Raw genomic sequence first — 72089 nt, forward strand, 5'->3', positions numbered from 1 at the left:
GGCAACAGGCACAAACTGGAACAGAGAAAGTTCCACCTGAACATTAGTGTCACAGGTTAGCACTGGACTGGCCACTGGCGAATGACAGATGCTCTCTATTGACCTCTCTCCCGCCCCAGAAGGGGAATGGAGAGAGAATAATGGAGAGAGACTTATGGATTGGAAAAGATAACTTGGACATCGGCCATTGAAGAAGAAGAACTTTACCCTTGTTATCCCTCAGCTTTATACTGAATATGATACGTGTGGGATGGAATAATTAGTTGGCCAGTTTTGGGTCACCTCTGCGTCTTACTCCTCCCTGCAATTGTGACCTTTCACTTTGCTCTGATCCTTTTGCACTGCCAGCACCTCAACACGGGGTACAGAATTTAGCAGTGACCTTGGTTGCTACAGGAGCAAGTATAAGCAAGAGCCTTTCTGCATACCATCCCTTGGTATTAAATATAAACATCAAGAATTATCACTGCTAGAAGCAGTCATTGGAAAAACATGCTGCTGTTTTTCAGAAAGTGCAGTTACTTAGAAGAGACTTAACTGAAAAGTAAAATCACTGAACAGAATTACTTCTGTTTTAGCCCAAACCAAGACAATGAAGAAAAACTTCTTTACCTTGAGGGTGACAGAGCACTGGAACAGGCTGCCCAGAGAGGTTATGGAGTCTCCTTCTCTGGAGATATTCAAAACCTGCCTGGATGCAATCCAGCGCAACCTGCTCTAGGTGAAACTGCTTTGGTGGGGGGGGGGGGGGGGGGGGGGGGAGTGTGTGTGTGTGTGTGTGTGGACTAGACGATCTTGAGGGGTCCCTTCCAACCCCTACCATTCTATGACCTGAATGCCAGCTATCAGCATAGCACATCAAGTCTCAAGACTTCTTTTAACCAAGGTAAGAACCTGACTTCCCAAGGTTGTAACTGAAATACATTACATGTATTGTATGGAGGGGTCACTGAAGTGGGAGGTACTCAAAACTATTTACATGAGTAGTGAAAAGGAAGTCACAGGAAGTTAACACCCCTGCAAAATCTGTTGGCTTTCATCATGATAGCAGATCTGTAGAGAATAGATATCAGTAATCCAGCAGATGTTACATGAAAAAGATTTTCCTTGCTTTCTTTGTAAGAGACATAAGAGGCTTTTCACTGCATTTGATTCGCCTTGAAGAATCACCCATATTACTCTGAACAATTTGAATCTATTTCATGCATAGTACTGTGTTTGTTATAAAGTGCTGTATTAAATGGAATTCATCAAATCCAACTGAATTTCTGCTATCTGAGACATCTGAATCTGAGCTAATCCCTTTGAAGTTCATTCATAGGCAATGGGAAGGTGCCACTAACGTCTGAAAATAGATTCTCACAATGTCTTTTTGTCTGTATTGACTTTTGTTTGAAGAAGATAAATCAAATGTCAATATGATCTGCATTTTTTATTAAGAAGTAAGGCTTGATGAAATAGTTCATATTAAAAAATAATAACCTGATTATTTTTAGTCATATTTTTTAGGATGATTGTTACAAGCAAAATTTTTATCTTTGATCATTAGCAAAATTTAAAATTAATTCCCTCTTTTCTGATGGATTGACCCATTTTCTGACATTATGTGTTCTTGAGGGTCAAGGATACTTTTGAGATTTTTTCCTATCACTTGCTTTGGGATAAATGGAGTTCAAGTGCCAAAATAATATCCGAAGAAAAAAAATTTTCTTGAGGATTACTGCAAGTCATCATGCCCATAGCCCAGTTCCAAAAATACAAGTAAAATACTTGTGCTCTACCTTCAATATTTAATGAGGAACACAAGAGTAGACCCTTGTTTTCTTGATATATTTTGAGTTTATCTGATTGTGAAATATGTGGCTTGCTTCCTTGGTGAAAATTTTAAGAAAGCTTTTTGTTTGTTTATTTTCATTTCTCTCTTTGAGTGATTCCCAAACATTTTCTTTCTGCTTGCAGATATAAGCCTAGCTAGGAAGGAGTGTGTTTGCTGATTTTGGTAACATATCTTTGTTGTTTCATATGGAAATGGTTGCATTTATGTAGACACCTACTTTCTCTAAATCTTTCTGTGGCTTGGTTGGACACTGACAAGTAACTGAGTGCTCTACTTGGCACCTATATTTACATACAAAATAATACCTAAATAGCTTTATTTATGAAAGAGCTAGGGCTTTAACATCTAGTAGTTATAAAAGTAAACAAATTTTCCTGTTCCTTTTACCAGAGCAATTAAACCCTTCATTATGTTTTGTCCATTATAACGAAATATTTATTTCTGAAAATGTCACTGTGCAATGGGAAAATAGCTTAAAGGCAGCAGCTTGGAATAATGGTAATAACAGTGTGGAGTATGACAACATGATCAGTGTATAATAAGCAAGAGGAATTAATAAGATGGCAGCAAAAGAGATAAAATTCTAAAGACACTGAACTGTAAGACCAAAAGTTTATGTATAAAAAAAAAAATGGATGAGAACTAGGGTAGTGACTGAAAAGACAGCTAATATAAACAGGACAATGGATATAAGTGATATTTGCAATAACTGCTTTCTTTTTTTCTGTTGTTCATAGTGAAAGTCATGAAAATTCTAAGGTGGAGTGCTTACAGCAACCAAAAGGGAGGATAAGATCTGAATAACATCATTTAGCTATAGAAAAGAATTTCTAATCTAGAATGAATCTGAAAAGAAATTGGAGAATGTACATGCATGTAACATCTTCGTTACTAATTCTAACAATCTAAGTTTAAAAAATTTTGCAGTCAAATCAAATTTGATTAAAGAAAATGGCCAAAGTCTTTCTCAGGAACAACAACAACAAAAAAATATACCTCCTAAGCATGATCATATTGTTGTTTGTATGAGTTTCTTCAGTGCGCTAATTTATACAATTCAGCTATACTAGCAAATAGTTTCTGTAATGGCCTCATCCAACATATTTGTGCATGAAGGGCTAACACAGACAATAAGATTAGTTTCACCTCAGTTTAAGCATCTAAAAATTAGACATCTTTGCTATTTATCTAAATTTCTTTCACAGACATTAAAGAGAGAAGCATCTCCAGAGAATTTTTATCTAGCTTCTAATAGATGCCTATTTAAAGATGAATTAATCACTCTCTGGAGGTCTCACTCCTTTCTTTCCATTGATTATATGAAAAGTATAGATACCTAATTTGGACTGCATGCTGTGGTGGTTTGGTGTCTGTCAGGGTTTTGGCACGGTTTTGGTAGTGGTGGAGAGGGCTACGGAGGTGGCTTCTGTAAGAGGCTTTGAGAAGCTCCCCCGGCTCCAATTTCAGACCTGCCTCTGGGCAAGGCCAGGCCAATGGCACCTCTGTGAATAACTATTTAAGAGTGAAAGAAGCGGTTGATTGAGTCTCTTTGTTCTGTTTGTGTTGATGAGCGAAAGGGGATAGGAGAGGATCAGCCCTGCGGACACCCAGGTCAGTGAGGAAGGAGAGGGGGAGGTGTACCAGAGCAGAGGTTCCCCTGCGGCCCATAGTGGGGTGGTGGTTGAGCCCCTGCAGCCCCTGGAGCCCAGCGGTGGCCCAGAGGTTGGCCTGCAGCCCGCGGAGGGCCCCAGGCCGGAGGAGCAGGGACCGGGCCCGAAGCAGCCGTGACTCCGAGGCAGCCCGTGCTGGAGCCGCCCGTCGGTGGGAGGGCGGCAGCCCCGGGAGGGACCCGCGCTGGGGCGGTTCTGGGGAGCTGCGGCCCCGCGGGAAGGACTCCCGTTGGAGCAGTGGGTGGAGGGCTGTCTGCCGGGAGAGGGACCCCGCGGTGGGGCAGGGGAGGGCTGCGAGGGCCCCTCTCCCTGAGGAGGAAGGAGCAGCGGAGACACCTTGTGCTGGATGGACTGTAGCCCTCTATTCCCTGCCCCCCTGTGCTGCATAGGGGGAACTGAGGTGGCAGAGGTGAGCACTGGAAAACCAGAGGGGTAGTGGGGGAAAGGTGTGTTGTATTTAAGACCTGGTTGTATCTCTCATTTACCTTGATGGTGGTGGTTGTTTTGGATTAAACCTACGTTGTTATCCCCAGGTCAAGTCTGTCTTTTGCCTGTGCCCATAACTGGTGAGTGAGCTCTCCCTGTCCTTTCTCTCTACCCTGAAGCCTTTTGTTTGCATTTTCTCCTCCCCATCCCTCAGGGGATCGGGTAGGGGTGAGCGAGCAGCTGCATGGTGCTTTTGGAGCCGTTGGGTAGGCTTAAACCACGACACATGGCCAACTTTTAAATGCGTCAAATGAGATTAAATGTATCTCACTCACAGTCACTTGGCCCATAGTGAGCTAAATTTTTCCAAGAATAACTCAAATTTACGTTATACTACTCAAGCTTTTACTGCTTTATTCGTATTCACGGCTAAATGGTTATTTCCACGGCTATGGAACGAGATTGTTTTGAAAATTCCATGTGGAAACTTTATTCCTTTATTGCTTATACCACGAAAATGTTCTTTATTGTTTCTTTAGTTAGAGATTATTTCTACCAGGGAAATATTTGACCTTTGAATATTCTTTGTTCTAAATATAAAGAAAAAATAAAGAAAACATACCAGAAGATTAGTCAAATATTGGAACAGGCTGCCCAAGGAAGTGGAGTTGCCATCCCTGGAGGTGTTCAAAAAACGTGTTGATGTAACACTTGTAGACAGGTTTTAGTAGGCATGGTGGTATCAGGTCAGCAGTTGGACTTGTTCTCAGAGGTCGGTTCCAACCTAATGATTTTATTATCCTATTAAGAAAAAGAGGCGTAGATTGGGCAGGAAAAGCAAATAAACACATTAGTTAATTCTTGGAGAGAGTTTTCCTTTTATGCTGAATTCCTGAGACACTTGAGTTCAGAAGTGCTGCTAAATCCTTGTGACTAGTATATAGTGTGAGTGTGTAGTTAATACCACAAAAAAACCCAACAAAATTGTGTCTATTTGTGAGATTTAAAGTAAACACACACATAAATACACATACACACAGTTCCTCCTACTCCTCACTTTATAGTATTTTACCAAAAATTACAGTAGCAAAATAAACACCTTAGATTTCAGAAGTGCAGATTTCAACTCCTAGAAGATTTTTTGCTCAGGGAATGGTTATGTCTCCCACGTGAGTTTGTCTTGGCATGTAAAAGTGCTCAGAAGTACTAGAAATTTTCAGAGGCATCCTGCTCAAAGCACAAGAGCTGTCCATCCCCCTAAATGATAAAAAAAGAAAAAGGAGCAGGCATAGAAATAGAAATAAACCAGCCTTTTTAAGTAGATAGCACTCAAAGAGTTCAAATATGAAAAAGAAATATGTGAGAAATGGGAAAGGTAAGAAACCTAAAGAGGAACACAAAAAATATTACTTGAGCTTGCAGACTTGTAGTTAGGAAGGCAAAAGCTCAGCAGGAGCTCAGACTGACAAGAGAGGCTTCTATAGGTATGTTAGTATTGAGTGGAAGTACGAGGAAGACACAAGACTGCTGCTGAACAGAGCTGGCAAATGAGTAAGAAATGACACAGAAAAGGAGTAAAGGAGTACTCAGTATTGTTTTTCACCTCCATCTTTAAGGGTGATGTCTGCTCCCAAGTCTCTATTCGAAGACGAAGTGATAAAGCAAATGGTGAGTCAGTGACAGTAGAGCAGAGTTGAGCTAGGGACCACCTGTACCAATTAGACAGGTAGAGGTTTCTGGGACTTGATGGGATAAATCTAAGGACAGTTGGAGGACACTATTGCAAAGCCACTCTGTCATTTTTAGAAGGTTGTGGAGATCAGGGAAGATCACAGGTGACAAAAAAAAAGTCAAATATGTCTGTCAGCAACAACAAAAAATATCTAGAAAGCAACAGACGAGGTATCCTCACCTGACCTCCTGCGAAAATTATAGAACTGGTCTGGATGGAAGCTTTGTCCACACACATGAAGGACAAGGAGATTGGGAAGATCCAACACAGATCTGCCAAGATTAAATTGTCCTGAGCCAATCTGACTGCCTTCCATAGTGAAATGGCTTCCTCAGTTAATGGAGGAGAGCAATGGATACCCATGTACCTTAACTTCTTCAAGATGTTTGACATAAGCTCTCACATCCTTGTTGAAGCTAGTAAGATATGGCCTGGACAAATCAGTCTCAAGATGGATGGAAAACTGTCTAAAGTACTGAACTCAAAAAGTGATTAATGTCTCATAGTCAAACTGGCAGCTGGTCATGGGTGGAATTCCTCAGGGTTTTTAAAAACAACCTGGGTGATGGGATTGAATACTACACTATCACCAATTCTGCAAGTGACATCATACTAGAAGAAGAGGTAGACAACACTAGATGGAAGAGGTAAAATGCAGAGTCCTTGGCAATTTTGAAAATCAGGCCAAAAGGAATTGCATGAGATTTAACAAAGACAAATATGAAGTCCTGCAGCAGTGATGGAATAATCCCAATCAGTAGTACATGCTGAGGTCTAACTGGCTGGGGAGCAGCTCTGCTAGAAATGATCTGGGGGTACTGGTGGACAGTGAGCTGAACATGAGTTAGCAGTTGTGCCTTTGCAGCAATGAAGACAAGCCATGTCTATGACTGCAGCAACTGCATCACAAGAGACATGATTATTACACTTTACTCAGCTCTTATCAGGCCACACTTGACATGTTGTGTGCAGTTTTGGTACCCCAAATAAAAGACAGTCTGAATAGAGAGGGGTCAGAGGAAGGCTCTCAATATGATTAGAGAGCTGGAGAGTTTGATGTATGAAGAAAAGTTAAAGGAACTGGAGTTTTTCAGCTGAGGGAAGAGAAGGCTCAGGAGGGATCTGAATGGTAGTTATAGATCAAACGGAGGTATTCTTTTCAAAAGATTGCAAAGTGAACAGACAAGAGAGAACAGGCATGAGTCACTTCTGGGGAAATTCCATTCGGATGCAAGAAAAAAAGTCTTTAGGACGATTAAACATTGGATAGGCTGCTCAGACCAGTGGTGGAATCTCTCTTGCTGGAAACATTCAAGATGTCTTGATAGGGCCATGGCTAGCCTAGTCTAAGGCCCTGCTATCCACAGAGGGTATCTAGAGGTCCTTTCCAGCACAGATTTTTCTGTCATTCTATAACGGTATCTCTCACCCCCCGAAAATGTATTTGAGTCATGGAGGACCATCAGTCAAATTATTCTCAATTTATTAGAGGAGTAAATTTAAAATGGTCTAGTTTTACTACATCAAATTCCTCCGTGGATATTCTCATTCACCGTTTAAGGTGTTTTATATCTATTTACTGAAATTCACTTTCCTTATAGTCAATTAAAAGGCCAAGATTTTCTTGAAAGTGTAGACATGCTCCTTTTTTAAATATTTATAGTTAAATTTTGAATGTACTCAGAATGTTGGCCAATCACATTTAAATAAATATAGGCATGTTCAGAAAATTGCAGCTGTCTTCAGTCAGAACATTAAGATACCTCTAATACTCACACTGTCTATGATCCGTGGATAATAAAGGGTTATATCTGTATCGTACCAGTCTGCTCACTTGATGAAAACATGACAATTGGTATATCCTCATTCAGACATTTATGTTGTACTGGTACAGATGCCAGGTTATTTGACTAACAGTCCATCTGCAGCAGACATATTATGGTTTGGAAATAACTGGTGAATTTGGAACCACACAGACTTTAATCATTACAGAAAAACGTACTTTGTCACCTTCAAGTGAATAGCATCGTAAGGTTGAAAGTGTCTAGCATCACCCATTAATCATGTCTTGGTCTGTTTAAACTCAAACACAGTGTGGTTATTCATACAACTCACTTCTTTGTCAGAATATTGTAAAATACAGACATTTAAGAAGGAGACCTGGGAATGTAACACGGATGCTAATTTTCACTGATACATAACCATAAGGAGGGGAGCAGTGGACAACTCATAAATCCGTCTTCTCTGCAGTAATTTTTAATCTCAGAAATATCATGTGGTGGCCCACTTAATCTATGCAGCAGAATACTTGTCGTGCAAAGGCACAAACTATATCATGTCAGCTTATTTCATCTGAATTGCTCCCTTTTTTGCTGCATGGAAATGAACACTTGAAAATGCATAATGACCTCTCGAACTGATCTGCAGACCTATATGGAATACACACCTCACTGTACTGTATGTGGTATGTGACAAAATGACCCTGAAAAGGAATGCAAGGCAGACTGTGTCAATGCTATAAAGAAAAAAATGCCTAGGATAGAAGCATCATTTTGCCCAGTTTAATTCAATTTCCTGGAATTTGGCTTTGGATTTTAATCCCTCCTTAAGGAATGTTTGCACCCTGAAAAAAGAAGTGTGCTTTAAAAGCAGGGTAATAATGATGCATAAATTGCCTACTTTAAAGCTTTGTTAAAAGCTCTTTGAAGCTTGAGGCTAATCTGGACTACACCTCAGAGACAGGCAGAGTTGATCAGACAAAATAAAAAAAAAGCTTTCAAGTTCTTCTCATTCCTACGCACCAGTGCACCTAATTCACATTTCTTAAGAAGTCTATAACCTGTGTCAGTCTCCAAGAACAAAGATGCTTCTGTAAGAGCTGATTCAGCAGAACAAGAACTAGCAAGAACAGCCCTGCAATATTTAAAATTGTGAATACAAAAAGCAAACGAGGGCTTGAACTAAACTCCCTTCTCTGAACCACTCCAGTACAGAAATACCTTTGTATATGTTTAACAATAAGCTGTATATGAAATGTCAAATTAAAAACATTATAAACATAACAAATGTCTTCAGCACTTCATTTTTTTTTCACAGCTGCTAAGAGAGTTCACCTCAAAATAAAATGTAATCTCAAAGAGTATATGCTAATGAAAGGAGGAGACTTCCTCTTTATTTTATTATTCTTAAAAAGAAATTGATTTCTACTTTATGTTGTGAAACGCTGGTGAAGTGACCTTATTTACACTAGGGACTTATTACTAGATCTTAACAGATGCCACATTCCTTTTGATTAGACCACCGGCTTGTTTAGCGGAACACACTCTCTGCACCCAGGGCTTATATTTCTAATGTCACAGCAGCAAGACAACTCATCCTAGAGGGCAATCACATCAGCTAGTTGTCCTACAGAAAACTTTCTATTACAGTGTACTATATATAATTGTTATTTCTGTAGCACATAAAGGCCTAACCCTAAAGCAGATCTTTTTTTTTTTTTTTTTTTTTTTTTCTGTTGGGAACTGAAAAACCAAAAGCATGAAGAGAATTGGAGGCTAGAGAAGTTAAACATGCAGCAGTTTGTGTTCAGGTAGCAAAAGTGATAGTGCTGATAGATTAAATGTACAACTGCAGCATCCTGGCTCATGGTCAAGTGTCTTCCTTATTGGCCCTCATCACTTCACTGCAGCTATCAAATGATGTCTGACAGAAAAACATAAAATCCACATGATAGATAATTATGCACTACAATATCCACATGGGAGAGTTCTTTTTGCCTTCACAAAACTAGTGGGATGCTTAAGTCTTAAGTATGGGATTGTCTTTGCACTTTTCTTCTGCCAAATATATCTACTACATTCTTGTAAGTATAATAAATTTGTGAGGAAAATAATAAAATATAATATACTTTTGTTAAAATCCTTCTAGCACATTAAAGATATAGTCACAGCTGTAAGCAAAAACTTGTTACAGTGATTGTGTACATCATTCATGATTAAAAGTAAATATTTACAATTTAGAAATCTAATCAAGCCAGTCATCTTAAAATTCCTTTGTAGTGGGGACAAAAAAAAATAAAATCTTGTCTACCTTTAGCCCGTACTAAAGGTAAACTACAGCTATGATTCTATCACCCAGTAACCCCTCCCAAGTTGAGAAGTGGAATCTGGAAAAGGTGTGGAGATCCAAAGTTGAAGCAAGGACAGACTTAATGAAATAGCAAAATAAATGAAGCATATGAAGTTATACTCAGCCTAGAATGTCGCACTCACAGTCCGTGAGAGCAGAAGGAAAGAAGGGGATCAGGAGAAGGAAAGGAGAGGAGCAAGAGGAACCTCAGGAGGAACCCCACAGGAGCTCCCCTTCCTCAGCAAACCTTCCCCCTTTATATGAGCATGACATTACAGTATGGGCTACACCTATAGCTAACTCAGGTCAGCTACCCTGGCCAAGTCAAAACTGCTAACAATCTGCCTAGCATGGCTGGCCTATGATTCTATACCAGCCAAGCCAGGACAGCATTCTGCCCCATAGCCCATATCATTTACATCATGCCCATGTCACTACTATTCTTTCCTGTTTCCCAATACATATATACACAGGTACTAGTCCCCTGTTCATGAGTTATTTCTACAAAAGATTAATTCATTCAGTCCAGAACCATGGATTCCTTCTATCATAGCAGTCTCTCAGGGCAGGAAAGATAGAATGAAAACTGTCACAGTTTGTGCCCACAGGTTGCAAGTACATCTCAAAGAGATTGTCAGACATCACTCAATGAGGCTAGCTCCAGTCATGACCACTATCTTGTCCTGAAAGACATTTATTGAACACTGTTGATATTATATAACAATTGACATCAAACAGCCCAGAACTAAGTGCTCTCACCTAGAGTTAAATTCCTTTGAGGAACATGTTGGATTTCACCATCTTTCGTCATGATCCACCACACTGAGGTGCTGGAGCGTGTCCAGAGAAGGGCAACGAAGGTCTTGAAGGGCCTGGAGAACTGTTACAAGGAGCAGCTGAGGAAACTGGGGTAGTTTAGTCTGGAGAAGAGGAAGCTGAGGGGAGACCTTATTGCTTTCTACAACTACTTGAGTAGAGGTTGCAGTGAGGTGGGTGTTGGTCTCTACTCCCATGTAACAAGTGATAGGATGAGAGGAAATGGCATTAAGTTGCACCGCAGGAGGTTTAGATTGGACTTTAGGAAAAATTTCTTCACTGAAAGCATGGTCAAACATTGGGACAGGCTGCCCAGGGAAGTGGTGGAGTCACCATCCCTGGAGGTGTTCAAAAAACATGTTGATGTAGCACTTCTAGATGTAGTTTAGTGGGCATGGTGGTGTTAGGTTGGTAGTTGGACTTGATGATCTTGGATGTCTCTTCCAAGTTGATGATGTATTCTAAGGTTCTAAGATCCAGGCCCTCAAGTGAAAGCAGCTTCTACTTTGCCCAAAGCAGAAAATACCCCCACAGTTTTCCCCAATAAATTCCTTTCAAACACCATAGGGACTTTATCCTCTTTTACTGTATGTAAAAGGTCAGACTGGGCAGGACCAGCTCAATTGAGAGATCCGCTGGTTTTAACTAACCAACAAGGTGGCTTGCATTAAATGCTTGTCCCAATTTTTAAAAGTTCCACCACCCATTGCTTTCAGAGTAGCTTTTAATAGTCTATTGTATCATTCAATTTTTCTGGAGGCTGGTATGTGACGAGGAATAAAATATAACCGCTCAATACCATGTTCCTTAGCCCAGTTGTTTTATAAGACTGCTTTTGAAATTAGGTTCATTGTCCAACTCCGTTCTTTCTGGAGTACCATGCCACCACAAGATTTACTTTTGAAGGCCCAGGATGGTGTTCTGGGCAGTGGCATGAGGTACAGGATATGCTTCCAGCCATCTGGTCATTGCTGCTCCTATCGTAAGCACATAATGCTTACTTTGGCAGGTTCAAGGGAGAGTGATATAATCAATCTGTCAGGCCTGCCCATATTTATATTGCAACCATCGTCTCCCATACCACAAAGGTTTTAAACATTTAGCTTGCATGATTGTGGTGCATGTTTAATAGTCGCTGATAACCTGCACAATAGCATCCACAGTTAAATCCACCCCTCAGTCACAAGCCTACTTGTATGTGGCATTTCTTCCCTGGTGTCCTGAAATGTCACGGGCTCACCAAGATAGGAATAGTTCACCCTTATGTTCCCAGTCTAAGTCTGTTTGGAACACTTTCACAGTCTGATCCGTAACTGATTGTTACAAAGTTCCTCAGTGGCCGGACAATTAGGTACATGAGCGTCTACCTGACATACCTTTACAACTAATTTCTCTAGGCAGGCAGTAATGCCTTGCCACAATGTGGCAACCCAAATTGGTTTACCTCTGTGCTGCCAGTTATTCTGCTTCCCCTGTTTCAATCATCCCCACAAGGCATTTGTCACCATCCATGAGTCAGTGTAAAGATAGAGTACTGACCACTTCTCTCATTCAGCAATGTCCAAGGCCAGCTGGATGGCTTTTACCTCAGCAAACTGACTCAATTCGCCTTCTCCCTCAGCTGCTTCTGTGACTCATCATGTGGGACTCCACATAGCAGCCTTCCGCTTCTGACAATTTCCTATGAGACAGCAGGATCCATCAGTAAATAGGGCATACTGGTTTTTATCTTCTGATAGTTGATTATATGGTGGGGCTTCTGCAGCACATGTTAGCACTTCTGGTGGCATTACAAAATCTTTACCTTCTGGCCTATCAGTGATCACTTCTAAGATTCCCGGACAATTGGGATTTCCTGTTTGGGCCTGCTGTGTGATTTATGTGATCCATTTATTCCATGTAGCATCAGTGGCCTGATGAGTAGAAGGACCCTTACCCGTGAACATCCAGCCCAGCACTGGTAGTCATGGTGACAGGAGGAGCTGTGCTTCAGTCTCAATAACTTTTGAAGCAGATCTAACTTCTTCATATGCTGCCAATAATTCTTTTTCAGCTGGAATATAGCTGGCCTCAAAGCCTTTGTATCCCTGACTCTAAAATCCTAGGGGTTGACCTCAAGTCTCCCCTGGTGCTCTCTGCCACAAGCTCCATATAGGACTATTATCCCCAGCTACAGTATAGAGTACATTTTTAGTGTCCTGTTGGGACTGGCCCAAGGGATACTGCATGCACAATTTCTTGTTTGATTTGTTCAAAGGCCTTTTCTTGTTCAGGACACTAATTAAAACTGGTTTTCCTTTTGAGTCACTTCATAGAGAGGTTTTACAGTCTAACTGTAACCAGGAATATGGATTTACCAGAAACTCACAACATCCGAGAATCAACTTATTCTTTGGTGGGGACATGGCTGTTGTTTTGTTAATTACAGCCATTGGGATCTGGTAACGCCCATCTTGCCATTTAACTCCCAAAACCTGGATTTCTCATGCAAGTCCCTTGACCTTACCTCTTTTGATGGCAAAACTGGCTTCCAGAATCATAGAATCAGAACATTGGAAAAGATCTCCAAGATCAGCAGGTCCAACTGTCAACCCAACCCTATACCATGTCCACTAAACCATGTCTAGAAGTGCTACATCTACCTTTTTTTTTTTCTTAACACCTCCAGGGATGTTGACTCCACCACTTCCCTGGGCAGCCTGTTCCAAAGGTTGACCGCTCTTTTAGTAAAGAAATTTTTCCTAATGTCCAATCTAAACCTCCCCTGATGCAACTTGAGGCTCTTTCCTTTTGTCCTATCTGTAGTTACTTGGGAGAAGAGACCAATCCCCACCTCACTACAACTTCCTTTCAGGTAGTTGTAGAGAGCAATAAGGTCTGCCCTCAGCCTTCTCTTCTCCAGACTAATCAACCCCAGTTCCCTTAGCGGCTCCTTGTAAGACCTGTTCTCCAGGCCCTTCACTAGCTTAATTGCCCTTCCCTGGACACCTTCCAGCACCTCAATGTCTTTCTTGTAATGGGGGGGGCAAAACTGAACATAGTATTCAAGGTGCAAGAAGAATGTGAATTACTTTCTCCCCTTTCTCAAAAGCTTCTTCTGTATCACCCCATACAATGGTGTCATCAATATATTGCAAACATTCAGGAACTCCACCCTTTTCTAGTGCAGACTCAATCAGTCCATGGCAAATCGTAGGACTGTGTGTCCACCCTGGAGCAGTTGATTCCAGGTGTACTGGACACCCCTCCAGGTGAAAGCAAACTGTGGCCTGCACTCTGCCGCCAAAGGCAGAGGAAAAAAAGCATTAGCCATATCAGTAGTGGCATACCACTTGGCTGCCTTTGACTCCAGTTTGTACTGACATTCTAACATGTCTGGCACAGCAGCACTCAGCAGAGGCATGAATTCATTCAGGCCACAATAGCACACTGTCAGTCTCCGCTCTCCATTGGACTTCCACACTGGCCATATGGCACTGTTAAAGGGTGAGTGTGCCTTGCTGATCAAGCCTTGGTTCTCCAGTTGATGGATTAACTCATGAATGGGGATCAGGAAGTCTCTATTAGTACAATATTGTTGCCTGTTTTTGTAGTGGTGATGGACACCCTCTGTTCTTCAACCTTCAGCAGCCCCACAACAGAAGGGTCCTCTGATAAACCGGGTAAGGTAGGCAGCAGTTTAATTTCCTCTGTCTTCAGTGCCACTGCACCAAACTCATCTGTACCCTCTCAGGTCCTTGAAATACCTTCTTTTGAGACAGTCTACACCAAGAATACATGGGGCATTTGGGCCAGTGACAATAGGATGCCTCTTCCACTCACGTCCAGTCAGACTCATCTCTGCTTCCACTACCATCAGTTCCAGTGATCCTCCTGTCACTCCAGGAATACAAGTGGAATCTGTTCCTTTGTAATTTCATGGTATTAAGGTGCCTTGTACACCAGTGTCAACTAAAGCCTTGTATTTCTGCGGTTCTAATGTGTCTAGCCATTGAACCCACACAGTCCAATACACATGGTTGTCCCCGTCCTCCCGCTGGCTAGAGGCAGAGCCCCTCTAATTTTGAACAAAATGTCCGTCATCATCATTTGCACGTGAGCAGCTCACATGGATTATACTCTTATCATTGATACTCACATCTCTTAAATCAGGATCTGAAACCGATCTATGCCATCTGGGGGGATGCCCTGTGGAAACTGGAGCAGCATTTCTCCTGGAAGGGCCCCTTTTTGTGGTAATTTTATCTTGTAATTCATTGACCTGTGCCTGTAAAACTGAGGTAAGTTTTTCCATCCCATATTCTCATGTGTTTCCTTCCACAGGAAAAAACACAGGGTACCTCATGAGATGTACCGTTTCTTCTGATCAGGCCTTACAGGAAAATGCTTTCTCCTGATGGCAGACACACAGACATCGGTACATGTAGGGAGTAGAACTTATTCTCCAACCAGGACAAACTTTTCAACACTTTACTAAGCAATTCTCTGGATCTATTAGATGTCTGTTCTACAGTAGTGACATCAGCCTGTGGTGAGGCAGTTAGATTATGGGCATATTGTCACAACCAGTCATCCATTTCACTCACCACTGGTACCTCATTATCCTTCCAACTAAATAATGCCAATGTGTTGGCGTATGAGGGTGGTGTGCTCAGTACCCATTATTGCACAACATGGGTTCAGTGAGTTTGAGTTCATTTGGATCTACTGGTGTCTGCAGGTTGTCCAGGTCAGAAAAAAAATCAGCTCCTGGACAGTGATTTCTCTCAAACAATTAATACCTCTCTCAGTGGTTGTCCACTTGCCTGGGTGGTAAGCAACATAATCTCTAAAGGGATACCTGTTCCTTACATTCAACAGGAGTCACCTCCAGAGAGAGAGGACATGCCTCTTTTCCAAGACCTCTGTTGATACCTTTTTCTCTTGCTGTTGGTCCCAGCTGCTTGACTTCTCTACTGCTTCAGTCAATACCATAACCTCTGCTATCCCAGCATCTGAGCAGCCAAGTAACAAGGGGATCTCCTTCATGCCATCCATAACCTTTACAGCTATCTCACAATTCACCCAGGGATATAGATCAAATTGTCACCTCTTCATCTGCCTGAGATATCCCTGCAGGACCTGCTCTTTTCTTGTATTTCATTGACTCTACAGGAGCAACTGATACTGGCACTGGTTGAGTCCCTGCACCACCCATCACTGTGGGCTGAGTAGCTGCAACAGTTTCCATAGGGGCTGTGGTAGACAGTGCTTCCTGTAGGGACTGAGGTAGCTGCACAGTACCCTCCTTTATACCAATACTTTCCTCTAATCAAAACCAAGAGTAGAAAGACATTCAAAAGGCCTGACACTATGAGCAAGTTGGTGGAAACATCCTAAGGGTATATCCACATTCTTTTTACCCTGAACCATTCCATAAAAATCAGATATTGGAATCATTAAAAAATAAATGCCTGTATACCAATGCACACAGCATCAGGAATGTGCAGGAGGAGTTAGAAATCTGTGTGTGGTCAAGGGATTATGATCTGGAGGTAATTACAGAAACATGGTGGGACAGCTCACGTGACTGGAATGTGGTCATGGATGGCTATGTCCTTTTCAGGAAAGACAGGCCAACAAGGTGAGGAGGTGGAGTTGCTCTTTACGTGAGAGAGCAACTAGAATGTATGGAGTTCTGTCCAGGGTTGGATGGGGAGCAAGTTGAGAGTTTGTGAGTGAGAAACAAGGGGCAGGCTAGCATGGGAGATACTGTTGTGGGTATCTATTACAGGCCACCTGATCAGGATGAGGAAGTTGATAAGGCCTTCCACAGGCAGCTGAGAGCAGCCTCGCAATCACAGGCTCTATGCTCATGGGGAATTTTAACTACCCAGATTTGCTGGAAGGCCTATACAGCCAGCTGTTCACAGTCCAGGGGGTTCCTCCAGTGCATCGATGATAACTTCTTGATGCAAACAGTGGATGAACCAACTAGGAGAAGAGCACTGCTTATACTTACTAATAAACAGGGTCTGGTTGAAGCAGTGAAGGTCAAGGGCAGCCTTGGCTGCAGTGAGCATGAGATGGTGGAGTTCAGAATCTTGTGTGGTAGGAACAGAATACCAAGCAGGATCACAAGCCTGGACTTCAGCAGAGCCAACTTTTGCCTTTTCAAGCAATTGCTAGGGGAAATCCTATGGGACAGGGTACGGGAAGGTAAAGGGGCCCAAGATAGTTGGTTTATATTCAAGGACCACTTTTTCCAAGCTCAAGATCAGAGCATCCCAGCAGGTAGGAAATCAAGAAAGGGAGCTGGGAGACTCACATGGTTAAACAGGGAACTGATGGACAAATTCAAGTAGATGAAGACAGTCTATATATCTCGGAAGGAGGGGATGCCCCCTTGGGGGGAATATAAGACTGTTGTCAGAGGATGTAGGGAGGCAACTAGGAATGCTAAGGTCTCCTTGGAGTTAAGCCTTTCAAGGGAGGTCAAGGACAAGAGAAAGGGCTTCTTCAAATACATTGCAAACAAAACGAACACTAGAGGCAATGTAGGCCCACTGTTGAATGAGGCGAGTGCCCTGGTGACAGAGGATACAAAGAAGGTCGAGTTACTGAATGTCTTTTTTGTATCTGTCTATACTGCTGGAGACTGTCCTCAGGAGTCCCAGACTCCTGAGGCCCCAGCGGAAGTCAGGATAGAGGAGGAGTTTGCCTTGGTTGATGAGGACTGGATTAGGGATCAATTAAGCAATCTGGATATACATAAATCCATGGGCCCTGATGGGATGCACCCGCAGGGGCTAATGGAGCTGGCGGAGGTCATTGCTAGACCACTCTCCGTCATCTTTGGTAGGTCGAGGGGAACAGGAGAGGTGACTGAGGACTGGAGGAAAGCAAATGTCACTCCAGTCTTCAAAAACGGCAAGAACGACGACCCGGGTAACTACAGACTGGTCAGTCTCACCTCCATCCCTGGAAAACTGAGAGAACAACTTATCGTCGGCACTGTCCCTAGGCTTATCAAGGATAAGAGGGTCATTAGGAGCAGTTGACATGGCTTTACCAAGGGGAAGTCATATATGACCAACCTAATAGCCTTTTATGAACGCATAACCAGGTGGACAGATGACGGTAGTGCAGTGGATGTGGTTTATCTTGATTTCAGTAAAGCATTTGAGACCATCTCCCACAGCATCCTTGTAGCTAAACTGAGGAAGTGTGGTCTGAATGATTGGGTAGTGAGGTGGATTGTGAATTGGTTGAAGGAAAGAAGTCAGAGAGTTGTCATCAATGGGACAGATTTTAGTTGGAGGCCTGTATCTAGTGGAGTCCCTCAGGGGTCAGTACTGGGACCAGTACCATTCAATATATTAATCAGTGACCTGGATGAGGGAACAGAGTGCACTGTTGGCAAGTTTGCTGTTGACACGAAACTGGGAGGAGTGGCTGACACAGTGGAAGGCTGTGCTGCCCTTCAGCGAGACCTAGACAGGCTGGAGAGCTAGGCAGGGAGAAATTTACTGAAATACAACAAGGGCAAGTGTAGAGTCTTGCATCTGGGAAAGAACAACCCCATGTATCAGTATAGGTTAGGGACTGAGCTGTTAAGAGAGTAGCGTAGGGGAAAGGAACCTGGGGGTTCTGGTGGACAGCAGGATGACCGTGAGCCAGCAATGTGCCCTCATGGCCAAGAAGGCCACTGGCATCCCAGGGTATATTAGAAGGGGTGTGGTTATTAGGCGGAGAGAGGTTCTCCTCCCCCTCTACTCTGCCCTGGTGAGACCGCATCTGGAATATTGTGTCCAGTTCTGGACCCCTCAGTTCAAGAAGGACACAGAACTGCTTGAAAGAGTCTGGCGCAGAGCCACAAAGATGATTAAGGGGGTGGAACATCTCCCTTATGAGGAAAGGCTGAGGAGCTGGGTCTGTTTAGCTTGAAGAAGAGGAGACTGAGGGGTGACCTCATTAATGTTCATAAATATGTAAAGGGCAAGTGTCAGGAGGATGAAGCCAGGGTCTTCTCGGTGATGCCCAACGACAGGACAAGGGGCAATAGGTGCAAGCTGGAATATAGGATCTTCTGCATTAAGACAAGCAAAAACTTTTTCACTGTGAGGGTGACAGAGCACTGGAACAGGCTGCCCAGAGGGGTTGTGGTCTCCTTCTCTGGAGACATTCAAAACCCACTTGGACATGTTCCTGTTTGACCTACTCTAGGTGGTTCTGTTCTGGCAGGGGGGTTGGACTAGATGATTTTTTGAGGTCCCTTCCAACCCCTAACATTCTGTGATTCCGTGGAAATAAAAGATGCCTTTCTCTTAACTTAATGTCTTCCTTTGACCAAATGAGATAATCTTTTTCCCTTGCAAACTTCTCTTTATATAGATAGTCTTTACATTTTGACAACTGATCATGCAAATAACTAGTAATTGTATATAATCTAAGATTAATGCCAGAGGTATTAACCCCTCAAAAGGTGAAAATTAATATAAGCTTAATTTTTTAGTGCATGGGAAAATATGAAGCAGATATGATATATGTTGAGATAATCTCATATTTAAACTGAGACAAAAGACTCAGAGTTTGAGTCTCAGGCAATCTTACTAGGGAAGTGATAAAACTCAAACATTTCAATTACTACATAACACAAATGGCGTGAGAGAACTGTCTGATTCAAATAGACTAATTATCATTTAAAAGTATTTATAAATTCTGCCGGTATTTGTACTAGAGTCTCCATGAGAATCATGACTTTAAGAACTTAAGCACTGTAGTTTGATCATGAAAATTCATAAATTTAATTTTCTAGTTCTAGTTTTAAATATGAAGTGAAACATAAATAATCTCTAAACAATACACTAAATTAGATTTGAGCTGAAATACTACTTTATAACTATTACTTATATATAAAATTCTAGATTAAAAAGAAGACATCTTAAACTACATGAAAATTAAGGTCAATTTCAGGATATAGGTTTCCACATTATTTTTCCAGTTTATGCATGGACATTGTGACTTGCACAGTCAAAAGAATTTAATTTAGCATCACTTCTACGCCTGCAGAAGGAGTGCTATTGTATGTGATTCTCTTCTTGATTTATTTGTCTCTCCTCTGTCTCTTTAGGCCAACAAATTGATAACATTTAGGTATGCGATCTGCTTTATTAAGTGTGCGGGAATTGCAAACAGTTTTCAATTAAGATAATTTGTAAGCATTTTTAGGATTGGGGACTTAATATTAAGCCCTTGGGGGTTAATTGCTGCTTTCTGTGCTTTTGGGTTGCCAATTGCAATGGAACTTTGATCTTAATCAAGATTTAGAGACAGTATTTGATACCGGTCAAATAATTATGTTGGTAGGTATACCAATCAGCATTCACATGCTAGGAAAATTTTCCCCTTTTAAGCCTGACATCACAAATTGGACAAACTCCCATCATCTTTACCTAGATGTTTCTTGATTCAAGGATTATTGATCACTTGCATTTGAATTTGTTGAGGATGACTTTATTATCTTTGTTGAGTGAAGAGATAAAGTTAAATATATTTATGCATCTTAGACACTCTAAAATCTATAAATACTATGGACTTAAATATTGTGGACTATTTGTGACACTTAAGATAAAAGCATAGTCACTGAAGATAATATAATTCCACAAAAAACAAATTAAGTTTTGCAAGTGGTAACAATAGAAATTAGTGAACTACACATCAGAACTTTTGAAGATGTAGTCTCCCAACAGGCAGAACAAACTGGAGAATAACATGGCCTTTGTAAAATGAAGACTTTTCCATAGTTTCATAGTGGGGGAAAATTATTAGTGAATCTGTACCTGCATCAGTAAGTCTGCATGTTCACAATTTCTTTAAAAGGGGGCTAATACTGAGGCAGCAAAATTTGCATATATTAATTGGTACAGTGAAACCTATGCAGATCATGTAGATGTCTAGATGATCTAGCAACATGGGACATTACAATGAGTTACCAAATTCAAGTGCTAAGTAATGTGTATGGGAGGGACTGGAAGCAATTAAACTACAAAGAAGCTATAGTACTCTCCTGAATTAGTTATCAATACTTTGGGAGAAAACTTTTAAGTCTTTAAGGATTGATACCTATCCTTGCTTAAAAGATGTAAAGACAATGTTGGCAATTGTAGGAAGAGCAGTGGAGACCAAACCAGAAGGTATCATAATGTGCTTTCATCAATAAGTATGGGCTCAAATCTTAACTATGGAATAGATGTATTATCATGTCATTGTAAAGATAACACAAAGAAAATGTGTAAAGAAAGGGAAAAGAAACTCAGAGGTATGGAAAAGCTTCCATGACCAGGAGAAACAGAGCAGTTCAGAGCTCTTCACTTCGAAATGTACACTACCGATAGGCTTAAACAGAGGATATTAAACCATGAATTGCACTGAGAAACTACAAAACAAATAATTTTTTCTTATTTTTGAAATACTAAATTCAGGAACCAGTAACCTGCCTAACAGTGAAATTGCTAGGCAAAAATAACACACTCAAGGAAGTACTTTCAACATATTAAAAAACTTATAGTGGAAACTAATTTTAGCAAAGGACAAAAAAAAAAAAGAGATTTTTAAAAATGCATTAAACAAATTCATGAAATATACCTTATTAGGACAGTAAAAAAAAATTCAGTCATGGCTTCTCATCCTGAAAGTCTTTCAGCAGTGATGAAACAGCCTGTAATGGTGGTATGAGACATGATGCAAGACCTTCTGGCTCTTGATCTGATTTTTTATGGCTGGTTTTGTGTTACTTATATCCTGCAAAAACTCACATATATCATGAGACTAAATACTCCTGAAATTATATCTATAATGCACTGAATTAAAAGAAGATGAGACTTTGAATTCTTTAATACTACATGATTATTTCTATAATAATCACTCACTTGTCTTAAGGCATTCCTAACATAACTATTAACATAAATATTCAGAAGAGATCAGTACATTTTAACTGTCTGACTCCCATTGAAGTCAATTAGTCTCCTTGAAGGATAGTGAAGAAAACTGTTGTAGAAATAAAAGAAATAAATCAGAATAAACAGCTTAGAAATAATTTTTGCTGCGTTTATTTTTCACCAGAAAATTGTTCGGGCTTCATAAATTTTGCTTTCTTCTCATATATCTTGTGGTTCCAGAGATGTAGCAATTAAAGAGACATAGAATTAAAATATCACTTACTAGCCAAGGTGCTGCCCATCTAATTAATTACTATAAGAACTGTGATACTCAAAAAACACCTTACAGAGCTAAGGTATTAATCAAAAAAAAATTTGAACCCTCAAGAAAAAAAATAAAAATCATGCCACATTAAGCATATCAGGTTCTTGTTCTTTTAAAACAAAGGCAATGTTTTCCAAGTCACTGAATAGTTATATTTTTGTTTTCCCTTAATTCAACTCAGTTGAAATATATATGGTTTCTAATATGTTAATTTTAAAGAAGTGAGTCCCTATTTGGGAAAAGATGAAGGTATCTTATATTTTATTTATCCACTTCCTAGTGTGCAGAGTGGATTTTAGAAGGAAAGAGTGGGAGGAGAAATTGCTGGTCTGGAAGATAAATTACACATATAACATAAGAAATGAAGGTGCCAGCAGTGGACTAACAGTGGCAATATTCAGATTTTCAAATGCCAGACCATGTTTGCCTCTGTGAAGAACAAATACATTTTGTTAAAAAAATAATAAATTACACATTGATTTATTTTAATTATTTTTTCCCCAGTCAATTAAAAAATTCTAAAGTATTTTTAGTAAAATTTTTTTTCGAAAGCATGGCAATGGAACACCATTTGAAGAGGTGTTTGGGTTTTTTGTGGTTTGTTTTCTTTAACATTTTAACAGGAATGTTTCATTTGGGAAACCTGAGCCTAGGCATTTTTGGATCATTGATACTTTTTATTTTGTCAGCTTTTCTCTAAATCAAAAGAAAAAAAACAACAACAACAACAAAAAAAAACCCAAGTCCTGGTTGAGCAGCATACATCAATTTTTCTGGAATTGGCTGTTCTTATAGGACATCAATGAGTTTGTCACCTGTCCAGCCAACTTTATCTTAAGTCTCCATTTTACCCATCAGATTCCACAAACTCTATCAATAGCACCATATCCAGAATCAAAAATCAATACAATAAATGCTTAAAAACAGCTGTTGAGAGAAAAGTTTACCTCTAAGGGAAGTAGTGAAGTTGTTCACAGCAGTGAAGGGGAGAGAAGACACCTTGCGCTATTTCCCCAAGAGCTAGTAAGTGTAAAAGGGGAAGGCTACACTGCTGTTTGTGTATACTAACTTCCTGCCTTTTATTATACAGCAACATTCATGTCAGTGCAGAATCTAATCTTCCTATTAACTATACTACAAACTAAGCTGTCATAAAAATCATAGGGGGTGAAATCCAACAACCCTCAAATAGGAAAAACTGTTGTTACTTTAAACAAAAAGACATAATTGTAACTTGTTTTACCTTTTCTACATCAGAATACCAATCTGGTATCTATAAATATCTTTAGTAAGTTTTTTCTTTTTCTTTTCTCCTTTTATCTTTTTTTTTTTTTTTTTAAAAAAAAATAAGGAGTTTTCAGAAAATAAGGAACATAGCTTGAACTATATTTCTAGCATTAAAATGAGACATTCATTTAAGACTTTACAAATCTTCTTTCTATAAAACACAATTCTTAAAACAAGGTGACTTCCGTGTGTTGGTGAATGCCTTCTATGGATGATCACACACGCTGAAATTCTTGTCTTCAAAATCACTGTGATGATAGTCTCTGCTCTGGAAGGAAAATATATGTTTTCTCATTAAGGCAGAAGAAACTTTAATTGGACAGTGCTATTTCTTTTTTTTTTCTGGCTTGGAGAAATTTAGAGATATGAACCGAATCTAAAAATGGTTATTGCTGGCTTAACTCAAAACAACTATGCCATTTTCTTGTAGTCAATATAATGCTGAATCTTGGAGTCAGAGATGCTCTCCAGGCTAGGAAAGATTTCCCTCTAGGGTCGTTTGGAGGGTATTGCTGCAGAAATAGTCAATGGGAAAAACAGAAGGAAATGCTGGAAGCTAAAACTGTATTTAGGAGTTCAACCAGTCAGTAACTTAAGTATCTACTCCTGTCTAAGATCTTATTCTAGTTCCTTGTTCTTAAGTTTCCTTTAACACACCAAGAACTACTTCTACATCAACATTGTTCAAAACAGCGTCTCACCCAAAGAAGAAATTTTCCAAGTAAAAATATTACTTTACTTGAGTCTACTTTACATTTCTTAAAACTAGCACTTAGGGAAATTGCTTACTACATTTAATAATTCCAGAAAGGAATCTTAAAGCAGGAAGTCTACAAGTACATTCCTGAGAAAATGAATTAGTTAGAATGTGTTATAAATTGCTATCAATTACAAAAAATCATCTCTGTAATAAAAACAATTATTTTACTAGCATTAACAAAACACCAGTTTTACATAACTGAGAGCATTTTACTCTATATATGCATAAAGTCATAACACTAACAAAACTCAAATGTTTTGTGTTTTTTCTTTTTTTCTCTTTTTTTTTTTTTTTTTTTTTTTTAGCTTCTGAGTGTGTATCATTACTGCAGAAGTCAATCAGAATAACAGCACTTTTTTTTTTTTCTCCATAAGGCTGTTTTCCCGTTATCCATACTTGAGCCTCATTCATAAAAGAAACATTGCTTTGTCTTGCTTTTTCTTAGGCTTGTTCATAATTTAGACACTTAGAAGAAACATAAAATAAAGCTCCAAGAAGGACTGTATGATCCACTCTGAACTTTGGCATTCCAGAACATAAGTCACAGCTAAAGCAAACAGTTCAAGCTCAAGTAGCCCACATTACATTTGGAGAACTAAGAAAGAAAGCGTTTCAGCACTTTTGAATTCTCTTAGGACTGTAACAAAGAATCTGAGGAGAAAGGAAAGGAAGGGAAAGTAAGCAAGGAAAAAGAGAAGTGTTCCTTGCCAAAAGCGAGCCTTCTTCATGCTTTACATGTTTTAAAAAATTATCAGGTCATCTTTAAATACTTAGTTTCTGAATTCTGAAAAGATAAACAAACTCTTACTGGTGGGTGATGGGGGAAGGGATCTCTCACCTTCTGTTTCCTAGAGGTTTGCTCCCAGTGAGCTCTGGTGTATTCTAAGCAAGCAAAGTTACAAAGGAAGTTATGTCTACATACAGAAAGATCATTCAAACAGGATTAAAATAAATTTTCATCTTGGAACTTGACATTATTTCCCAGACAGGAGTTTTTCTTAAACAAATAAAAGAAAGATAGAAGAACAGCACCATTAATATTGCTTATGATCTGAACCTCTGGAGCCAAACTTGAATTAGCTTCTTTATTAAAAGGCGTTCAAGCAACTTCTGTGATTCCCTGATAAAATGGAATAATTTGTAACAGAATTACACAGTTGGTGTACAAAATTATTTCATGTAAACAAATGTCACAAACCTACTGTGTAAGGTCACTGATGATCTTCTGATGAATAATTGTCAGCCATTCCAAGGGTATGATCTATTAGTTGAAGAAAACAACCACAAAATTACATTTATTGTTAAAGCAGAAGTGTATTGTTAATAAGCTCAGCTAATTTTTCATATATTTCCAGAAGCTGGGAAAGACTAGTTGAACTAGAAGAATAAAATGCAATGAAAAAATAAGGGTTGAGGTTTTCTTTTCTTGTTTTTTTGTTTTCATTTCTAAGTTTTTTTGCAACACAATTATCTTTTGTGATCCACTGCTGTTGTGTTTTTGATACAAGTGCTGAGAAACATTACTCTAGGTGTAAATTTTCATTATTAGTTTAGGGTATTCCCTTCCAAAACTGCAGATAGCAGGAAACCCATGAGAAACATAAAGATCCATTTCTGCAGTATAAAAAAAATCTCAGTTAACTTAAGGTAATTTCAGTAAAATAAAGATCATGTTCTTAGACAAGCAAGAACACTACAACATGCTTATAAAGGTTGTATTAGAGACAAAAGAAAGAAAAAAAGTCAAAAGGCAGATGTAGTTATAAGAAATAAAAGTTTTAGGTAGCGGTTTCTCCCTGATCTCAAAGTTTATTTTAGTCCAGTGAAAAGCAGCAAACTGAGCCGTCGATCTTTACAGACACAGGCGGAGACACAGCCTCACATCCCTTTCAGGGAGGAATTTAATTAAAGTCATTGGGGTATGCCCCCCTCCAATAAACAAAAAACCCAAACCCCACAGTGCAGAATCTAGCAGTTCCTGCATTAAATAGAATTTTCCACACGAAATGCATTACTTCTTACAATCGCCTTTCTTGCGATCTACTGGCTGATTTCAGGTAAAAGTTTAGATCATTAAAGCCTTGAATGGTTTCCTGTATTTGTTCAGACAACCAGCAACCATTGATCTAGGTTTACCTTCCTAAGTGGTCATTTTCCATGACCCCTTGACAGTTCTAGCTGAATAATTGTTGAATTGATGAATAAGGGCTTTCTGAGGGTTTTTTTGTTTGTTTTAATGTTTCTTTTCTCCTGCCACATGCTGGTTCTTTCCCACAGCAATTAAATCATCTATGACACTTGAGCTAATGGCTCAGTAGATTAAACGAAGTGGAGTCTTTACACAGCCCAGTCTTTTTGAGGAATAATCAGTTCTGGAAATTGGTTTGATTAAAGTCCGATTGTGCTCAGACCAATACTAGAACTTGGAAAAAAAAATCTAGCATACCTGAAAATGTGTCAATACTTCCCATGTAATTTGGTCTAATAAAATATATTGTTTTCCCATTACAGATCTGATCTTATTCAGAACATCGCTGTGTCAAAATATGAATGACAACATTGTATTTAGATTTTGTACAAAACTACCGCAGTCTACTGGAGGATAGTCCATGGAGCTGAGTAGCTGAAAGAGTGATTTGGTGCCACTTGGAGAGTTCCATTTTGTGTGGAATTTCTGTGGGCTAATGAACACAGATTGCTTTTAATACTTTCATATAATTTCTATCACAAACACTCTCGTGGCTGTACAAGATTCTTAAGCATATGTCAATTCTGCTCTCAATAAAAGCACCTCATCAAATGAGATAGAGTAAATATCATCTTAGTTCAGACTTTCACTGGGCAGTTTAGCTTCTCTCCAGAGCTGGTGGAGAAAGGCAGGCTGTTTCAACAGATAATACAGAACGTGTAGGATACTTGCTCTGAATGACTATAAGGTAAGGAATCACATATCTCAGGCTGCTAAGCTTGAGGAAGGGAGTAGCTTTTTATAAAGAATCTCTAAAATCTTTAAGAGAAAGCGTCAACCTATATGTTGATATAATGTCTAGTTCAGATGTGATTTTTGATGGAACTTGCAAATAGTACTGCAACAACAGTAGAGATACTGTTGTCAGAAAAGATAATTAATCAGTAAACCCTCTGGAAAGCTGCTCACCACTTTCAAACATCAATTTTTAAAGCAGGTTGAAAATTGTTTAAAACCAAGGTAAGCAGACTAGCAGACAGATAACACAAACATGATAATACAACCCTCTACCTACATGTCTTTAAAAGTCTTGCTTTTTGGAGTTTTTTCTACCTAGCAATATTCTGGTTATCTACATTTATTTATTCAGTATTTCAGTTACATACAGTACATAATTAATTGTAACTTCAGGTCTCCAGTTATGACTTGGCTCAACCGCCTACTGTAATTTAATTGTGTTTTCAGCAAGTTAGTTTCATCCTCAAATCAAAACACTTGCATCAGCTGTGCTGTTGCAGACATGTTGCAGTAATTGCAGCAAATCTACTGAATATTCTGATACTGCTAATAAGAAGGAACATTCAACTTATTTATAAGCTTTATGAGTCTACAGCATTGTGAATATCTAATATGCGTAAAAAACTGGATTGTATCTTATAATGCAGAAGTTATATAGCCTCAACCTAATGGGATTTGCATCAAATATTTTTAAAAATGTAAAAATATTGAGGTAAGAAGAGATGAGAATGAGGGGAAAATCTGAGAAAACTACTGTTTCCTGGTATAATGTGCATCATCCAGTAGCAGCTGTACATATGCTTAGAAACCCAAGATAATGTCATTGGAATCTTGCTGACTGTATGCTATCGTCAAACTGAAAATAATAAAAGATAAAAACAAAAATTAAGTATAATGTACACAGAACACAGAGGAAAAAAAAAGAAGAAAAAGAAAAATAGACCCATTGTAATAAGAAAAATGTGGAAAATAATAATAATAAAGGGAACAAAGAACAGTTCCTGCAGGAATACAGCATGACAGGTTGCCAATAGGATGGAGAAAAGACAATGCAAGACAGTCTCGAAAAGTGATGTCAGACAAGAGATACAGCAGTAGATAAAGTAGAGAAAGATACCTGCTGGAGAGATGAACGGACTTCCTTTAACCATGACTAGAATATGAACTGTAAAAGATAGAATTGGAAGATGTACTGTATCCATCCAGCAGTGAAATCACTGCAGTTTCCCCTTTGCTGTTTCAGATATGAAAAGATAATGCCATTATGCACCTTTGAAAAGGAAGTTTTAGAGCAGGTCTACACTTTGTGATATGGTGTTCATTATATATTAACTGCCATTATGTGGACTGTAAAATTTCCATTTCTTTCTCTTGTGCATCTGTGCTGCTCCAGCTCTCAAAACACATTCACTTCATTCTTTCCAGGTGCTCTGCTTTTCACTCCAATTGAGCTGTGTGCAAAAAAGGAAAAGTATTGGTGTGCTAATATTGGGAAGCAAGATACAAAGTAGAATGTAGTGGACATAAAAAAGGAACTTTGACAAAATAAAAAGACTGACATTGTTATACGTTGCATCTAATTTTCAGAAAGATGAGTAAACAGAGCCTTGGGCTTGATCTATGGAATGAACTGGAATAATTCATATTGACTTAATTTAGGAGGACTGTGGGAACTTTATTATATAATGCAGAGATACTCTCAAATCTTCAGAATCCAAAATTTCTATTGAAGCATGATGAAAACTTGTAGTGAAATGCTAAAAATAGTCATAAGTGACCTTGAAAATGTACACATTTGCTATTAAATTTCCAAGATTCAGATTTCTTGTTTAAAGAGTCTCCAAGAAAAATGAAATGCCTTTCTTTACACATGATGGAATTAGCTATGTTTCTAAAAGATGTCTGGTCATTGTCTTTTCAATGGGCTGCTTCTGTCCCCTCATAAAGACAGATATGCTTTTCTGAAATATCTGTAAGATTTATATTTTAAAAATATTTTTAGGCAGGGATCTAATTTTTCTGAAAGTTCATAAGAATCAAGATGCAGCCAGGATTGCTTAAAGTGTAATTAATAATAATGTACCTCATTACAGGGCCCAAAAAAATGAGCTTGTATTGCTTGCAGAGAAGGACATGTCCTTTAGAAAGAGATACTTGAACTTCATCATAGCAGAAATGAAATGACAGAAGGGTCATAACAGTGAAAAATCATATATAGAGAGGCAAGAGGAAGACAGAGTAGCAAGCTCTAAACTGGTTTAACTATGGCAGTTTATACCAGGCAACAATTAAGTTGACAGCCTTAAGGCACATATTTCATACCTGAAAATGAAAACAGTTTAGAAGAGGTGCATTTGAGTCAAAGGGAAAAAAAAGGGTGACCATGTCGCACCTGATCTTTAGAGGCAGGGGAGGGGGAGGTATAAAGAATAATCAGTGGAAGAGATGCAATTGTGCACATATCAGTTTACATCAGTTTCTATCTGATTTCTAGGACAAATTACTGCCTAAAGCTGATGTACACAGGGCTGCTAACTAGATTCTTTATTTGGTTGCTTTACATGGAGTCAGATAATATTGTTAAGCAACAGAATGTTATAATGAACTGAGTGTTGCACTTGAAAAATAAGCAATGTTATTTTCTCGGGCTGGTGAAACACAGATTGCTTTCAGTTATTTTTCTTGGCAGGACTGTTGTTTCTGTCCATAGCCTGTCAAGCTAGCATAGTACCCAGATGGTTACAAGGCTCTAGGGCACCTGTATAATTCACATTAGAGTTTAACAGAAATGTAGTCAGTAATATTTTTATATTTACATTTTAGATCCTCCTCCATTCAAAGCAAAACACAGCTGTTATATTTTCACCCTGGCCATTACCCTGTGATATCCCACTCAGTCAGTATCTCCACTCATTGCCAGTTTGTAGTAATGTTGATGCATTTCTCTTCTTTCTATCCCTTACGTAAAGCCATCTCTCAACTAGTACATCTCCTATAGCCCAAACAAGAAAGAAGTCTACCAGGAGATGGGTTTGCTATGTAATGATCTAGCAAAATAATTTTTTAAGACACTCTTTTTTACACCACTCAGACTTACCGATGAGGTGTTATTTCTCTTATCTTCAAACCTGCTTTCTGCCTGCCTCCCTGTTTGCCATGTGCGTCATCTGTACCATCTGGGGTGACCTTTCTACAATGACTGAGAGCACAGCATTAAAATGTCTGAATTCCCTTATTGCAAATTGACAATGTTACTTCCCAGAGTTGTGAAATGGTTTTCTTATTCTTTTGTGAATAATAGAGACTTAATATATCAAAATTATGTAAGAAGCCTAGTGTGTACATAAGGAAAACATAAATATTTCAGATTTTGGTAGTTATATATTTGCAAAGAAATTTTTTTTATAACTCCTTAGATAAAGAATGACTTTTCAGTAAGTAAATATACTGTTGATTGTGAAATAGTCTCCCCAAAAGTCTGTGTTTCATCTATCCTTATCCTCAGTTAAGCGTGACAGAATCTATATTTAAATTTTATAATAATTTTAGAAGCCTACATTTTATTATATTCACTGACACTATTCATATTAGTCACATGATTTAAAGACATAATAATGTACCTATTTCTACAAGTAATTATGAATCTTTGAGAAAAAAAAACAAACAACATAGCTAAGTATCTTACTGTTAGCAGTTCTTCTTGCTTGAGGGTTTTGTTATGAAATGAAATGCTGCCATGTATTACTCTGATAAATTATGTTCTTTGTTAGGATTAGATCTCTCTGATTGGGAGGATGCTGTGGTAGGTAGAAAATGTAGAAATTGACTGGAGGATTTCTGCATGTAACCATATTTCTTTTCATATTTTAGAATATACGCATAAACACTTCTTGTCCCTATTTGTTCTATTGAATAAACTTACAACTTAAATGAGTCAAGGACTGCACTCTGCATTTATCTGTCAGTTACTATTTAATAAGCAAAGTACCTGAGGCAGTTTTACTTAGGACTTTTTTTTTTAATTGCTTTGCTAGAATGACAAGTTTTCTAGTAAGTATTTCAGAAACACTTTTTCTTCTCTCTTATTCAAATGTTTCAGTACCACAAAAGATGGACAAGAAAGCATTAGGAATTAATCCAGAAAGTACAGAATTAAAAGAGGACTGAAGACAAGGACCTTAACTTCAAGGTTATTGAACATCTGTCTATTTAGTTTAGAGTAGGCTTATCACAGATGTGGAGCACAATGACTCAGAGCATAACACCTATGTCACATTAGCTCCATCTCTTTTCAGAACATTCCTAAGTCTCTGACCACTTCTCATTGTTAATGAATGAAAATGCAGAAGAAAATAGAAGATACATTTGTAATTTTAGGGTAAATCTTAGACCCCTCTGTTGTAAGAGTCAGTGTTATAGATTATGTTAAATAAATCAGAATTATAAAACTGCAAGCAGTTCTAAGATTTAGGGAACAGTAAAAGCTCTGCGTGGTCATGCAGGTGCTCAACCCCCACCCCCCCCCCCCCCCACCCCAGACACCACCCTCTCCCCCCAATAACTGTAAAAATCCCTAGTGTGGAGGGCTCAAGACCTGACATCAGGTTGAGAAAACAACTTTCCTCAAGCAGAATATTTAATACCAGAGAGATTATTATGTCTAAAAATACTAGCCATTCTTAATTAACTTTCTAGTCATCATTTTAAAAATAAAGTTTATAACAATAGAACCCTTGCAGGATGGACTTGCTGTACAAGAGAATGATTGTTTATGACTTCAAAGAAGAAAAATTATTCTCTGAAAGATTGTGCACAGAAAATAATATAGTTAAAATTATTCTTATATATACACATATATTTTAAAGTGTGTGTATATATATGCACACGCAAAATTAGATTACTGAAATCAGTTCCAACTTTATGCTTGACTTTATTTCAATTGTAGCTATACAGGGTATGGTAGTTTGCATATTTTTTACTTGTTTCTTAAATATTTGTTGTTAGTAAAAACTAAATGTTATATTTCTGTTGAGCTGATCAAATTGCTAAACAAGGAATACTTTTTCCTTTAGAAACTACTCAGCTGCCTCTGAGCTTAGAAATTTGGATATTTTTTTTTTCTTTCATAAATAAGAAGAATTTTGTTAGATGGATATGGGTGGGAAAAACATATCAGCTGCCAACACAAAAGTTCCTTTTCAGATCTGAAACAGAAGCAGCAAATTAAGCTGATTACAGATTGGAAGTAAGCGTTTCAAATTCAAATTTTGTTGTAAATTCAACCTTTTAGACAAAAAGTTTAGAACAAAAAGAATGTTAGCAAAGAGGGTAGTGTTAAGTCATTATCCTCTGGACTCCTGACAAAAATAAAAAGTGAAATAGCAAGATGTTAAGAGGAAATGCAGGTAAAAGGGAATATAGCAATGCCTGTATTGATGGTACAGCTCCACATGAATGTCTTTGGGAGTAACACTGATTTCATGGACTGAAGCCATTCATTTTCTAATGGCTGCTTGTTCTTTCCCTTCTAATGCATCTTCCATTTTTCCAGCTAAATTTTTTATGCAACTATATACTGAACTACATCAGAAAACTGTCAAAGCTGTCAAAATCTGATGGTTTGTTTTTGTGGTATGGGTTGTGTTTTTTTTTTCATTTGCCTGGTTCAGTTCCCCAATCCAGTTGCAATGCGGGTATAGAAACAAGTTGGGCAGCTGATCACAGAACTATAGAATCATTTAGGTTGTAAAAGAAATTTAAGATCATCAAGTCTAACTGTTAACCTAACACTGACAAGTCCACCACTAAACCATGTAACTGAGTGCCTCATCTTTTAAATACCTCCAGGGATGGTGACTCCACCACTTCCCTGGGCAGCCTGTTCCAGTGCTTGACAACTGTTTTGTTGAAGAAATTTTTCCTGATGTTCAATCTAAACTTCCCTTGGTGCAACTTGAGGGTGTTTCCTCTTGTCCTATCACTTGTTACTTGGGAGAAGAAAGCGATACCCATCTCGCTACAGCCTTCTCCTGTGTAGCTGTAGAGGGTGATAAGGTCTCCCCTCAGCCTTCTTTTCTCCAGGCTAAATGACCCCAGTTCCCTCAGCTGCTCCTCATAAGACTTGAGCTCTAGACATATCACGTTAAGAGTATGGATGTGGCATTTGCCTGTCAGAGCCCTCTCAGGGACTTTCATTGAAACAGTTTCACAAATTTGCAAATATAGGTAATTTATTAAGGCGACATATACAACAAGTACAGAATTGCCGTTGATAAATGCACTTACTGCAATAGCGCTAATATAGTATAATAATGCTGGCCAAGTTTCGCTGGGTATTCTTCACCATAGGGTAAAAGCACAATTCTACCAAGAAGGCATCCCTGTCTTGGATGGAGGAAGAAGAGCACAGCCTGATGACTATCTCTTCTAGGTCTTTTCTCCCTTACTCCCAATTTTTACCCCGTATTCTCCTCTTTTATTCTCTAATTCTTTGTTTCCCTTCCCATAGGTTACTTATATCATGATTTAGGCAAAGAGTTGAGTAACATAGTCATATATGTATAGCATGATCTTTATAATGCTCATTAACATATGCAGGGGTGTTAAATTCAATATTAATTTTCCAGATAATTAAGCAAAGGTTTCACTCTGGGCATCGTGGTCTTCAAAGGTTTGCACCAAAGCTGTTTTTGTGCTTGGTTCTTCATTCTTTAGCCAAGACAGAGCTGTCTTGCTGCCAGAAGCCTCCCTCTTTCAGCTGTTATCTCCCCTCACAGGGTTTGTAGAAGGGAGAAGTGGATACCAGCATTCCCAGCTTTTTGCTATTTTTTGCCAGATGAGCAAGTTGCTCAGATCTCGTCCTTGCTCTATCCAGGCCATGATAAACACGTTGCTTTACTTTGCTTAAGTCAAATCTTACAAGTCTAACATTTCTTCACAAGACCCTTCACCAGCTTTGTTGCCCTTTGGACATGCTCCAGCACCTCAAAGTCTTTCTTATATTGAGGGGCCCAAAACTGAACACAGTATTCAAGCTGCAGCCTCACCAGTGATGAGTACAAGGGAACAATCCTTTCCCTACTCCTGCTGGCCACACTATTTCTGATACAAGTCAGGATGTTATTGGCCTTCTTGGCCACCTGGGCACACTTCAGTCAGATGTCGACCAAGATCCCCAGGTCCTTTTCGGCTGGGAAGCTATCCACTATTCCCCAAGCCTGTAGCATTGATGTAGGGGCAGTATCTCGTAGTCAGATGACATGAAGGAAGGTGATACTAAAACTAAACCAAAAGGTGGAAAAATCCACTGGAGGCCCCATCCTTAACAAAGATATTATTTCTTAATAGCATATGACAATTTTTTCCACAATCTATCTCCTTTCATTTAAAGTGTAGTTGTAGCTTTGCTCTGGTAGAGCTGAAAATTGTAGTTCCATAGAAATAAAATAATTTAATACACATCGTAAGAGTTTTAATTTCTTGTAAGAAGGATGACTAGTACTTCATTAATTCAGCTAATAAAGCAACAGAGGAAAATATAGTTGAGATGAGAAAAAAGATCATGGAAGCAAAATGCTAAAAAGGATGAATATGTAGGTAAACAGAAAGATCTACTTGCTCACTGCCAAGGAGAAAATGACTCAAACTCCTGGATTTTGCAGATTTTTAGTTTTGTCTTTTGTTTTACATAGAGAGCAAATTGCATGTAATATTATCTTTTGATAAGAGTCCAGTACTTCTAATTGAAGTGGAAAATATTGTCATAATGAACTTAAATGTCAAAAAAACCCCTACAATTAAGAACAAAATGACTTTTTATCCCATGAAGAAAATGTTTGTTTTGTTTTACTTCTGCACAACAAGGTTCTGATAAATTTCCTCAGTAAGTTCAGTAGCAGCAAACTGCAGTATTTTTAAATTAAAATAGACATTAATCTATTAATGGTAGTAAAAAATGTGTTCTGACAAAATAAGACTCCTGAAGGATCTTTGCCTATCTGTATAAATGAAATACAACTCCTGGATTCTTTGAAAAGTTACAAAGTTGATTAAATTAGAGTCCTACTTCTTACAAAATAGTGTTCCTCTGATGGTATAATAAAATCTATTATTCTCTTGTCTTTTAGACTAGAAAAGGCCTTGACATTGCATGTGATTATCTAGTCTGAAATTTTAAACATTTTATTTAACTAATTAATGCAACTTACCATAAGACAACTCACCACTCACTTATATCTCCAGGGTAAATTTTTGTTAGCTTGGGACTAAGGGTTGCCATCAAATTTATTTCTTCTCCTTAGCTACGGTATGACAAAGGACTCTGGCATCTAAAATTGTCTGGTTTTCCGGCACTTAAAGACACCTTTCGTAAGATGGCATAAATCACAATAAACAAATTCTATTTTATTTAAGTGACTAAAATCCTACCACAACAAAGTCTCCAAATACAGAACTAATAAAGGTGACAAGATGGGAGATGTAGTGTTCATACTTACCCATTGTTCTTCAGCTGTTAATAAAGAAGATTCTGACAAAGGGAATGTGGTATAAGAGGAAACTTCTTTTCACATCTCCTTTATTCTTTGCTTTTGCCTCTTTCTCATAGCTCTTTTTTTCCACCTAACACATAACCAAGCAAACTGAGTTTCCTAAAGAATGAGCAAAAGGACTCTAAACTGAGGTCTGCTAACCTTATGGCTAACAAAAGAAAAGTGGCACAATTCTAGACTAAATGTGGGTACACTATTTCCCTCATCAAAGATATTTTTACAACCTTTAAGACTGACTGTTACTAATTAAAATTGTAGTCTTCATCAGAATGTTCTGCTGCTGGGTAAAATTTCCTCATTTCACTTCAATTCTTGGAGTTCAAAACTATAGAATGTCAGCTTTTGATCTCTTGAAGCTAGAACTCTTCCTTTCTTGCCTTTTTTTTTTCTTCTAAAATGCTTCTTGTAAGCAGCCACACATGTCAGTGTCCTAGTTCCACTAACATCTCTCCGTCACTATGAGGAATGATGATGCAACAAATTAAACTTGCAGCGGCAGAAAAAACCACTTTGCTTTTCCTTGAGAGTGAAACAGAATACTTTTTTACTTCTTGTTTCTTTTGCAAAACAGGAATTGGTGGAGAAAGTGCAGCATGGAACCAGATGGAATTAGTTACTGTCTATCTCATGCAGCAGCTAGATCAGAACCATAGAGTGTGGGATAACGGTAAATTCTTCTCCAAAAACTGCTGCTCACAATTTTTTTCGTTCAAGATGTCATTTGTTCCTCAACTTAACAAATAAAGTGGACAGACTTCAAACTGTTACATGTTTCTCGCTAGTGAATTATCACCACAGGCAACATGTGACAAACTACAAAGAAATTAATCTTTTTCAGTATCAACTTTAAATGAAACAGAAAAAAAACCCAAAACTATGTTAGAAATTTAGGTGAATAGAAATCCCCTTTAGGCCTGGGTCAAAATGATAAAGTCAAATGAAATCATTCTGGCAATGTTTCCAAATCAAGAAATTTATTTATTTATTTGTTTATTTACTCATTCATTCATTTACTTACAGAATGAGTTTTTAATTAACATTTTCCAAAGTGTTACATAATTTCAATCAGAATGTAACAGTGGAGTTTGTATTGCAATTAATATTTATCCAGTTTCAAATTCTATGAAGAAAACAATGAGACAGTATTTTTTTCCACTTCCCATTTTCTTTTTTTTCCTTTTTGTACGTTACATATAAACCATTTCATTGATTATGCATCACATATAAGCTAATAGAAAGAAAATCATTGCAAAAGTGTCTAATCAGTTTAAGAGTAGCGGGCAACACTGGTGAACATGAAAACCAGCAAGACTTCTGCACAAAATTCTGTTTCAGTCTTTTAAAACATTCAAATATTAGCTATTAACCAATGTGCAGTTCACCCAGGCACTAATGCTAATGGACTAGCCTAAATTTAACTTTTACAATAATACAGACACAATTCTACCCCCAAAATGGAAAATTTACCTCTAGAAAAACTGGGACAATGAGCGTTGTAAAATGTCTGTACTAACAATACTTCTCTTATTGTCGACTGCACAACTGTCATAGTGTTTATCAGGTGCAGGTGCCCAGGTGCTGGCAGCGGGGGCTGCAGGGCGGCGTCTGTGAGGAGAGGCCAGGGCTGCTGCATGCCAGACACAGCTGGCTCCAACACACCACCACAGAGCACGTCTGAGCCCTCAGCCAAGGTGGTGGTGACTCTGAAAAAGGATATTTAAGAAAAGGCAAAAGCACAGCACACAGGCAGTGCACCCACCTAGCCACTCTCTCACGCCTCCTTCTCAACAGGAGGACAGGGAAAATAAGATGAAGAAGCTCATGGGTCAAGATAAAGGCAAGGAGATCACTTACCAATTACTACCACAGGCAACACAGACTAGACCTGGGGAAAATTAATTTAATTTATTACCAATTAAAATAGAGTTGCATAGAGGGAAACAAAGAGAAATTAAAACAATACCTTCTCCTTGCACCTCCTTTTTCCCAGGCTCAGCTACACTCCTTTGTTCCTGACGCCTCTGCCTCCTCGCTCCCCAGGCAGCACCAGGGAGATGGGAAATGGGGAGTTACAGCCAGTTCATAAAAGTTCCTCTCCAGTGCTCCTTCCTCCTTCACATTTTTCCCCTGCTACAGTGTGGGTCCTTTCTAGCTATGGGCTGCCAGAGAATATCTGCTGCAGCACCTGGAGCACCTCCTCACCCTGCTTTTTCTCTGATGTAGGATTGTTTCTCACTCTTTTCCCTCACTCTTTAGACTTTCTGTGCAGTGTTTTGCCCTTTCTTAATGTGTTTTCTCAGAGCCACCACCAGGTTCATTGATGGGCTCAGCTTTGACTGCAGTGGATCTGTTGCAGAGATGGCTGGAACTGGCTGTGTCCAGCACAGATCAGCCCCATACCTTTTCTCACAGAGACCATCCCTGCAGCCCTTTTCACTGTCAGGCCTGGCAACCTACACCAGTAAGTAAATTCACTGTATTTATCTCAACCCAGGAGTTTTGTCATTCCTGCTTTTTTCTGTAATCTCCCCTGTGTCACTGAGGGAGGGGGATTGACGAAGCAGCTGGCTGTGTTTTTCTCTTAGCCAAGACTAACCCACCACACAGTGGAAAGTATTTTCCTAATTAAATCTGATATAATCTTAAAAAAAAAAAAAACAAAAAAAAAACCCAAAAAAACCCAAGGAAGCAAACAACAGGAGAGGATTTTAAAAGTATCTTCAGAAATACCCGATCCAGTTAAAATTCACTTGTGGGATGGACATAAAAAGAAGACTGTAAAAAACTAGTGTAAGACAAATCTATAGAAACTATAGACAATTTTATTTTCGTATCAGACATTCATGCAAGACAAGTTTTTGCCATTTCACTTTGCTTTCAGATTCACTGAAGCTTATAAATTACTTAAGACACAGAAGAAGCTTAACCAAGAAATGCAGAAAATAGATCTATGTCAGATGAAGTTTAAATTTATTTTCTTCACAGAAACTATGTAGTATTTCAATGGAACTTAAAAAGGAACATCAGTAAAGAAAAAGGCAATCACACTTATACCACAAATTCTATGTCCCCTTCATTGTCAGGATCCAGATATCCCTTAAAAGGAACAAAAGAATCCTTGTTGAGATTGTGTGCATGACAAAATTCAACAAGAAGCCATCTTATGAAAGACATGGTAAGGACTGAAGACAATCCCCATGCCCACCCTGTCCTGCCAAGAGAAAAATATGTTAATGCTGAAATTATTTGCTCAAACTCTGCAGTATTCATTTAGTGCAAAAACATCACTGACCAGTACGTGGAGACTACTGGCAAATTTAGAGAGATTCCTAATCGCGAACACCAAGGTTAAAATTCGAAGTTTCATCACGAGTAAGAGATGACAAATTGTTACACTGCCTCATCAAGCAAGAAAGAGATACTCAGAGAGAAAGAGGTGGGAATCCACTGGTCAATCAGTTGTTATGTCCAGATGGCATTTTTGTGTCAATGTTTTCCTCACCAGAGTTCCCAAGAGATGGTGTCTCAGCTGAAATTTGCTAAGTGAAGCAAGTTCTTGTTTCTGCTTGTGGCATGACTTTGCATATGATGGTGCAAGGAGCGAGTGAGAGGTTTTGTGTATGCTCAAATTTCCTCATGTATGGAATTCTCAGTCTTCCCGGTGTAGACAAGTAGGTGGAGAACAAAAACACAGCTGGTTATTTGAAAGTGCCCCTTATACATGAAAGTAAGTATGATCCATTTTTATTTAAACTAATTTCAGAATTATTCTCATGTGTTTCAGGTGATGAATGTAATTTGAAGCATAATTCTACTTAAAATTAAAATATTAATGACATTCTATTATATCAGTGTCAGTCAATTATTCCTTCATATTAATTCAAGAATAGTGCATAATATAATTTATTCTTAAGGTCTGAATAATTAAAGAGGACCTGAAATTGAGTAGTATTATTCATTTTATAACAGGAAAACTACTGCAATTATTGGATATGAGCAATGTGATTGTTCCTATATGAAATAGAATGTTTTATACCAAAAAAAAAAAAAAAAGTTTAATCAATTAGCAAGTTGGTCAGATAATGATTCTTCTCAAGATACATTATGTGGCTTATTAAAGCCCTGAACCGCAATTTGCTGTAGTCAGAGGAATAAATACAGCTGCTATAGGAAAGACCTCTGATACATTTCACAAAGTCTATCTCTTCTGTTACTATAAGGAATAGCTATAGTGTCTGCAGCTAAAAGAAAGTGATCATTGTGGCCAATTTCATAATATTAAACCTTAAGATATTTTAAACTGGTTTTGTTTGTTTGTTTGTTTTAACTCCTTTTCCCTTGTAGTCACAGTTGCTGCATCCATATGCTTTTAGAGATAGTTTTCAGGTTTTACAGTATTTTTTGTCTTTAAAAAATAGTACTTTAGCCTTCCTGGCTGCATCTCCAAAGTACTTTCAGTTCACAGAAGGCTGACAATCCAGAAGACAAAGAGGTTTTTCTTTTTGTGTATGTGTGTGCAATTAGGTTTTTTGTTTGCTTGTTTTAATCTTAAGAGTTTGGATGTCAAACATAAACTCTCTGTTTCCACATTGTATTTACTCCACCGCAAGAGATTCTGAAAATAGTGCTCACTGAAATATTTCTAATATCATCTGTGTAGGAATCAAATGTAGTATTTTAATAGTGTTCCTGTTGCATAAATAAACAAACAAACAAACAAAAAACAATAGAAATTTGAAGGAAGTGTATTGTTTATTCAAACCAGAGAGAGGAAGGGAATCTTTAGATTTTATAGCAAATGAAGGACACCTTTGTGCCTGCTGCTCTTGATTTAAAATCATTTATATCCATGACAAAATGTACTTTCTTGTGATACTTCAGAGTTCTCCAGAATTTTACTCACATTGTGGAATCAATGTAGAATTCATCTTACCTAAACTTTAGCCATTAAGAAGTAGGGATATAATCTAAGCCATTTGTCTAGGTTACCTTGTACTAAATAGAAAAGATAGGCATGATTTGTTCCTTCAAGGCAATTCATTCCACCCTGAAATACGTGGGATGAATTGTCATCTTGAAGTGACTTTTTATTTCCACCAAATGCAATAGGTGCATAAACACACTGTGTGGGTAGAATGAATGCCATTTATTTTAAGCCTTAAAAATATCCCTGATTATTTTTCCAGTTCCAAGTTAGTGCATTTGCACCACAAGCAGTTTTGAGCTAGCTGTTTTCTAGTCGCTCCCCAGTTTTGTTGGTTTTTTTCTCATTCTGTTTGTCAGGTCTTTTAGAGCTCTGAGTTTCTTCAGCTGCACAGTGACTGGTAATTATAAGGAACTCTACTGTCAGAATTGTTGCCAATGTGGAAATAACTTGTTGGGATAACTGCCAGCTGACAATTTTTGTTGCTGAATTAGTGGACTATTTTCAAAAGATAGTATTTACTTAAAGAAAAGCAAAAAAAAAGGAGCTAGGATATTTCATCAATTGTCTTTTCAGATTCAAGTGATGAACCAAGTAACACAATAAAGAAAATGGCATCTTAAATGACTTCAAAATAGATCTTTTTTTTTTTTAAGTATGTTCTTTTTATCTCTTAAAGCACACTGTCTAAACATTGTGTTTCTATTTAATTAGAACTGAAGTGATTTAACTGTGACTGTACTTCTGAGAAACTGTGAATTATTAGTTAAAGAAAAGAGGCACTTGAAAAGTATAAAAGGACAGGAAATCAGTAAAAGAGTCTTGAGAGACAGAATTAGCACTTGAGTAGAAACAATACATATGACACCTGAGAGCACTGCCAGACCAAGAGGGAAAACAGGGAACAGAATGCTTACTGCTAAGACCAAAGTTCTAATAAGAAACCTGATTTTCAAGGGAATATTATATCTCTGACTCAAATGCCAGATACTGTTGATTTCATATTAGCTAGAAAAACATGCCCGAGATATAGAAGGAAAACATAGAAACAGCTTCTTGCAAGGACTATTTAGTTCAACAGTTCAGAAGTAAAATTCTTATCGAGACAGTGCCATTGCATAGCTCTTCATATTAAGATCACAGAATCACAGAATGGTAGGAGTTGGAAGGGACCTCTGGAGATCATCTAGGCCAACTTCCCTGCCAAAGCAGGTTAGCCTAGAGCAGGTCATGCAGGAATGCATCCAGATGGGTTTTGAATACCTCCAGAGAGGGAGACTCCACAACTTCCCTGGGCAGCCTGTTCCAGTGCACTGCCACCGTCTGAGTGAAGAAATTCCTCCTCATGTTCAAGCAGAACTTCCTGTGCTCCAGTTGGTGCCCGTTACCCTTGTCCTGTTGCTGGGCACCACTGAGAAGAGCCTGGCCCCATGGTCTTGACGCACGCACTTTAGATATTTATAAGTGTTGATAAGGTCCCCTCTCAGTCTTCTCCAGGCTAAAGAGCCTCAGGTCTCTCAGACTTTCTTCTCCCCACCCCCCCTCCCCACGGGTTCACAGCTTCCTTCAGGCTTCCACCTACTCCAACATGGGGTCTTCCACGGGGCGTAGGCAGTCATCTGCTCCACCACCCATGGGCTGCAGGGGGACAGCCTGCTTCACCATGGTCTCCACCACAGGCCGCAGGGGAATCGCTACTCCGGTGCCTGGACCACCTTCTCCTCCTTCTTCTTCACTGACCTTGGTGTCTGCAGAATGTTTCTCTCACATATTCTCACTCCTCTCACTCGCTGCAATTACTGCTGTGCAATAACTTTTTTTTTTGTTCCTCTCTTAAATACGTTATCACAGAGGTGCAATCACCATCGCTGATTGGCTCAGCCTTGGCCAGGGGCAACTCCATCTTAAAGATAGCTGTCATTGGCTACATCTGACATAGGGGAAACTTCTAGCAGCTTCTCACAGAAGCCACCCCTGTAACCCCCCTGCTACCAAAACCTTGCTACACAAACCTGTTACAATTACTCTACTGAAAATTACTCTACCAAAATCTTAGAAGCGTAAAAACATTCAAGCATATGGCTTTTGAAAGAAGATGTGGATAGCGGTGGTTTAATGTGGAAGGATGCAGTACTGTTCATCTGAATAATTTTTTATAAATTTTTATAACAACAAAAATGGCATTTTAATACCTAAAAGGGGGCTTATAAGAAAGATGGGGACAAACTTTTTAGTTGGGCCTGTTGCAGTAGGACAAAGGCTAATGGTTTTAAATGAAAAAAGCGTAGATTCTGACTAGATATAAGCTATTTTTTATGATGAGGGTGGTGAAACACTGGAAGAGGCTACTCAGAGAGGTGGTAGAAGCCCCATTGCTGGAAACTTTCAAGGAAAGGTTAGATGGAACATCCTCATCAAGTTGAAGATGTCCCTGCTCACTGCAAGGGGGTTGGACTAGATGACCTTTGAAGGTCCCTTCTAACCCAAGCAATTCTATGATTCTATGAAGACTAAGCATCTCACGTTTTAATTGGGATCAACTTTTTTTAAAAAAAATAAATAAATTGATACAATATGACCTTCAATAAAACTTCTTTTTTTCTCATAAAGGGCAAATATTGATGTTATAAGGTATAGTAGAACTCTAATGACATGATATTGGTAGAAAAACACTCCAAAAATACTGTTGAATAAATAATAGGACAAATTAGAACTGAAGAAAATAGTAGTATAAGAAAAAAACCCAGAAGCAGAAGGGGAAATGGGATGAATGCTATGGTCACAAAGTAAGACAAGAACATTGTAGATGTATGCATGATGATGTAAAATATCTGAGATGCTCGGTATGATGTACATATAAGGATGTCACACTGAGATTTTGCAGTCTTTGAGGCAGAATAACAGGCTGATGCAAGATCAGAAAATACAGTACAAAGAAGTTGCAGTAGTAAATCTAACAGGAGTTCAGAAGGTGAAGCAAGAAGTAAAGGATTTGATATTCAAAGAGGATGATAGCCATCTTACAACCTGGTAAGAGAGCGCCATACTTCAACTAGATTTAGTGATGGATACATGTGTGCATTTCTGGATGTTTTTGTTTTCTGTATCTGTCCCTGTGATTCATTTAATATCATGAATGAACTTTCTTTTTCAAACTGCATTTTGATCTTATTCATGTACTAGAATGTTTTGAATAAAGACAACTGTCATCTGATGTAGTAAATAATATTAATTTTTAAAAATAAATTTAAGATATCTCTTTTTATTACTTAGGCTGTGAAATCAGCAGTTTCATCATCAGTTCCAGTCCTTACAAATTCATAATTACAAATACTTTAACTGTAGACCCACATTTTCATTCACTCTTCAAAAACCTTGGATATTACTGAAAGAAGGGAACAGATTTTGGGAGGAGCGACTGCCATATGGAAATCAAGTACAAAAAAAGAGCAAACGTAGAATAAAGCATATGGAAAAATGTCTGTATGGAATAAATCAAATTAGCCTTATGGAAGTTATCTTTGGCCTCTCTTGACTTTTATTTATGTCTCTGACTAGCAACGGCCTACATCTTATCCTTTACCAATGCTGAGGAAAGAAAAAAAAAAGAATTAAAATGAAGTTACAGAAAAATAAACAAGATGTGCCTGAATGGAGAATTTTCAGTTTCTTGATGAGATAACCTTCAGATAGAACAGCACAAGAACTTTAGTTAGGTTATGAATATGCTGCCCTTTAAAATGGATGAACTTTTTGAGAACTCTTTAAAATGTATTACCTGATGCAGAAGTATATTCTTTCTACGAGTACTGAGTTAATTTCACACTGTAATTGAGTATTTCAAATACAAATATTTAAAAGATAAGGAAAACATTTCATAAACTGGGTGCTAGATTGCAATATCTTTTTTTATAAAATGAAATTCCAACATCAGCTTTCATATCCATAAGTATTGTTGCTAAAATAATGAGAAAATCAGATAGTTTATAGAAAATGTTTTCAATGCAACACCTTGCTTTTGCTGTTATTTTATAAAATGATATAACAGAACACACAAATCAGTCTAGCATATTTTCTAGTAAAAATTTTGTAGGTGATCAATCAATACATTATATTTTAGTGTAGGGTCTGAATAATCTGGAAGATTACATAGCTGTTACTATTTGATATTGACAGGATATTGTTTAATTCTACTGTACTAATCAAAAGAAATATAAGAAAAATAAGCATCATTTATAGGCTACACAAGGACAAATTAGAACTGAAGTGTTATGGCAAACAAAAAGTTATGTGTTATTAGATATGTGAAAAATTACTTTGAGCTTTGAGTTTTTCTCTTTTCCTTTTTTTTTTTTTTTTTTTGAAGAAGGAATAGAAGAAAAATGTGGATATTTGGAATGGAATCACGAAACTATTAACTACAGAGCTATATTCCAAATGCCTTTTTGTATGGGGATGAACACAGAAAGTTTCAAAACGCACTAGGAAAGACTGCATATCTATCAAGACAGGTAGGTTAAAAATCACATCTAGGTGTTTAAATACAAACTTTTCGCACAAGTAGGTGTTTAAGCTTGTATAATAGAGTAAATATGTCTAGAGTTCAGATGAGCAGATGAACACCAAGCACAGGTGATGGAGCAGAGAATGTTATTCAGCTTATTCTAAGGCAGAAATTTATGTGTGATTGTTATCTAACATAGCTTTACAGCTTCATTTGAGACATCCAGAATATCTGCCAAGCTTCCACCTGCATTCCAGAAATGCACAAGACTACCACTGGATCACTATCACATTTGCCAGCCTTCTGTGGGTTTCCTGGATACCTTAAGACATTTCAGACTGCACTAGATATCTGTGTCTAGGAAATTCAATCAAATATCTACTTGGTTGTTGGCATATGCATTTAGAAATCTCCATTTAAATGCTTTGATAGATGAGCTGATTTCCACCCCAATGGACCTGGGATGACATTATTAACTTAGAAATAAGGTTGTAATAAGTTGAAATAGGTTCTTGGAACAGAAATAGAATTGGCTGGTTGCAGACCAAAGGCTGGCTCTGCCACGCTGCAAAGAAATTTTCTAATCACCATGTTATTCCAGGTTGGCAAAAGGTGATAAATTTCATCTAGCCAAGTGCAGAACGTACTTTCTCCTGATGAATTTCTAACTAACTGTACAGTTTTATCACAACTGCTATAACATTGCAGCTATCACTTACAATGGCAATCATTAACACCTTGTGGTGGGTTGACCCTGGCCAAAATGACAGGTGCCCACCAAAGCCACTCTATCACTCCCCCTCCTTAACTGGACCGGAGAGAGAAGAGGAAAAAAAATAACAACAAGCTTGTGGGGTTGAGATAAGGACAGGGAGATCACTCAGCATTTACCGTCATGGGCAAAACAGACTCAACTGAAGGAAAATGTAATTTATCACCAACTAACTCAGAGAGGAGAAATGAGAAATAAAACCAAATCTTAAAGCACCTTCCCCCCACCCCTCCCTCCTTTCCTGGGTTTAACTTTGATTACGATTTTTCTCCCTCCTCCCCCCCAGCGGCACACGGGGGAAAACAGGGGATGGGGGTTGGGGTCAGTTCATCACACTGTTTTCTGCCGCTCCTTCCTCCTCAGGGGGAGGACTTCTCACACGTTTCCCCTGCTCCAATGTGGGCTCCCCCTCACGGGAGAAAGTCCTCCGTGACTTCTCCAGCGTGAGTCTTCCCACGGGTTCATGAACTGCTCCAGCGTAGGTCTCCTTCATGGTGTGCAGTCCTTCAGGAACAAACTGCTCCAGCGTGAGCCCCCCCTCATGGGGTCACTAGCAGCAAACCTGCTCCAGCGTGGGCTTCTCTCTCTCCACAGGCCACAGGTCTTGCCAGGAGCCTGCTCCAATGCAGGCTTCCCACAGGGTCACAGCTTCCTTCAGGTATCCACCTACTCCAACATGGGGGCCCTCCACGGGATGTAGGCAGTCATCTTGTCCACCGCCCATGGGCTGCAGGGGGACAGCCTGCTTCACCATGGTCTCCACCACAGGCCGCAGGGGAATCGCCACTTCGGCGCCTGGAGCATCTCCTTTCCCTCCTTCTTCACTGACCTTGGTGTCTGCAGGATGTTTCTCTCACATATTCTCACTCCTCTCACTCGCTGCAATTACTGCTGCTCAACAACAACTTTTTCACTCTCTTAAATACGTTATCACAGAGGTGAAAAACGCTGTCGCTGATTGGCTCGGCCTTGGCCTGCGGCGAGTCGGTCTTAAAGCTGGCTGGCATTGGCTATATCTAACATAGGGAAACTTCTAGCAACTTCATACAGAAGCCACCCCTGTAACCCCCCTGCTACCAAAACCTTGCCACGCAGACCCATTACACACATACTTACCTAAGGAAGAACGCACACGTTGTTGCAGTAGTAGCTGACAGCCTTCTGCCTTAGTTACATTACATTATAAACGGAAGTCAACTACTAAGTGTGAATAACACAAGCAGTTAAACTTACAGAGATTAATTTCTCAAGCAGGTATCCTTCCCAAGAAATATTTGCAGAAACACGGTTTTAAAATAATTTACCCCCAATGAAACATCAGAAATGTTAACTAGCTTGCAGAACACTAGAATAGGTAGACATTTAAATGTCAGGTTATTTAATTCAGTATTGTAGGCTTTATTGTGTATACCAAGACACCCAGGTTGGGTAAAATCACCTTTGAGATCTGAAGCCAAAGGAAATCGGGGCACACAAAAGGTGTTTTCAACTGGTATATAACAAATTTAATAATTCCTACTAATTTTTTTAAGTGTAGAATTCACAATAATGACTTAGATGTCTAAGTCTCCTAAGTGAACAGGCAAATGGAAAATAGGAAACATTGAAACTAAAGGAGGCATGCGTCTGCAACTGGCTGTCATGAAGACTTTGGTAACCCAATACAGCCTGAACAAAGCATCTTTGAGTGGCTAGGAATTTACAGGCTTCCTACATTTACATGACTAAGTTGTAACTATAGCAACAGATTACTAGCCCAATCTTTTCTTTCAAAAAAGGCAGCAGAAAATATTCTTTCCACAGTGCAAAAGGTTCAGCATTCTATCTAGATGATGAGAAACCTTAAATCCCAGCATTTCTTAGAAGTTTTTAAAATCCAGACCTAAGAACTAGGTAACACAGTGAAGATCCTTCCTTTTTTTCTCCATATCCAGTAAGAAGTATGCTCTCATCCACCTTCAACAGGAAAATGAGATTGTTCTCTTTCTTCTCCTGAGTGTACTCTTTGGGTTGGTGGTAAAATGTTCTAATTCCACCGCGCCCCGCCCCCCCCCCCCCGCCCCCCATGCCTCCCCTTCGGTTTGGAAAGAATCCTGGCTTCACATTTTTCACATTTTTTTCTGTCTAAGATCTTAAAAGTACTTTTAAATAAAGATACCTCTATATATGTTTTCAAATAAACTTAAGCTACTCTTTGAAATGAACCTCAGTACTGCTTGTGATATGTATGCTCTGAAAACGTCCACAGATATGAACCACTTGGTGCATAATTACGCACAGTAGCAATTGTCTCACATCATTTCAGATTTCACCAACGCAGGCAACTGTATATACACTAGACTTCATATCTTTACTCTGAGATAAATTTTTAAGGAGAAAAATAGACCACTCAAGTGTACAATTAGTCTGATTTAATTTACAGTTCTATTTTTGAACAAGCTAAATCACTTCCAGAAAAGTTATTTTGTTTTTCTCTCACAGACTTGTCTCGACCCTCGAGCCTTTTGGTTGTATTTTCTCCTCCCTATCCCCCAGGGGACAGGTTAGGCTTGAGCAAGTGGCTTCGTGATGCTTTGTTGCCGGCTGAGTGGACTCAAACCACGACATTGGGTTTTAAAGATACTTAGCACTGACTTAGTTTAAACACTAGCTTATTTACTGGTCAGTTTTTCTGTTTCAGATAAAGAAACTGTTCAGCTCATCTCAACACAGTAATATCCAAACTAGATATGTCTCATCTCTTTTTTAATCATGTAAGTTCCAGGTTGTGACCAAGTAATCACTCATTCTGAAGTAAGTTAGGTCAAAGAGTATCTTTCTACAATGTTTGTAGCACAACAAAAGTTAATTTTCCTGTCTCTTCCTTGAACCATCTGTCAGATATAAAGAGCTGCTCTTGAAACATGGTAGAGTATTTCTGAGATGCTTCCTGAATACAACTTACTGTATTGGTTATGTCAATACCACCAATGTGAAATCCAAAATACCCATTGCAGAGTTTCCAATAAGTTTATTTTGGGACATCTTCTGGGAGTGACTGGGGTTTCTGATAGTTTAATTATATCTAGGATACTTCCCAAAACTCATTGAAAATTTTTCTGAAGTGGTATTTTCATTTTTATTTATTTCCTTTTGAGAACAGATAGCACTGAAATGTTATGAAATTACCAGTGATCTTCATAAGTAACAAGTAGGATTCATGAGATTGAGAAGTGAGTCCTGCAAATACTTTATAATAAAACAGGCTTCACAATTTTTTTAAATTTGATTTGTTATAACTTAGCCTCCTTTCTGTTTGTGAATCTTGTTTTGGACCCTTTTTGGATTTGATCTTATGGTTCTAATGTGAAGATACAGTGGTGTGAACTAGTGATGTCTATGTACCCAGCACTTGAGCTCTCCTGTGACTCTGGAAATTAACAACTTGCATTCAGACTCCTGAACTAAATGGGATTGATTCTCAAAGAGTTTGAACATATACTGTTGCCATAACACAAAACAGGAATGTATATCTTCAACACTGCTGTTTAGAAGAAAACTTATTTAGCATTTGCTATATCCATTTTAGTTCCTACTGTTCAGCCCTAATTCATATCAATACTGTTTCTTCCAGTTTCCTCTGTAGCAGACAGTTTACATTCACAATACATTAAGTCATATCTTGATGTGTTTTGCTTAGATTTCCGTTAATGTACATGAGTAAGCTGTTGGTTTTGGGACAGCTAGATGTATAGAATTCAAACTATAGCAAGACAGCAGTAGCATAATGATATTTTTTTGTCCCAAATTTTTGGTATTGTGTTATTTTGTACATTTGGGGTAAACCAGAGAACAGATAAAGAGTTCCCTGGGGAATCTGAAATTGATTGCATAGTCAGCCTTGAAGAGGTTCCATTCAACATCCAGAAAGAGCTTTAATGACAGTGCAAGAAAAGTCTGTTTTATTTCACCAGCTGAAATCTGCTGTAATGCCAGAACCCAGAGCTTTGTAAAGCACCAGGAAAGCAAATAAAATAAGGTATGTCCTTTGCCAGTACTTTCTACAGTAGCACCAGAGGAGTGGAAAGAAAATACTAGTTGAAATCTAAAGCCAAGGATAGCTGCTAAGAAGCAAATTAAGCAGTGTTTTAATTGATTTTGGTAATCAGCTTCATTGTCTCAAACTTGTGCTTCAAGGGAGGTTAGGCTGCAGAATGCTTTTTATGATGTCACAATTATGAATTCATTGATGCACCTTTCTTAACGACTATATTGATTCATTCATGAGGGTAAGCAGTGTCTTGTAGTTGATCTATTAAACATGACAATATTTTAAAATAAAATCAACAGACACACTCCCCACCCCCTCCACCCCCCCCAAACAAAAAAAGTACAAGCGAAACAATGTACAAAAAACAAATTGAAAGCTATGGCTCAGCTTAGGCATAGGATTTTATAGAATTCTTTATGATACTTTGATACTTGCATTGTCCACAGGTTGTTTAGCTTCTACAGCAAACAGAGAAATTTAATTTGTATAACAGGACCATCTGTTGAGGTTACAATGCTAACTAGCTCCACTGTCATCCACTTTTGATGATAGCAACAGAAAAACATTCAGTCTTTTTGGACATCTGTTTCCATCCTCTAGATACTAACTTCTAAGCCACAGTGGGTTTGATCCCCTTTTTCCATTTCTCATTGCTTTGATGGAAAGATTGTGTCTCTGCTCCGCTGCTACTAAGCCACGTCACTCAGACAATGTATTCTAGTCTGATGTGGCCATTATCTCACAAATGATGTGAAGTTGTGTAAGTAACTTCTTCAGCAATTCCTGTGGCACCCCTATGCATAGATCTTGAGATGAAGGAAGTCTTCCCCTTCATTGTATGACCAAAAGGCCACCAAATAGCATATACTGTAGATACATCTTGACATCAGCCAGCTTGCACTCTCATTCTATACCCAAATTCACATATAGCCTAAAATAATAATAAAAAAAATCCATATCAACTGCTCTTTCTGTTTTCCTGCTTCTACTTCTTTATCAGCTGATTCTTATTCCACCACAGTAATTACTGCTTCCAAGTATATTTATAACACTTCCATTTTTTTTTCTTAAATTGGTATTTAATGTTTTTAAAAATAACGAAGAAAAGCTACAGGTTTGGTGATCAGTAAACTAGGTATGAGCTCAGTCTCTTTTGGCAATGGTTAATACAGAACCAGAAAAGAGTCTATATATAATCATCAGTTTTTAGAAGTGGGTATTTCTCCAGTGGCTTCACTTCCTTTTGGGTGAAGACAAACCAAACTAACAGCAAGCCCTTGGAAACATCATGTACCATATGTACTCGCCTTTTGCTACAGCTTGTTTTAAGCTTTTCTATATTACAGGTTTGTAATACCTGTATTACAGAAATCCATGAATTCTGTAACTGAGAGCCAAATTCCAGTACTTTTATTCACTCTGATTAATGACTTCCATGGCAAAAATTTACAAATAAATTCTATTAGCTTTTCGTTAATCTTGTCCTAGGTTATAGTGTAAAATGTGCCCAAGAAAAGTATTCTATTATCATCTTCAGGAGCTGTTGAGACCAGGTGGGGCGGTGCTCCCTGCCTCCCCCCTCTGGACTATCTCCTGTTACTGGGCACAACAATGCCTTATCGCATGACCCATTGATAACTCGCTCCTGGGCTATCTCCTGTTAATGGCCCGTCAAGGAACTGCCTCACGACTCGCCATCCCATTGTGAGATGCTCCGCCCGGGGGGAAGGAGCCAAGCATTGCATGCTAAATAAAAACTGAGATCTCGAACACCCTAGCAGCCTTCTTCCACTGGATTCCCAGAGGAGTTTTTCTCCCCACTGGAGTTCCAGAGGACAAGAGCTACCTACCTACCACTGGACCTTCGAAGGAAGACCAGACCCTTTTACAAGATCGCTGCTTCAACAGAACTACATCCATCATTTCAGGACTGCAGCCACCATCTTATCAGACTGCTACTGCCACCCTAACAGGGTGTCAGGTTGTATTTCTGACTCTGTCAGTGTACACCAGTGGGTTGTTTGGTTTTTTGGGTTTTTTTTTTTGTTTTTTTCCTGCCTTGTGTTCTTGTGTAAAGAACTGTTATTCCTATTCCCCATATCTTTGCCTGAAGGTCCCTTAATTTCAAAATTATAATAATTTGGAGGGAAAGGGGTTGCATTTTCCATTTCAAGGGAGGCTCCTGCCTTCCTCAGCAGACACCCGTCTTTCAAACCAAGACAATCTACACTCAGTTAAAAAAAATAAGGGCATTCTGGTTTAGAAAATTGTATTTCATGGGATAGATTGTTTTCAAAAGCTCCAGTTAGGCAATTGTGAGTTCTCATAAAGTTATAGGGGCGGTTTCATAGCTGTGGATGTTCAGGTTCTCATCTGTATTTCTAGTGAATAAATGGATGTCAGTAGTTTTACTCTCAGTCCTCCATTAATATTATGTGAATATAATACAATATAATATAATACGTATACATATATGTGGATGTGTTTGTGAGAGTGTTGCAATATGTAATGTCTGATACAGAATTATATTATAATAGCTTTTTACAAAGTGCTGAACATTGTCAGTTTCCCTGTTTTTGAGAGAACTGCCTCCACCATCACTTACTATTTTGGATTATAGATAAATAATTTTGCATTTTATGTTGGAAATTCTTTAGCTAGTAAAAATGTTTCTTTGTGATTTAGTTCTAGTATAATTCTCAGAAAATATGCAGACTTTGCATCACCTTTTTACCTTTGAAACCTGGAAAACCCTACTCATTACATAAAGCCTTTTACGAACCCCCAAAAACACTCCAAAAAGAGTTGTTCAGAAAAGTTCTGAGCAATTTATAAGACACATCTTTATGAGGCATAATACTCAAAAAGAAAAGCTTTGAGCTTTTAGAAGCAATCAATACTTTTATCTTCTGGACACCAAAACAAAACAGTCACTCTCTTAAATGATTGGCATACTTAATATTCAGTATCTCACTGCCATATTAACAGTAAAAGATCCTTTGCTAAAAACATTCTCCGACATTTCCTGAATACATATTCTTCTTTGGGCTAAGTCCTGTAGAATACCTTAGCAAAGTGATTGAACACAGGAATAAGAAAATTTACAAAAATCTTTCACTATTGGTCTGTAATGTATTGTAAGAAATGTTAGATAAGTGTTTATAACAACATTCACAGTATTTCCATTTTATACTAGGCATATTTTGCATTTATTTTTTCTACAGATGACAATGGTATTTCTGATGATCAAATGTGATATCACAGCTTTCAGAAAAGTCACATAAATAACAATAAAAACATAGTAACTCATCCATCTGTAGGATTACAGAAAGAATGCCACATCAAACTGAAATATTAAGTAATAATAGAAAGAGAAAAATTACTATTCTGTCATTAATCTGCTGTGACAACTGACAGTTTCTTTATGTTCATAAAGGTTGGCAAAGAAGGTATCAGCAGCAACAGACTGATCGCTATCTCAGTTATACTTCAGAGAAAAGCTCAAAGATTTTGTGAAATGAAGTGAGCTAGGAGGATGAGAGAGGATGGAGAGACTTTAACAGTGTAAATCACATGAAGTGTCACAATAAGGTGACTGTGACCCAATCTGAATTTGATTTTATTTTTATTTTAACCACCTCAAAATATGCAAGCGATTTTAAAGCTCACATGAGGACAAACAGCTTCCACTGTTATAAGTGAATGAGGTGAATGAGTTTTACTAATTCAATAATAAACAAAACCACTACATACCTCTTGCAATACAGTTTGGATTTGTTAGAGCTGCAGAAGACCCACTAGACATGACATGAGAAATTGCTGGACATGACAAATAACAGCATAAGGAGCTGAGAGATTGCACAGCTGGCTAAGGGAGAAGCATATGAGAAACAGCAAAATATCACAGGCAGTGGAAGGGGAGTACTGGACCTTTTGGGGAGCAGAGTCCTGCAAGGCCAGCACTGTCTTGGTAACCCCATCTATGACACCATGAGAAGCTGAGATGATCCAAGTCATGATACCAGGATAATCAAGACTGGGTACAGATGCAGCAAAAATGAGACCAATGGGGAAAACATAATTAAGGGCATGTTGTTTCTTTGGAGAAAACTTGAAAGGAGAAATGGAAGTTACAAGGGCAACAAAAAGGATGGTCTAGAAACAGGATAAGAGGATACAATATGCAAGTTGGGTGGCTGAAGGTTTTTGGGAGTTCCTGCTGAGCAGCCCTGTGCTTGATCACTGCAAGCTGCAGCCTAAATAAATCATAAACTAAATCTCTTGGGTTTAGCATACTCCAGATGTCAAACCTGCTTGCAGGATCAAAAGAGGGATTAATGCAGTGCTTTGTGTGGCTACAGGTGGATACTTAGACAAGTGAATCCAATGATTGTTCCGGGTACTGGTATCATGATGGTAGATCCTGTTCCAGATCTGACAGCATCAGCAGCTACTCACCACTTCCTAACAGAATTTACCCATTGTAGAGCTAGGGAAAAAATCCTGTAGGCTTTACTTCCTATCTGGCATGCTTTGCAATTTGCAGTTACCTGAATTATTTAGAACTATTCAGCATATTTCTGAGATAAATGTTCCCCTTTCAGAAAGCAACAGAGAACAAAAAGCTATATCAAAAGTTCGTGGTGTGGTCTGGTGCTTTTGAAACAGGTGAATGCTGTTATTTTTGTGTAATTTCCAGCTGCACAATACAAAATCAACAGCATTAAATAGTTTTGTATTACAAGATTAATGGTCACTATTTTGGTAGAGCAAAAATGTATGGTGCTTTTTTGCAGAGTAGATGGGAATTAAAGAAAGCTGGAAGCATTTCATGCCTTTATTCTACACTACCAATGAACAGCTATGACTGAGATGGTAATGAAGAGAGATATTTTTTCTTGGCTTTCTTCAGAGGAAGCTAATAAAGGTATTATTTCCAATCTCAGTGTAATTCCATAATTAATATTAAATAATTAAGCAGTATTCGTTGGTTTATCATAATTCACTACTACTTATATGCCACAGTAATTTCAAATGAGCATCAAATAATATTTGTCATTTTAGGAGATTAAAATCTCTACCTCAGGCCCTTTCAAAACCCACCATTTCATTTTAAGAAATCAGTTTCATTCTGTTATGTATTAAGCCAGTAACAATATAAAGCACCTCAATGAGACTTTTTTTTTTAACAATGTTTTCAAACAACATACTGATGACTGACATGTGAAATCTTTATTCATATTTATGGACATTAAACATTAGAAATTACTCACTAGGAATAAAAAATTCACAAACTTGAGTACCATCAAGCACTCAGGTATTTATTTGCATGTGAGGTTTTTTTGGCATTCTATCTTTTGGATGGAACATGCTACAAAAGAAAACTTTTTAATTTTCTTTGGGATTCAGGGTTTCCTCTTTCTCTTCATCTTGCCTCCACTAGATAGTCAATCAAACTAACTTTTATGTGCACAGTAGATGATCTTTTAGGACTGTGATGCATTTGCTCATTAGACACAAATAACTAGAGTTTAGAATGCTTAAATGTGCAGATGTGATGATGTGTCAGTTTTAATATTGATCCTCATATTTTACAGATTTCCCATGACATATATTTCTAACTTTCTTGTTAAGTCTTCAAGGATACTTTCAGTGGCAAAAATCTTAAGCAAATCGGAAGAAACCCTCCTAGGATTTATGTGTCAGCAACTTCCAGTAATAGCATCATTCTGATTATTTCTCACAATGTTTAACCATGAGAATCACAATCTATTTTAGTAGATATGACCAGGACCAAACTGTATGAAATTGGAAAAGAAGAACTAGTTCCAAACTTTATTTAAAAGTTGTTATTAAAGCATAAGATGTGATAACATGAAAGGGAGAAGGTATCGAGATAAAAAACATACACTATTGATCTTCACAAAGGCATATGAATATAACTGAACCATCAGCATAGTCATCACAAGAGTGATTAAGTGACCTGAAGAGCTGCTGAGGGCTTCTAGTAGCTTGCTGGTGGTGGCAAAAATATACTTGGGAGCATCCATTGAGCCCTAAAGTCAGAAAAGTATAGCACAAAAAACATAAATACATTAACTTGCCTGTATGGAAGATGAAGGTGATAGAAACTAGTGCAATGGAACCAATGGACCTATCCATCAACTTTTTAAAGTGAGTAAAGAGATCACAGCAGCTTCTGAAGTAGGTTATACTTGATGTGACAGAAGAGGAGGAACTGGCAAAATGACAGTGGGATGCAGGGTAATGATATATACTTTGAGGGTTATAAAACTTCAGTTGTGCTTACCATAGATCTTAAATGCTAGTCTGAACTCTGGATTTCACTCAAAATCTACACTATGTTTAGACTGTATAAAACTCAGCCACAGGTTGTTATACTCATTTAACCTCTATCGTGAAATCCTAGAAGTAAACACAAGAAATACAGCTTCCTAGAGTAGTCTGACTGACCTGCATGATGCAGTATCAACTAAGGAAATCTTATCCTTCTCCTACAGTTTTTAATTTCCAATGCTTCCTCAAGAGGAGTTCTCTCACACTCGTTTCCATTGTCTACTCCTTCAACTCGCCCACAACTGAAGCAGAACAAAATCCACAAATCCCACACATACATGCCCTTATTCTACACTTAATTCCATGTGCCAAATACCTTCATGGAATATCTGATGTTGAAATCGAGCAAATCAAAAAGCAGAGAGTACTTTCAAACAATTACAGGTAGGAGACCGCTGCCCTCCAAATCATGATTCAAATGTCATGTACACAGTATTCTCAAAAGACAAGCCTGTGAACTAAATTACAATTCTACTTGGTACTAAAAATTGCAGACGCAATAGAGATATCAGTTTGATAGCATACTGATTTTGCCCAGCCTTCATCCTCCTCTTCACTACACCAAAAGTAATAATTAACTGCCTTTCTCTTTCCTGTAGGAGCTGGGAATCTCACCCACCTCTCTCTCAGCTCCACCAGTGCTAGATGCTTTTTCTTCAATTTGTCTAGATGATTAACATAATGAAGTCAAACTCAGAGCATTTTCTCCTACCCAGAATTTAGCTTGAAGGCTGCTGTTTCTATTTTAAACCTGAAGAAGGTTTCCGTGCCCAAAAGCTTGTTGTCTTTTTACCCATCTATACTTAGTCTAAAAAGCAACATTAATTGTCTCCAACAAAACCTTCCTCATTAGCTAGTAGGTACACTTCCACTTCAATTTTAGAAGTAACCACAAGTTAAAAAACGATGCAAACCTCAAAAATGAATAGCTGACCTCATCTGTTGCTTTTTTGCTTAGGTGTACACCAGCAACTATTAAATGCACAGTGGACATAAAAAAAAAAAATAATCTTGTTTCAGTGTTATAATCTAGGAGTTCTCTGTAACTCTAGAGTAGGGTTAGAGCCACCGATAATATTTCAGTCACAGCTGAGAGTTCTGTTTTTGCTTTCAGGACTTCAGACTTCATACAGGCAACTTAAAATTACATGTGTTCTTAAGACATGAGTGCCTCTAGAGGGTGTGCGTTCAAGGTTAGATCCACCAATTAATACTGTAAAAAAAATACATGGCCTACAGGAAACACACATTTATGACTTCATTGCCTAATATAGTAGTATTTCACAGTAACTGTGATGAATATAGAATAGGATTAAACAAGAAAGACACCAGTATGATATTTTGTGTGTGTGTTTGTGCACAATTAATAGTTACACGAACTTAATATGTTCACCATGTACCACTTTGAAATAGAAAAATATGAAAAAAATTTCTGTAATTTATAAAATTTATAACAGCAAGAATCACAGAGTATTTGGAAACAAATACCAAACGTGGGATCCTGAAAATAAACTGAATAAGCAAATAAACTTAAGAGAGGAAGGCTAGAATTATTCTATGATAGAAGTGGGAACTAGTTTGAAATTAAATCACTTAAAATTTAGTTGTCAGCATGTTGATATAATTTCAGTTACTTAAATGGCAAACCGAGTTCCATTTGCAATGCTCCAGGGCCTTCTACTTCATCTTCACCTGCCACTCCCAAAAAGACAGAGGTTTTTTACTAGCCTTGAGTCACTTGTTAGCTCTGTATAGGTACCAGCAGATAGGACACAGGATCAAAATAGAATCACAGAACCGTTTAGGTTGGAAAAACCTTTAAGGTCATCAGGTCCAACCATTAACTTAACACTAACAAGTCCACCACTAAACCGTATCACTGAGTGCTACTGAATTGCTCATCTACAAGTCTTGTAAATACCTCCAGAAATGATGACTCCACTTCCTCGGGCAGCCTGTTCCAGCACTTGACAACCCTTCTGGTGAAGCAATTTTTCCTAATGTCCAATCTAAACTTCCCCTGGCACAACTTGAGGGCATTTCCTCTTGTCTTATCACTTGTTACTTGGGAGAAGAGACTGATACCCACCTCCTTACAACCTCCTTTCAGGTAGTTGTTGAGTGATAAATTGTCCCCTCAGCCTCGTTTCTCCAGGCTAAATGACCCCAGTTAGTCCTTCTTTGGACACACTCCAGCACTTCAATGTCTTTCCTTGAATGAGGGGCCCAAAACCAAACACAGTATTCAAGGTGTGGCCTCACCAGTGCTGAGTACAGTGGGACAATCCTTTCCCTCATCCTCCTGGCCACACTTTTTCTGATACAATACAGCGTGCTACTGGCCTTCTTGGCCACCTGGACGCACTGCTGGTTTGTGTTCAGCCAGCTGTCAACCAGCATCCCTGGGTCCTTTTTAGCCAGGAAGCTTTCCATTCAGTCTTCCTCAAACCTGTAGTGCTGCATGGGGTTGGTGTGACCCAAGTGCACTTGGCCTTGTGTGCTGGTTTTGACTGAGACAGAGTGATTTTTTTTTTTTCCATAGTAGCTTGTATGGGACTGTGTTTTGGATTTGTGCTGAAAACAGTATTGATAATACAGGGATGTTTTAGTTATTGCTGAGCAGTGCTTACACAAAGTCAAGGCCTTTTCTGCTTCTCACACTGCCCAGTCAGTGAGTAGGCTGGGGGTGCAGCATAAGAGGTTGGGAGGGGACACAGCCAGGACAGCTGACCCTAACTGACCAAAGGGATATTCCATACCATATGATGTCATACTTAGCATAAAAACCTGGGGGAAGAAGAAGGAAGGGGGAACATTCAGAGTTATGGTATTGTCTTCCCAAGTCACCATTATGCCTCATGGAGCCCTGCTTTCCTGGAAATGGCTGAACATTTTGCTGCCAATGGGAAGTGGTGAATGAATTCCTTGGTTTTCTTTGCTTGCACGGGCAGCTTTTGCTTTGCCTAATAAACTGGCTTTACCGCAACCCACAAGTTCTCTCACATTTACTCTTTTGTGGAATAATTGCTAGAGGTGATTGGAAATTAAACTTATATTAAAGGTACAGTATTGTTCACGCATTAAGGAAAGGTACAAAAGCAGTGCAGTGGGTATGCAAGGAATCCATTCCACTGAAGAATCCATTCCCTAGGTAACCTTAGGTTCTGGCAGCATCAGGGGAGCTTAAAACAGTACAGTGGGTGAAGCCGAGTGAAGACAATGCTGCCAGGGTCTGTGATACCACTGCTAGGATGGGAACTTGATGGTACCATGGAACTGATAAGTTGCATAGTTGCTACCCTGGTCCAACATTCGGTCATTTTTTGACAAAATACCATCCTTTGGGTGAACTTTGCTCATTAGAATCTCGTTATAATACCAAAACACACCTCCATCCCAAAAGCTACCTGCCACCAATGTGTGACCACCTCTCACTGAGCCTGCATTCTGAATTTATCTAGTCTATACTTCTAAAAGCGAAGCAAGGATATTTTACACCGCTTGTAACAAACATATGTATGACTAGAGTCACTTAAGCTCCACCTGAAAATAAAAAATATTATAAAAATAGCTTAGGAGAGAGAGATGTTAGGGAAGATACCACCAATGACAAGTCACAGACCGTCTTAGACTTTTGGGACCTGTTGGCAGGCTGAGCCTCTCTTGCCCCTCATAGGGACACCTTTGGGTAAGACTCGAACACCCGGTTACACCGAGTGCTCCCTGGGAAACTTAAAAATCCCTATAAAGTTGCTGTTATAACTTACTGTGCTTTACAGCCAGGCTGTGTTATTCTTATCTAAACTTGCATGTGCTTTGCAAACAGTGAATTTATCACTGGCAATCCAAAGACTTTGTGTATCTTGCTGCTCCAATAAACTGCACTATCATTAATCTAACTGTGTGAGCTCTTGTGAATGTGACCACACGCTTACATGTGGCCCTGATAGTTTCGTTGAGTGCCGCTAGACTGACGGTTCAGGGAGTCTGTAATCATGATAGTTCAATTATCTATCTAGCTGTGTGAGCTGTTAAGTGCCGCTAGACTGGTCGGATGTGACTGGACTCTTAGAGACGAATCACTCATAATCTAAGCCCAGACACCTCCAGCCTCTCTGATATCTGATGATAAGCTGGAATGCAAGGGGGGTTATTTTCTGCCAAATTCCTTTGACCTTCAATGCAACATCTGATTCTCTCCCCCGTCCCACTGTAAGGGGAGTGAGAGAGCACCTGTGTGGTGTTTAGTTGCCAGCTGGGGTTAAAAGAAAACACCTAGTTGAATCTCATACAATTGACCTTGGCCCGTCAATCCAGCCTGTCCAGAGATCCCTCTGTAGAGCCTGCCTACCCTCAAGCAGATCAACACTCCCACCCAACTTGGTGTCATCTGCAAACTTACTGAGGATGCACTCAATCCTCTCATCTCAATCACTGATAAAGATATTCAGCAGAACTGGCCCCAACTCTGAACCCTGGGGAACACCACTTGTGTCTGGCCACCAACTGGATTGAACTTCATTCACCAGAATCCTTTGTGCCCAGCCAGTTTTTTCACCCAGAGAAGAATGTACCCATCCAAGCCATGAGCAGCCAGTTTCTCCAGGAGAATGCTGTGGGAAACTGTGTCAAAGACTTTACTAAAGTCTAGGCAGACAAATTCCACAGTCTTTCCCTCATTCGCTAGTCAGGTCACCTTGTCATGGAAATAGATCAGGTTAATGAAACAGAACCTGCCTTTCACAAACCCATGCTGACTAGCTCTGATCCTCTGGTTGTCCTGTAGTGCCATGTGATGGCACTCGAGGTGATCTGCTCCATAATCTTCCTCGGCACCAAGGTCAGACTGACAGGGCTATAGTTCTCCGGATACTTCTTCTGGCCCTTCTTGTAGATGGGTGTCACATCTTCTAACCTCCAGTCAACCGGGACCTACCCAGTTAGCCAGGACTGCTGGTAAATGACTGAAAGTGGCTTGGTGAGCACTTCTGCCAGCTGCCTTAGTACCCTTGGGTGGATCCTATCTGGCCCCATAGACTTGTGTGTGTCTAAGTGGTGCAGCAGGCTGCTAATCATTTCACCTTCAATTATGGAGGCTTCATTTTGCTCCCTGTCCCTGTCTTCCAGCTCAGGCGGGCTGAGTACTGTGGAAACAACTGGTCTTACTATTAAAGACTGAGGCAAAGAAGGCATTAAGTACCTTAGCCTTTTCCTCATCCTTTGCCCCTATATTTCCACCTGCATCCAACAAAGATGGAGATTCTGAGATTCTCCTTAGCCCTCCTTTTGTTGCTAAAGTATTTACAGAAACATTTTTATTGTCTTGTTTTATTGACTTGTTTCCTCTTTAGTAGCATCTGCAGGACAGATGCGGTATTCTAGGGCAGATTCAACTAGTCTGATGACCTATGTGTTAGCTACTAAATTGAGCCTACTCTGCCTAGAGGTTAGTTTAACATCTAACATGCTGTTTGTTTTTTTGGTCAGCTTAGAGTGTGGAGCCTAATGAGACTCAGGTGACCATCTCTGCATGGCCAAGGGCTGGATCTCTCGCCAGCCTCTACAAACTGAACAGACAGGATCTTCAGTAACTAAACTGGGAAACTGAAAGCTGGCCTGCTTGTAGACACCTATGCTTAGACCTATGTAGGCATCACAGCCTGAAATGGAATATTTCCCTGCCAGACTCTTCTAGTAAGACTTGAGAACACTGATGAGATCTCTGTTCAGTGAACTAAACACATTCCCATGAGGACTACTCAATAATATTTAATGCTATTTTCCCCTCTGTTAGAGCTTTCGAGCCAAGCCTTGCAAGTGTTTCAATTTTAGTCAGTTAACGAAAAAGTGTTTGTTCTCTATAGGTGATATCAAACTCCAGAGTACGTGTAAATCCAGTGAGTGGTACTGTGAGGATGTATTGCAGTTACTAGTGCTAGCTAGAAGAAAACAGCATACTCTGTGCTTTGTATGGATCTAATTCTTATTTCTATCAGATCAAAACTGTAACAGTCCTTCTATCTCCAAACCTGGACTTTGCTAGGAGAGAATCCTGCCAAATTATAATAGGCAAAGCAACACCAGATGAAACAGTTATGAATCCAACATTTTCTCTGGCTAAAGAAACTTTAGAACAGGTTTCATAAAAAATATCACTTTTTAGGGAACAATTTGCAATCATTATAAACACAAGCACTTTACTGAGATAAAGGGCCATCATGATGGTGAAGTTCACTTTACATTTATGCAGCAGTAGTATCCTGGGGCATATTTATTTAGCAGAAAGTAGGTTAGGATCAGACTTGCGTGATCTCTAGCGGATACTAAAAATGGTATAGAGATATACTGTTCCAGAAATAACACTTAAATCCATTTTACCTTTAGGAAAACTGTTCCATAAGAGCTTCCTGTCTTATTTTTTGAAACATTTTGTATCAAAGAAGCCAGTTTTATTTTATTTCCTTATTGGTCTCCAAGTCACCAATGGGTGTTATATTTAAAAAATAAACTTGGGAACTGCTAGTTTAATATATATTATATATTTATGTATATACAAATACTTTAATACATATCATTATATATACTATAATAAGGTTAAAATCTGAAAAAAGGGGAAATAAATTGCGTTTTGGAACATTCCTGTTTTTATATGTAGCTAGAACAGAGCAGCACAGTTTAATTGATAGTATTAGTAGGATTTAGCCATGCATGTAAAAGAGAAAATCCTAACTATATATTCATTTATGTACGTTACTTTTAGGTTTTGGCTGCCGTGAGTAGCCCAGTGAGAAGAACATCTGCTTTTTTATGACATTCCCAATTTGAGTTTCTTACCCAGTGAACACAAAACTCACAATATTAGAGAACAACTGTCTCAATATGGCTAAAAAGAAGCCATTCCATACACGCTTTAAGCAGCTTGTCTGTTTAAGAGAATTAGGGGGCAGTCACTATTAGCTCTAAGTATTATTTAACAAAACCTGCAGGCTAAAACTTTTATACTAGATATATAATCAGATTAGGCTGTTTTAATTTAAGCACACAGTGTATTCTCATTCACTCTTGTCTATAAGACAACAAAAGAATAAATTTTGACTTCCACATTGGAGCCACACAATACCTCCTACAAGACACACGGAAACTTTTTTTTTCAAGCTAAGCACTGAACAACTAATTGACTTGATCGCAATGCAGCACCATTACATATAGTCAACGCAACTTCCACCCAGACAGACACAGAGACATGCTTCAATGTACGATGTATTTTTTGAGGGAATAGCTGTAAGTGGTGTAAAATTTGGAAACCTACAGTGGAATATTAGAACCACAGAATAATTTGGGTTGGAAGGGGCATCTGGAGGTCATCAGTTCTAACAGCCTCTCCAAATCTGGCCCAATTAGGCTAAAGTCTTCAGGGCCTCGTCTTAAGTTGGAGCTTTGAGTATCTCCAGTCATGTAATTTCCACAGCTTGTCTGGGCAGCCTGCTCCTGGGCTTGATCGCTGTGAAGGACAGTCTGATTTATTGCCTTAAATAACCTGTTTTGCAGATTATATGTATGTGTCTTGAACAAAAGAAACATATTTTATTTTACAGTGCAAGTTTCATGTATTAGCCCTAAAAACAGAATCACAGAATGGTAGAAATTGGAAGGGACCTCTGGAGATCATCTGGGCCAACTCCCCTGCCAAAGCAGGTTAGCCTAGAGCAGGTCACACAGGAACATGTCCAGACGGGTTTTGAATATCTTCAGAGAAGGAGACACCACAACCTCCCTGGGCAGCCTGTTCCAGTGCGCTGCCACTATCAGAGTGAAGAAGTTCCTCCTCATGTTGAGGCAGAAATTCCTGTGCTCCAGTTTGTGCCTGTTGCCCCTTGTCCTGTTGCTGGGCACCACTGAGAAGAGCCTGGCACCATCCTCTTGACACTTACCCTTCAGATGTATGTAAGTGTTGATAAGATTCCCTCCTAGTCTTCTCTTCTCCAGGCTAAAGAGCCCCAGGTCTTTCAGCTTCTCCTTGTAGGAGAGATGCTCCAGCCACCTAATCGTCTTCATAGCCCTCCATTGGAATCTCTCCAGTAGCTCCTTGTCCTTCTTGAACTGGGGGGGCCCAGAACTGGACACAGTATTGCAGGTGTGGCCTTACCAGGGCAGAGTAGAGTGGGAGGATGACCTCCCTCAAATTGCTGGCCACACTCTTCTTAATGCAACCCAGGATGCCGTTGGCCTTCTTGGCCACCAGGGCACATTGCTGGCTCGTGGTCATCCCATTATCCACCAAAACCCCCAGGTCCCTCTCTGCACAGCTATCTCAAGCAGGTTGACACCCAACCTGTACTGGGGCATGGGGTTATTCCTCCCCAAGTGCAGGACCCTACACTTGTCCCTGTTAAACTTCATTTGGTTCCTCTCCGCCCATCCCTCCAGCCTGTACAGATCTCAATTCAGCAGAGCCATTCACTATATCTTCCACTTCTTGCAGCTTTGTATCATCAGCAAATTTGCTGAGGATACACTCTGTCCCTTCATCTAGGTCATTGATGAATATATTGAATAAGACAGGCCCTAGTACTGACCTCTGGGGAATGCCGCTAGTCACAGGCCTCCAGCTGGATTCAGCACCCCTGATCACAACCCTCTGAGCTCTGTCCTTCAACCAGTTCTCAACCCACCTTGCTGTCCACTCGTCTAACCCACACTTCCTAAGCTTCCCTATGAGGATGCAATGGGAGACAGTGTGTCAAAGGCCTTACTAAGGTCAAGGTAGATCACATCCACTGCCCTCTCCTCATCCACCCAGCCAGTCATGCCATCGCAGAAGGCTATCAGATTGGTCAAGTTTGATTTCTCCTTGATGAATCCATGCTGATGACTACTCCTGATAATCTTCTTTTCCTCCATGTGCTTGGAGATAACAGACAGAACGAGCTGTTCCATCACCATCCCAGGAATGGAGGTAAGGCTGACTGGGTAGTTTCCTGGGTCCTCCTTTTTGCCCTTCTTGAAGATTGGAGTTACAATTGGCTATCCTCCAGTCCTCGGGCACATCTCCTGTCCTCCACGATCTTTCAAAGACAATGGAGAGTGTCTTTGCAATGGCATCCGCCAGCTCCATAACATTCATGGTTACAACCCATCAGGGCCCATGGTTTTATGGGTGTCTAGTTTATCTAAAAGATCCCTAACCAAATCCTCCTCAAGGATTTTTTCCTTTACAAAAATCAGCCTGCTCCAAGGAGATAAGAGGGTGGAGTGGTTTTTCCCGTTCAGAAACTTTAGTTGGGATGATTGATAAGGGTGCTTCAGTTGGAGCATCTACCCAACCTCCCCTATCCAGACAAACCCTGCAGAAAAGGAGTGTTTCTGGACTTAGGGAGGCCCACTTTCTTATCTACAAGTGAACACTGGACTTGAAGAAGTCCACTCAATTACCTACAAGTAAACACTGGACTTGAGGAAGTCTACTCTCCTATCTATAGTGGACAAAACCCCCTTGGAGCCCCTAAAATGTTGTATACTGCACCTGCATCCTAATTAGCACAAAAAGCGAGCAGATTAGAGGATAATGTGAACAGGACTCATGAATATTGATGACAAGGGACAATAAAAATACCAATAATGAAGACACCGCTCACCACCAAAAAATCAAAGATCAGACCAGACCTGCGAGATATTACTGGACCCTAGGAGTGGTGACACTTCTTTCTCTTTTTCTTTCTTTCTCTCTTCCTCTCTTTCCCTGTTGCTAGGGTAATATACCTTTTCTGAAGCTACAGACACGCAGGTGGAGAATGAGTCCTCCCTCTGATGCCAGAAGGCACATGCCTCCTGCCTTCCTTGTCATTGTCCCTAGTGCTTCCTTCAGTGTGGTCTCTACCTGTGGCTTATTCCTTGCAGCCTGGGGCTCAGGCTTTTGCCTCTGCAGAGTCTCTGCACAGACATTGCTGATTTATATGTGTTGTGATTTAACACTGGTATGCAGCTCAGCACCACACAGCTACTTGCTCACTCCCTCGCTGGTGGGATGGGAGAAAGAATCAGAAGATTAAAAGTGAGGAAACTCGTGGTTTGAGATAAAGACAGTTTAATAGGTAAAGCAAAAGCTGCACACACAAGCAAAGAAAAGGAATTAATTCACCACTTCCCATCGGCAGGCAGGTGTTCAGCCATCTCCAGAAAAGCAGGGCTTCATCACATGTAACGGTTACTTGGGAAGACAAACGCTATCACTTCAAACATCCTCTCCTTCCTTCTTCTTCCCCCAGCTTTATATGTTGAGCATGATACCATATGATATGGGATATCCCTTTGGCCAGTTGGGGTCTGCTGTCCTGGCTGTGTTCCCTCCCAATCTCTTGTTCACTCCCAGCCCACTCACTGGTGGAGCGGTGTGGGAAGCAGAAAAGGCCTTGGCTCTGTAAACACTGCTCAGCAATAACTAAAACATCCCTGTATTATCAATGCTGTTTTCAGCACAAATCCAAAACCTGACCCCATATTAGCTACTATGAAGAAAATTAACTCTATTGAAGTCAAAACCAATGTACAATGTGATTCTGTGAGTCTGTCATCACCTGTTCCCCCTTCACTGTTGTTATAATAGAGAAGAGCAAATGAAAGTGTTTCATTATCTGTTGGATGTGAAACTGTTGACATTGTCATTGTCATCCCTGCAATAAAAAGACGGAATAAAGAAGACAATGCATGTTCTAGAAATCTAAACATTCATGTTGCTAGAGAAAATGGAGGTTACTAGTTAACCCTTAGAAAAATAGATGGAAAATCATTTAAGGCATTACAAAGGCAGTTGAAAGGGCAGACAGTCAAGAATGGTCTAGCTGGCCATAAATTAGAAGAGTACCAATCCCAGAGGGAACAAAAGGAGAGGACAGAAAAATCATAAATGTGAAGAGCTCTCCCTGTTTCAATAACATTAAGAGCTTCTCTAATTAATACAATTGGCAAGGGAAGTATTTAGCAATGTATAGTACTACTTAAGACATATTAGGCACTTGCATTTCCTTATGACTATTCCTCTGAGATATTTTGAAGGACAAATGGTCTCTTGTGGCAGGGTACAAAGGACGCAGTCATGTGTTTTTTTCTTTATGAATGTGGCAGAACTAGAGAAATCTTCCTGTGCAGATGTTTTATCAGTTGTAAGAGAAACAAAGTTTACAACTTGCAAAGTTGATCTGTCTTTAGAAGACAAATTAGTACAGAAAATCATTGAAATGTGCAGAATGGTTAAATTCCGCATTAGTGAGGGAACACAAACAGAATCTGGTGGGTTCATTATATATCTACCAGTATATAATGGATTTTTGTACTGTACCACTTTGCGGTTCTTGCAGTTACACAGTGGTTAACTTCAATTTTAACAATATCATTACAGAAATCAGAAACTCGGGCCTTTTCAAAGACCTTCTAGCATAAAAGCAAGCTATTACGATATTGTACTGCCCACTGCCACTGAAGTACTTAAAAAGCTATATTTTCTAACTGTTGTCTGTAAGTACAGGTGAGACTCCTACAGTGAATAATTCCTAATGAGGCAAGAGGGCATTCTGTCACCATAGTTTCCATAATCTTTCTGGATTTTAGGTGAGGATCACCACTTCTGCTTCACTGTCACCATACTGCCTTACCCAAACCCACACTAAGGAGTGATGAGTGGATTGCAGGCTACGCATCCTCAAGAAAAGTGAGTCTGCTCTGTGTCAGAATAGGCAGTTTTGTTATTAGTGCAATCATACGCAATGAGGAAGTCTAAGGCTCATTTGGAACTAAATCTGGCTAGGGATGTCAAGGATAACAAGAAGGTCTTCTTCAAATACATCAGTGGCAAAAGAAAGACTAGGGAAAATGTGGGCTAACGGCTGAATGAGGCAGGTAGCCTGGTGACAGAGGATTCAGAGAAGGCAGTGTTACTGAATGCCTTCTTTGCCTCAGTTTTTACTGCTAAGGCTGGTCCTCAGGAATCCCAGACCCTGGGGGCAGGGGAAGAAGTGTGGAGACAGGAAAGTCTGGAGAAAGGAAGACTGCCGTTGGTCCCAGAAGACTGTGTTAGGGATTTTTTAGGCAAACTGGACACTCACAAATCCATGGTCCCCTATGGGGTGCACCCTTGAGTGCTCAGGGAGCTGGCAGATGTTATTGCTAAGCTGCTCTCCATCATCTTTGAAAGATCGTGGAGGACAGGAGAGGTGCCTGAGGACTGGAAGAAAACCAATGTCACTTCAATCTTCAAAAATGGAAAGAAGCAGGACCTGCGAAACTACAGGCCAGTCAGCTTCACCTTCATCCCTGGAAAGGTGATGGAACAGCTCATTCTGGTTGTTATCTCTAAACATGTGGAGGTAAAGAAGGTTATCAGGAGTAGTCAGCTTGCATTCATCAAGGGGAAATCATGTCTGACCAACCTGATAGCCTTCTATGATGGCATGATGGGCTGAGTGGATGAGGGGAATCTAAAGGAAGTGAAAACCCATGGGAGTTTTTAAATCAATTATACATTTCTGAATGTCTTTTTAGAACAAGCATGTTATCTTATTATTCTATATTTAATAAAGCTAGGCAAATCTTTCCTGATAAATTTAACTCACAACAGTGTTTTAAGAGACAAGATTCATCCTCGAATGTCTGAGTATATATGTGCTGCAATACAAGGTTCTGGGATTATGGCACTGGAAAGACACATGAATAACTGCAGACAACAACTGCTAACAGATGACACCTAACTCATGCAAATAGAATTGTCAAATGAAATCTCAGTTTTGTTTTCTTTTGTTTTGTTTTATCTTAGTTTAATGTGTATTTTATTTTATTTAACATATTTTTATTGATGTGGTCAATTTTAATGACCATCAACAACGTTGCCAAACTGCTCGTGTGACAGTGTCCTTTGGAGATATTGAACAAAGATTCCTGAGGAATTTACAGGGGATACATTGTTGCTCTCTTTCTGTGTTAGAATGTTGAAAAACAATGTTGAGCTACTGAACAGCTGTAATTTTGTATTCCATGCGATTAATAGTTCTGAAAATTTAGCTTTTAAAACATTTTTCTTGGATTTACAGTACTAATTAAAAAGCAAAATTTTTTTTTTCTTTTTCCAGGCATAACTTTTGCATTCAGGTCAAGCTGTCTGGAAAGACTTCCTGTTATTGTTGAGCTTGCAAGCGTGACCCTTCCTTAAAGGAGGAAGCTTCTGCTACTTTTTCGTTCAATAGTGGCCTTGTTTATTATGCATGTCAGCAGGTTTACTAGACACCCACCCAAAATACTTCTCAGTCTCGCTTGTAGGGAGTCCCAACAATACTGTGAGAAGGCAATCTAACCTCAGAGAGCTGCCAAAATGAAGTTTGGCTGCCAGTCAAGCAAGCGTTTAAAAAGAAATATGACTGTAAAGGCCCAAAAACATTTAAAAAAAGTGATTGCAAATTAAAATCTCTCCAGCAGATGGAAAAGTGGGACCAACTGGCAATAGGCCGAAAATCATTTTTGTTTTGCATTTAAGTTTTTTTGGATATATGCCACCAAACCAAATCCAGCATCTGCTTCTGCGGCTGCTGCACAGAGAAACAGTAACTCCTAAGGCTAAAAGTTGCACAACAACAAATATCAGAGTAACTCTATTGGTGAGTGATCAGTAAGGGACAGGAGACTCCCTAATTTTAACCTTTATGATCTGTGAATTGAAATACAGGCAGTGACTTTAAAGAGACTTGGTTTAAAGCGAATCCCGTCATCAATAGAAGGTAATTTTTCATTCTCAAAGAATACTTTCCCATTTAAATTCAGGTCTTCACAGATGTGTACATGCAAAGTACTTACCATACAAATGGGAAAGAAAAGCTATCTTTCATAAACCCTTTAATCTCCCATAGAATCCCTTTTAACACTGGTTTCAACACATAACTCAGCACCCTAGAAATCAAAGCTCTGTCTGCGAGATGATTAGTGTGATCTTCTCTATTGGTTTGATAAGGGTGATAAGCTGTTGCTTTCTGTAAACTGATTCAAGAAACCTTAATCTAACTATACCATAGAGAGAATCAGTGTGAAGGATGGAGTGAGACAAGATCCTTATTGTGTAGCTAGGACAACACAGTGAGCAATGGGATAACAGAGAATTAATAGCTCCTGCATCTCCATTAGTAAAATTCTTCTTCCTTCCTTTTTACTCTTGTTAACAGTAAATGGAACACATCCTACATGTGGAACCAATAATTTTTTATTAGTCTAATTAAGGCCTTAGAAGTCTAATAAAAATGTGGCAAGGAGTTATTATTATTACAGTTACACTGAAGCTAACACTTCTAGTCAGTAATACGGTGCAGATAAATACATATTATATTCACTGGAGTCTTTTTCTCTAGTGTTATGTTTACACTTGCAAGGGTTTTCCAATGATCTTCTGAGTCCTAACATCTACAGCATTGGTCTTCAAGAAAAATTGAGCCAGGTAGTTATTATGACAGGTCACCACTATCCTGAGGTTCTTGCTTGGAAGAATATGGCGTTGATGGTGGAAATTTTTACTCCTTGGTCTTGGGCTCACTTTTAAAAATTATTATTTATTTTTGTATGTATATGCTTATACATGAGATAGTGATATGAAAAGAAGGAGCTCCATAACAGCTTTTAGGAGAAACGAAGCTTCTAGAATAAAAAGCAAGTGGAGTATATTGTGTGAGAGGTATGTGTGGTCCTTAGTCAATACACTCTAAATAGAGTTATACTCATTTTTATTTAATCCAATTAGCTCTCCCTTCACATTGTAGAGTTTTGCTGGCATGTCCTATTCTGTGTGTCATTTTGTAGTCATACCTTATTTTCTGTTTTTATTTTGATACCTTTCAAAGCCTTGTTATTAATATTTGAAACCTTTTCAGATCTGTTCAAAATGGTAGTCATTACAACTTTTAGCTCCCTTTTTTTTCCAGTTTCCTGCAGCTATGTTCGCAAGCTTGGCATCACTGCTGCTATCAGTGAGTGAGTGAGATACAAAGGGGAAGTAAATACACTTCAGTACCATCTTGGCTTGGGGATGGAATGCTGCCAGCCTCCTGCTCTTGCCTTTAGTTCACTGAACAGTAACTCAGCCACAATCTGTGATGGAGAAATAAATTTTTCACCTTCATTTATTCAACACTGTTAGAAACAGACTCTACACAGAAACCGTACTCAGAGTAAGTCAGCATAAATTAATACATCAACTTCACCAAATGGCAGATTAGGAAAAACATAGCAGCTCAGTTGAAGAAATTGAAGTCTATTATTTCCCCCAAACTTGACAAAACAAAGATCATACTCTTGTAGAATAACTTTGCATTTTAGTAACTGAAAATACTTGGATGATGAAACTATTTCCTCTTTCTACATTTCTAAATGGACATGAACAGTTGGTCCGCTTTCACAGGGGCACTGAGAAGAAACAAAATGGACAAACTGAAATGACATTGCCTTGAGGGCGAAACTTATGAGGAGCAGCTGAGGTAACTTGGTTTGTTCATCTTGGAGAAGAGAAGGCTGACGGGTGACCTTATCACAGTGTACAACTTCCTCAAGAGGGACATCGGAGGGGGTGGTGCTTATCTCCTCTCTCTGGTGACCAGCAATAGGACACAAGGAAATGGAACGAAGCTGCATCAGGGGAAGTTCAGGTTGGCATTAGGAAAAAGTTCTTCACTGAGAGGAAGGTTGGTCACTGGAACAGGCTTCCCAGGGAAGCAGTCACAGCACCAAGCCTGTCAGAGTTCAAGGAGTGTCTGGGTGACAGTCTGATTCATATGGTTATTTTTAGGTAGACCTCTGAGGAGCAGGGAGTCGGACTCAATGATCCTTATGGGTCCTTGCCAACTTAAGATATTCTGTGCTTTTATGATTGTCTACCCCCGAAGAGAAGAAAATGTCATGGAGAAGAGCTGCAATATGATGAGTAGTTAGACCTCAGCTGGGGTCTGAAATGTGTCCTTTTTGAATTTTGTATCTTAATGTCATTTTTTCCACTGATCTCTGTCTTGGTTCAGGTCTGAAGAAAAGAAAAAAACACTTTTTCACAA

The sequence above is a fragment of the Leptosomus discolor genome, chromosome 1, assembly GCF_034619465.1.
Source record: "Leptosomus discolor isolate bLepDis1 chromosome 1, bLepDis1.hap2, whole genome shotgun sequence".
Taxonomy (NCBI): domain Eukaryota; kingdom Metazoa; phylum Chordata; class Aves; order Leptosomiformes; family Leptosomidae; genus Leptosomus; species Leptosomus discolor.